Source organism: Mixophyes fleayi, chromosome 1 (genome assembly GCF_038048845.1).
Source record: "Mixophyes fleayi isolate aMixFle1 chromosome 1, aMixFle1.hap1, whole genome shotgun sequence".
Lineage (NCBI taxonomy): Eukaryota > Metazoa > Chordata > Amphibia > Anura > Limnodynastidae > Mixophyes > Mixophyes fleayi.
Genome location: NC_134402.1, coordinates 233549484 through 233621572, shown reverse-complemented (window position 1 = coordinate 233621572; position 72089 = coordinate 233549484). Strand labels below are relative to the sequence as shown.

The window sequence follows — 72089 nt, the reverse complement described above, 5'->3', positions numbered from 1 at the left end:
ATTCAAATTTAAATTGGCCCATTTCTATATTGCAAGAATTTACTATAAAGGATTGGCTTTATATTTTTTTTTATTAAAATGAAATCGTAACATAAATAACTAAAACATGATATGGTTTATCCGTAGTGAATATTTCAACTGATTTATATTCGATAGGAAACTGTTGTAAGGGTTTCTGCTGTTGCACAAGGAAATAGTTAACGCTGCATGAAGTAGAACCAAAAACAACTCTTGCAGGCTACAGGCAAAAAAAAAAAAAAACATTGAAAGAAAAGATTTTATTGAATCAATGTACAATTTAAAAAACAAAAACTAATGTATTTAAAAATAAAAAGAGGAACAGCATATTGAAAACATTGACCTATTTATTAAGAAAATATAACATTTTATATACTGAATATATATTATGTAGGCCTCTCTGATTCAGATTATCATAACAGCGAATGAATTAAGGAAGTGATTTTTCAATTAACGCTATGTAGTGCAAGCAGATTATATTTATATGGCAAAGATTACAAAAGCATTTGTTTAACAATGTGATTGGTAATCTAATGTGTTAGAGTATATATTAGTTTTTAAGTGTGGATTAAACCACCTAACGTAAATGAAACCAGCAGTGAATTGCTGAAGGAGAAAACACAATATACTATATAAAGAGGCGCACATGATTGACATTCACTTTGAAAAGTCACGGAGGTTTACGAAACGCGTCACAGGGCTGATAATACACTACTCGCAGGCTGGATCTGTGTTCCTGTGTGATCTGAGTAACTTGATCACCACACAGATCATGAGGACTGAACAAAAAAACCCTTACTAGGTGGCCACCAAGGGATAATTATACTGCTTTATATATCCTGTTTATGGTTACTCATATTTGGATACTTCATTTAATATGGACTTCAGTGATATTTCAGTTTCAGTTTGAAAAAAGCTGTTAAAACGATAGAGACACCAATGTATTATTGTAAAGGTTACAGCAGGGTTTCCCAAACCCAGTCCTCAGGGCTCCCCAACAGTGCAGGTTTTCCATATCTGGGTTACAGTGTTACTTGGGATTTGGAACACTTGAGAATACAATTGAACGCCTATAATGTATACTGAGAATTCCTAAGGAGACTGAGTACACAGTTCCATTTTGAACATATATCAAAGGTGTGTACCTATTTGCATGCCTAAAGGGAGTGTGTAATATTGCCAATATTTATTTTAGAATGTTCATTACTACTATATTCATAAGGCGCCACAAAGGGTCTGCATCGCCATACATAGAGCATAGGTTTTGGTCCATGAATTTGGGTACCAGATGACCCTGCATAACAGCTTGATGCTTGCAGCACTTTCATAACAATAGTATTGTTTATCAAGGACCCAGTTATTTCTGTAGATTTATATCAATTACCGCCTCTTTTCATTTTACTCAGTTACTGGTACTGTAATTGTTTTAATTTTAAGTTCATTGGAACGGACTGTAGTACCACAAATGTGTCTGATGTACCACAATACCTGTAAACATTTGAACACTACAGAATTAATTATGAATTAACTGTAAAGAACAGTCTACTGTAAATTATAATCATTACTGTAGAATTAAAAAAAAAACTGCGTCAAGGTCAGCAAATATCACATGATGTATCATATGATGGGCTTCTAGCGTTCTACTGTCCACCTAGATCATATAGTGAGTAACAAGATTAGATGCAACAAAATGTCCCTGCAACTATTTTAAAATGTTGACAACTCTCCATTCACTCTAACATGTAGCCCAGTGTGAGGAGGGGGACGCAGTGTGATGATGAGACAGACATATCTGTTATTTGTTGCTCTTATTGCTGCGATTTTATAGCTATATGTTTTACATAAAATAAAGCAGAACAAACCTAACGGACTTGTATCCTAAAATACAATTAATTTGTGAGACAGATAGTGTTGTAGGGCACACGGCCAACAGAAGTCTAGACTGCAAAGGGGGAGGACACTGGAGAGGGGAAAGGGTCAAGATTAATTTATAACCCCCCAAAAGAAAAGTCTAGAACCACACCTAACAGTCCCCCACGTGGCAGTTGATTACTGCTGGGTTGCAAATCACCTTTGCAAGACAGTCTATGTTTTAATTTGGCCATTTGTTAACAAGGCCAATCTAGCATTCTATCATAAACAGCAAATGGTAATGAGCTGTAGTAAGCTCTTAAAATATGTGAGAAATAAAATAATCAAAGTTCTTAAATATTTCAGTACTAACATACTGTGCCATTGTACATAATACACAAAGGGATTGATTAAAGAGATAAAATATAAATGATATCTAATTTAACAAACAGTCCATAGTGAAAGCTCTTGTAGCAGATGATCCCAAAATAAAACTTTGGGGATTTATTAACAATAGTAAGGTCATTTTTTTAAAAAAAAAATTGAAATGGCTTTTTGCGAACATAAAAACATTTTTAATTTTTATTGGAACATGCTGCTGTTCTATAGCATATGAAAGCCCATAAAAAGAAGTTTCAACTGAGACCTCATCTAACTCTCAAATGCAATTTAAAAATAAATGCTAAAAGCTAATTTTTGCATTAAAAATAAAATAAAAAAATGCAGCTTTAAATAGGCATATAACTTCAAAACCAGTGTACACATCAACCTAAGAGTTTGTGGATTTCTTTACACCCATGGCAGCATTATACAAAGTTTCATTACAATCTGAAATGTTCAGTTTGAAACCCTGTGTCGAGTTGATGTGGAATGACCCAGCGTGCATTTCCTGCCCTCTGCCCACTGCCCTCAGGGAATACCGATGCCATAAAGGAGTGTACTTGGTCTGCAACAATGTTCAGATAGGTGGTACATGACAAAGTAGCATTCAAATAAATGCCAGGACCTAAGGTTTCTCAGCAGAAGATTGCCCAGAGCATTACATTTCAGCAGTCTTGCGCTCTTCTTGTATGTAGTGCATCCTAGGGCCATCTTTTCCCCAGGTAAACAACGCACACACATCCATCCGTCCACACGATGTAGAAGAAAACACAATCAGAACTGGCCACCTTCTTCTATTGCTCTATGGTCCAGTTCTGGTGCTTACGTGCCTGTTGTAGTCAATTTCAGTGGTGGACAGGGGGTCAGCATGGGCACGGGGACTGGTCTGCAGCACCCCGCGACCTCTCTTTCATAGCCAGTGTTAACTTTTTCAGCAATTTGTGGTTGTTCTTCTGTGGGATTGGATGCAACAGGCTAGCAGTCACTCCCCTCAATAAGTCTTGGCCGCCCATGATCCTGATCACCAGTTGTCCTTCCTTGGACCACTTTTGGTAGGTACTTACCACTGCCTATCAGGAACAACCCTCAAAACCTGCCATTTTGGCGATGCTCTCGTCAAAGCCCCTGCGATCCTTACGCTTGCCTATTCTTCCTGCTTCCAACACATCAACTTCAAGAATCGACTTTACTTGCTGCCTAATATATGCCACCCCTTTACAGGTGCCATTGTAACAAGATAATTAACGTTAATCACTTCACTTGTCGGTGGTTTTAAAGATGTGGCCGATCGATGTATACTTCCATATATAGATTCAGATATGTAAAATCACAGTATTATCTAATTTAAGCAGATTAATAGTTCTACATGGTAATGGAGGATTAGTCTTGTTATGGAGCGAAATAGCATCCACTGTGAGCTCTCTCTTTATAGCCATCTCTCTATATCTTTCCTCTATCTATTAAATCATTATTTAGGTGGAGATATGCGAATGGAAGAAAGTGTGATTTATTTATTTTTATTACTGCAAAGTATTTTAAATATTCCAACAATTGTTAAACATCAACTATCAAGTATTTTAAAATTAAAAAGGCTTTCTCCCTCCAGTTTTATGAACATAGAGTGTCAGTGTTTACAGGTGCACCATATCCCTACAGCGATAACCTGGTCACACAAGAATTTGCTCTGCTATCTCAATGAGTCTGCTCATGATCCTGAAATAATAAGCACTTTGAAACTTTGACCAAAACAAAAAAACAAAATTCTGATGTCCCTAAAATACACACTACCTTAGAGAGGCAAAGATAAGAATGTTCATGTATAATAAAAAGATTGTGCAGGTATTTTTTATTTTTTTATAAATGGTGGCTAACAAGGCAACACATTCTGCAATACTGGGCAATTAGCTCAACAAAGAAACATACAGTTACCAAACAAGCATTTGGTGAGATAGCAAAGTTATATACATAGTTCCACTGTGTACCGACCCGGCTTGTCGGTTGGCTCTTCTCCTGCTGAATCCCTGGCTTGTCTGCATCAGCTGATCTTCTGTGTACCGACCCGGCTTGTCAGTTAACCCTTCTCCTGCTGAATCCCTGGCTTATCTGCATCAACTGATCTACCGTGTACCAACCCGGCTTGTCAATTAACCCTTCTGCTGAATCCCTGGCTTATCTGCATCAACTGATCTACTGTGTACCAACCCGGCTTGTCAATTAACCCTTCTCCTGCTGAATCCCTGGCTTATCTGCATCAACTGATCTACTGTGTACCGACCCGGCTGTCAGTTGGCCCTTCTCCTGCTGAATCCCTGGCTTATCTGCATCAACTGATCTACTGTGTACCGACCCGGCTTGTCAATTAGCCCTTCTCCTGCTGAATCCCTGGCTTATCTGCATCAACTGATCTACTGTGTACCGACCCGGCTTGTCAATTAGCCCTTCTCCTGCTGAATCCCTGGCTTATCTTCATCAACTGATCTACTGTGTACCGAATCAGCTTGTCAATTAGCCCTTCTCCTGCTGAATCCCTGGCTTATCTGCATCAACTGATCTACTGTGTACCGACCCGGCTTGTCAATTAACCCTTCTCCTGCTGAATCCCTGGCTTATCTGCATCAACTGATCTACTGTGTACCGACCCGGCTTGTCAATTAACCCTTCTCCTGCTGAATCCCTGGTTTATCTGCATCAACTGATCTACTGTGTACCGACCCGGCTTGTCAATTAACCCTTCTCCTGCTGAATCCATGGCTTATCTGCATCAACTGATCTACTGTGTACCGACTCGGCTTGTCAGTTAACCCTTCTCCTGCTGAATCCATGGCTTATCTGCATCAACTGATCTACTGTGTACCGACCCGACTTGTCAGTAAACCCTTCTCCTGCTGAATCCCTGGCTTATCTGCATCAACTGCATATAAAACATTATTTTATATGCCATTATTTTGTTTTTCCTGATTGTACATTTACAAGTAACTACTTTTTACCTGTTATTATTCTACTATTTATATGCTTTTATCTTGTTTTTCCTGATTTTCTATTTACCGGCAACTACTTTTACCTGTTATTATTCTTGCCTATTTCCATTGTCCTTATTACCTCCTTCTATTATTCCTTGCCTTCCACGCCCTAATTGGTTATTGTCCTCCATCTTGCTATTGTCTCCCTGCTTATTCTTACCTGTTATCAGCTGTCCTTATTATCTTACTGTACTGTTGTTCCATGCCCTCCACGCCCTAATTCGTTATTATCTTCCACCTTTTCATTGTCTTCCCGCCATTGTTTTTACCTGTTTTTCACTGTCCCCACTATCTCACTGTTCTGTTACTCTCTCTCCCTACTATGCCTCCCCGCTCTCACTCCATACCCATAATCTCCCCCGGCCCTACCTCTCCCGTTCCTCCCCCGCGCGCTGCTCATCTTGCTAACCTCATCCCTATTTCCCCCCTCTCCTCTCCCCGTTTCTTCTGTGCCCTCTGGAATGCCAGATCCGTCCGCAACAAGCTGACTGCTATCCAGGACCTCTTTCTATCCAACTCCTTTAACCTTCTTGTCATTACTGAAACCTGGCTCTCCGATTCTGATACTACTTCCCTCGCTGCCCTCTCCTATGGTGGCCTCTCCTTCACCCACTCCGCCAGGCCTGGTGCCCACCCAGGCGGTGGAGTTGGCCTCCTCCTCTCCTCTTCGTGTCATTCCCCCTTAACCCTCCCTCTCCTTCTCCTCCTTGAAGCTTACTCCATCCGCCTCTTCTACCCCATCCACCTCCGCATCACTGTCATCTACCACCCCCCTGGCCCCACCTCCCTCTTCCTTGACAACTTTGCTAGCTGGCTTCCTCACCACCTCTCCTCCGATCTCCCCTCGATCATTCTCGGTGACTAACATCCCCATCGACAACCCCACCTACCCTGCTTCCAGCAAACTGCTCACCCGCTCTTCCTCCCTTGGTCTCACCCAATGGACCTCCTCCTCTACCCACTGCCTTGGTCACTCCCTTGATCTTGTCTTCTCCTATGTAGTCTCTCCGACTTCTCCATCTCTTCCTTTCCTCTATCCGACCACCATCTCCTCTCCTTCTCTCTCTCCTCTTCTCCTGCTCCCCTCCCCCTGCCCAAACCTACTCTGTCCATACGCAACCTCAACGCTCTTGACCCTGACTCTCTGTTGTCCTCTCTCGATACCCTCCTTTCTCCCCTTTCCTCCCAGGCCTGCCCCAACCAGGCGGTCTCCCTCTACAATCACACCCTCACCTCCGCTCTGGACGCTGTTGCCCCTGCCCACTCCATCCACCCCCGCTGCTCCAAACCCCAACTCTTGAAAAAGACTCTAACCTAGAGTCGAAACGCGTTGGAAGGATAAGTGTAAGCGGGATTTCGTTACATTGGTGAACTGACATCATGGAGGAGATTTTCTTGTGAATATCCTGAATTCATCTGGTATGAGTTTACACATTACCATTTTTGGATAACCTTGATGTCATGTTTTATATGTATAGATCTCTATATGTTTTTTGGAGATAATGTATTTTTATTAAATGGTGTTTTATGATATTGCACCAGATGGTTCTTATTTTTTCTTTCTGACATATCATGTTCATACTCTGTGGAGGAATTTGTAAGCGATATACAGGAAGGATTACCAGAGATGCCCTATTAAAGCTAACATCTTGTAAGCATACATCTTTGGGGGAAATGGTGTAAAAAGTCACATGAATTGCGGTGGTATTTCTTCGTTTTCACCACGAGGTTGAAGAACACATTTACTGACCGGGAACTTTGTGGACTTTTATATATTTATTTTAGATAATCTGCACTATTATTTCTCCATTTGTTTTATATTCCCATAAGTCTGATTTTCAGACTATAGGAACTCCATTTGAGGAGAGAAATAAGGGTCATCTATCCAGTGAAGGGAATACAGAAATCCCCCCTTTTTCCTGGGGTATGTGAGAAGGTGCGCACTTAGTGTATGTTAATTTTATTTTATGTTCCAAACCCCAACCCTGGCACTCCAAATTTACCCGCTTCCTCCAAAAATGCTCCCGTACCGCCGAACGTCACTGGAGAAAACCCCGTTCCTGGCTGACTTCCTCCACTTTAAATTCATCCTTTCATCCTACAGCTCTGCTCTCTCAGTCGCTAAACAATCTTTCTTTAAATCCCTCATCTCTTCCCAGTCCTCTAACCCCCGCCGCCTCTTCGCCACCTTCAGCACTCTCCTGGCCCCCTCCCCTCCCTCCTCCCTGACTGACTCCGATTTCGCCTCCTCCTCTAAAATAGAGGCCATCCGACTTGAAATCTCCTCCTCCACCCCCCCCAACCACCTTCCCCTCCACTCCTTCCGTCCCACCACCAGCGAGGAAGTTCACTCTCTCATTTCATCCTCCCCCCCACTACCTGTCCCCTGGATCCCATCCCACCTTCTTTGCTCCCTTTCGCCCACCACCTGCTCCCAACTTGCTCACCTCTTTAATCTCTCCCTCTCCACTGGCATCTTCCCCTCCTCCTTCAAACATGCTCTCGTTTCCCCCATTCTTAAGAAACCTAATCTCGACCCCACTTCTCTCTCGAACCATCGCCCCATATCTCTTCTCCCTTTTGCCTCCAAAATTCTCGAGAGGCGCGTCTGCAGCCGTCTCACTTCCTTCCTTTCTGAATACTCCCTCCTTGATCCTCTCCAGTCTGGTTTCCACCCCCTCCACTCCACTGAGGGGCCTCTTCTCCTTCTTATCCTCCTTGACCTCTCTGCAGCCTTTGACACCGTTGACCACCCCCTCCTCCTTCACACCCTCCAGTCTTTCGGCCTGTCTTGGTTCACCTCTTACCTTACTCACCGATACTTCTCTGTCACCACCTCTGGGTCTCTCTCCCCCCCATCCACCCTTCCAGTCGGGGTCCCTCAGGGCTCTGTTCTGGGACCCTTACTCTTCTCTCTATACACCTCCTCCCTGGGTGAACTCATCAGCTCCTTCGGCTTCAGCTACCACCTTTACGCTGACGACACTCAACTATACCTCTCCTCTCCTGCTCTCCCTCCCTCCTCTCTAGGGTGTCCGCCTGCCTCTCTGCCATCTCCTCCTGGATGTCCTCTTGATTCCTCAAACTTAACCTTGCCAAAAATGAGCTCATAGTTTTTCCTCCCTCTCATACCTTATCCCCTTCTGATCTCTCCATCAATGTCGAGAACACCTCTATCTCCCCTGTCCCCCAACTTCGCTGCCTTGGTGTCATCCTCGACTCCTCTCTCCCCTTTGGCCCCCACATCCTCTCTCTTGCTAAATCCTGCCGCTTCCTGCTGCGTAACATCGCTCGCATCCGGCCCTTCCTCTCCCAAGATGCCGCCAAATGCCTTATCCACTCTCTGATCATCTCCCGCCTTGACTACTGCAACCTCCTTCTCACTGGCCTCCCCCACCCATCTCGATATCCTTCGATCTGTCCTTAACGCTGCCACTAGGCTTATTTTCCTTTCTCGTCGCTCCTCTTCTGTCTCCCCCCTCTACCTAGCCCTTCACTGGCTCCCATTCCCCTTCAGAATCCTCTTTAAGCTCCTCACACTCACCTACAAGTCCCTCGCCAACTCCACTGCGCCCTACATCTCCACACTCCTCTCTATTCATGCTCCATCCCGCCCTCTCCATTCTGCCTCTGACCGTCGCCTTTCTCCCCCCCCTTATAACCTCCTCCCACGCGCGTATCCAAGACTTCGCCCGCGCTGCCCCCCCTCCACTGGAACAAGCGCTCTCCGTCCATCAGAACTTCCCCTAATCTGTCCAGTTTCAAACGGGCCCTAAAAACCCACCTTTTTCTTAAAGCCTTTCTGTCTCCCACTTAACTTCCTACCTTATCTTCTGGCTCCATCCCCCTACTCTCCCTCTCTCCCCTGCGTCTGTCTGTCCACCCCTCCCCTTAGATTGTACGCTCCTCTGAGCAGGGCCATCTCTCCTCCTGTTTCCACCACTTCTAACTCTGCTCTCCAGCTACTTAGCCCTCCTCCTCTAGGATCCTCCACCCCACGTCCAATCTCGCTCCCTCCTCCCCCTGGGGGTCTTCCTGTCTTCCGCGCCCTCCGTCTTGGGCCCCGTAGTTTGCGGATTGAACTTACCGAGTTGCTGTGCTTACTGTTCACATTACTGTGCTGTCTCCCATTGTATTGTAATTTGTCTCTACGACGCTGCGGACGCCTTATGGCGCCTTATAAATAAAAAATAATAATAATAGCACAGGCCAATCGTGGTTCTCATTCTTAGACTTGCCTGCTAAGCACCGATTGGACATTGATCCAGTAATACCGCTTTCATACTGCCGCCCCGGCAATATCCTGGGTATATGAGCCCGAGATATTGCAGGCGGAGAGAGGCTCCCATGGAGATAAATTCCCAGGTAGACCCCTTCATACTGAACACTGGTCTGTTCGGGGCTCCATAGAAACATTACAGGAAGAGCTCCGATTGGCTCCTCTTGAAGGGTTTTTATTTCCCCCCAATTTTATAATTGTGTTTGGCGGTTAAAAAAACCGAGTCTCGCCATTCATAGTGCAGGCAACCCGGGTCGGACCCGGGAATTACCCCACCAAAAGTCCACAAAAACTCTTATTGGAATCTGTTGTTGAGGTTGTAACAGACAAGCCAAGGACTGGACCTTGAGACAACTTTCTCTTGGTACAGACACTGTGTTCCTCACAATATCTATCTGGACTCTCATGAATTTTATTTATTGTGCTGGCAGGAGCAGACTAGTCTTATTTATGATTGTGACAGGATGGACCTTCAATGCCACCCTGTCCAATGTGTTGTTTGGGACCGGCTGGGCTTGCCTCAACACAATCCCTTTTCTTTTTCCCAAAATGCGCCCTCTAACCACAGTAGGAGGAGCGTCTGCTCCTGCCACCACCACCATGCTCCTTAGTGGCACCAAGAACCTCATCCTTCAGGGTAAATCTCACTGCTAGGGTACCCCATTGCAGGTAGACCTGACTTCTTGCCTTCAGATCAGGGTTGCTGTGGATGGTTTCCCCTGGCCTATTGAACTGGCCAGAGCTGCAGGAAGCAGACAGAGCGTTGATTAACAGATTGGATTTGGTCTAATCTGCAGGTTACAGGAATTACAGGAGGTAAGTAGGCGTCAAAGCAGGCTCTTGAAGCAGTAATGTTTATTAGCTCAAGTGTCCTAACAAGGACAATTACATACACTGGTTTAAGGTACTAGTAATCCCCAGAAGTACAGATTGAATAATGACACATGATCAAACAGAGCTCCTTTTTATACAGAACGTCACTGGCGTAAATCTTGCACCTCTAATGATTTCATCACATATATTGGTATCTACCACTGCTATAGAAATGCCCTGGACACTGCAAAACAAACATACTTCCAATCTCTCATCTATGGTCAGACTTCTAACCCCAAATGCCTTTTTAACACATTTAAATCTCTTCTGAATCCTGCCCCAAATCCTCAAACTACCATCAGTGCCCAGGCTCTTGCTTCCTATTTCAAGGACAAAAAAGATAAGATCAGACTTGAAATGGTATCATCTCCCTCGTCAAGCAATCCGCTCAATTCCTTTGTAGTACCCTCTAACACCAGGGCCATCTTAACAACATTATGGGCCCCGGGCAAATCAGTGCACCGGGGCCCCTAGATATAGATATATAGATGTATACAGATACAGATATAGATACATATAGAAATAGATAGATGTACTTGCTCAGTGACCCTTGTAGTTTGTTTTTTTCAGGTATTTTTCTTTTGCAGGATTATTTATTCTCATTAAGAGCCGTGCCTATGGGGCCCCCTTGCCCGTGGGGCCCCCAGGCAGCTGCCCATCGTGCCCAATGGAAAAGATGGCCCTGTCTAACACTCTTCATTTGATCCCACAAATGAAGAGGAAGTTTCTACTCTGTTCTCATCTTCCTACTCTAGCTCCTGTCCTCTTATTCCCATTCCCTCATAAATTAGTAGGTCCCTGTCTCCTGTGCTCATTCCCCCCCTAACTAAAATCTGTAATCTATCTCTTTTTACTAGTATTTTTCCATCACTATTCAAGCATGCAGTGATAACTCCCATTTTAAAAAACAAAAACAAAATTCTGACCCAAACTGTCTCGCAAATTACCCCCCCCCCCCCCCCGCCCCCATGTCTCAGCTCCCATGCCCCTCCAAGCTTCTTGGGAGAATTGCCTACACTCGTCTCACACACTTTCTTACAGCAAACAACCTATTGGATACTCTTCAGTCATGCTTTCACTCTCAATACTCCACATTGACTGCGCTGACCAAGGTTGTCAATGATTTGATCACAGCAAAAAGTAAAAAACCATTACTCCCTTCTAAATTCTCCTGGATCTCTCTATCTCTGCTGCATTTGACACTGTTGACCACACTCATCATACAAACTTTACAATCCCTAGGTCTTGAAGCTACTGTCCTATCCTGGTTCTCATCCTATCTAATCACTCATTCAGTGTCAATTTCTCTGGATCCACCTCTGCTCCGCTTCCTTTACTAATTGGAGTACCACAAGACTCAGTCCTAGGTCCTCTGCTATTCTCTATCTACACCACTTCTCTTGGAAAACTAATAAGCTCTTTTGGATTTCAGTATCATCTCTATGCGGATGATACACAAATCTATCCTCTCCTGATCTTTCACCCTCTGTGTTGTCTCGCATTACTGACTGTTTTTCTGCCATTTCATCTTGGGTGTCTTCTCGCCAACTCAAACTCAATCTTTCAAAAACTGAATTAATATTCCCACCCAAAAACAGAAGCTTCCTGTCGGACATTTCTATTTCTGTTGATAACCTGACCATAGATTCCACCCCGCAAGCTCGCTGCCTAGGTGTAATCCTTGACTCAACTCTCATTTATTCCTCACATCAACTCCATTAAAGTCATTTCAATTAATATCAAGCAAACTTGGTTGTCTTTGTCTGAAAATATGCGTAGAGCACGCTACGGCGTGGAAGGGCGTATCCAGCCGCAAAACTTGGCAATAACAGTTTTTACACTTATGTTCATTCATACAAATACACATTTGTAAATAGTACACATTAATTGTAGTTGCAACAGTTATTTATGTCGAAATATAGTAGCATTTATGTGTAATATTATAAGTTATATGCATATTAGTAAAACCTATGGTTCAGGTTAAAGGAAATGTGTCATGTCTGATATCATACTAATCCCCTTTACATCAGCAGCTGTCCGGTGCATTCGGCAAAGAGATTGTACATTGCATACTCTAGTTATTGATGTTAGGGAATAAACCTTTAATATGATGCTGACTATAAAATGCTAATGGACTAGTTGTAACTGGAGTCTTGGCGGGAAGAAAGGAGCACATCCCCTGGAGAGATGACCCCCACCTGAATGACTGTTCACTGGATCCAGAGCGCCTGCGATAAGTAATGGCTGTACTTATTATTTCGCTTGAATTATTCTGCTACTTTTTGAGAATATTTGTGCGTTGGAAACACAAATCGAGATTCGACAATCGTTATTGGATAGCGACAAAACGTGCATAACAGTCTACATTGGTTGCCTGTATTTCAACGAATCCAATATAAAAATTCTTCTACTAACATACAAGTCCGTCAACAAAATTGCACCGACATACATTTCCTCACTTGTCTCAAAATATCTCTCTCCTTGACCCCTCCGTTCTGCACAAGATCTGCATTTTTTTTCCACTCTCATCACATCCTCCCATTCTCGGTTATAGGAATTTTTTCGTGCTGCACCCACTTTGTGGAATTCCCTCCCTCGCACAGTAAGACTTTCCTCTAGTCTCCAAACCTTCAAGCATTCTCTGAAAACCCATCTCTTCAGACAAGCTTATGATATTCCTCAACAACCATCTTAATCTCCAATATTACCACCCTCTACCCAGCTAACACAAGACAACAACTCTCTGACCACCATTGGTACACACACACACACACACACACCCCACTCAGTACTTTTACCTTTGCATTCTAGCTGGTCCAGTGTGCAATATGATGTAGCACATGTCCTTGTGTTTCAAACTCCCATTGTCCCATAGATTGTAAGCTTGCGAGCACGGTTCTCTTACCTCTCTGTATGTATTACCCAGTATTGTTTTATTAATGTTTGTTCCCAATTGTAAAATGCTACGGAATTTGCTGGCGCTATATAAATAAATGATGATGAAATGATGATGATTTTGACAACTCGTAGCAGGGAGGTAAACCAGACCCCTGATCCGACCAGGCACCGAAGCATCTGATATCACATCAGATGATTTAACATCAGGCTGTGATTTCTTTAGACAGGGTGTAAAATTGCGTTAACTAAAGATTCACAGCAATCTGTGATATCCTACATTACTTGTATCCAGAGTCTACATTGTTCAGACAGGTTTCTGTCTCTCTAACAAGATATGCTAACCTCCTACTGGGCCTTAAGGCTAAAGCAAGTTTGTGTCACTTCTGCGATGAAAAGACAGGCTTAGCATTTCTTGCCATCATCAAAACAGACTTCATCTGATCTGGCATATTATATTAGAAATCAATATAATTCCTATACCAAAATATAAACATTTAAAAATAAACAAAAAACAGCACATTTGTAATACACAGTAACACAAAATCGGTACATTTCAAATGATATAAATTGGCACACTGCGTTAATTTAAATATATTTATACGATAAATGTGTGATTCAGCCACAATGATGTGGGGGTGTGTGGGGGTGTGTGTGTGTGTGTGTGTGTGTCTGCAGAAAGATGTTACTTAAGTTGTCCTTACTCTGATAAAGGACTTTTACTACACCGACACTAGGATTAGTCCAGAGAAGGCTGAAGAGCACTTTTCTGCTTTCTCAGTTCTTTTACAAGCATAATTAATATCTTGGCGATAGTCCTTCAAGGATGTTGCCAGACCAAAGAGAACATGCTAGAAGTGAAAGTTGACGCATAACAAAGAACCTGAGAAAATACTAGTGATAAACTGCAAAAGGGATGTGAAAGTAAGCATCCTATACATCTATGGATGTCAGAAAGTCCCCTTTGCACATGGCAGCAAGAATAGAATTTATGGATTGCATACAGAATCGCTTTGCATGAACAAAGTGATTGTGTCATTAGATCTATTACAGTTCAGAAACGCAGATTGCACCAGAAAAAGTTTGAAATAAAAACCGCCACCCTTCTGGAGTGCTCTGCCTTCCTGCAATGTTTGTAGGATGATGTACGCAATGCTTCCAATTGCACTGGAGCCGATAGCGTTCAGGATTTGACAAAAAAGTTCTTCCTGGGAAATTGAAATTCTAATTTGTATACTATCTTGACGGTGTCCAGAACCCACTGATCCTGAATGCTAGCAGGTTTCTTAATCTATGACCCTGCCGCCCACCAGAATGAGTGCTGAGCCAGGCAAGTGTCAATGTGAGGGCTTTAGAGGTGATCTCTTCATTAAAATTAAAAGGACTCTTTAGGTGTACTAGGAGCACTTCGCGTAGTGTACAGTCTCATGTTTGTAGCTCCTTAAATCCCTAAAATGTTGACTGGATGAAGAGGAAGGGAAATACTCATCCCTTCAATCATGCAGTTGGATTTACCTGCATATATTTTCTGAATCATGGCATCTAACAGGTCACTAAAGAGTAAAGATTCTTCAAAGACAAGAGTAGCTAGACTATCCTTAAGAGTTAGCATCTACTGTCCATGGACCCACACCAGAGCTTTTCTGGCAAAGGTCACTGAAGCAATAGTTTTGGCTGAAGAGGCATTGATATCTTGTGATACATCTCAAACTATATTCCTTTCTGTATAACCTTAATACTTTTAAGCAAATATTGTCTACAGATTTTTCCCTTAATGCCTGAAAATTTTCCCTATAGTCTGAGTAACTGGGACAGTGAAGCCATGGCCACACCTGCCTTTCAGACAAACTAAGTTTCTTAAAACTTTCCAGCTTTCTATACTATCCATAGGATTCCCCAAATTACCAGTCAGGGAGAGTGGACCCTAGCCGACTGATTGCTGCATCCATTTTACTGCTTTTTTCCTACTTTAATATGTGGTGTACAGGGAAAGCCATATTCTTCTTACGATGATGCTGAAAGAGGGAATTATGGACTGCAGCAGAAGTCGATTCATCCGCATAGATTTACACAGATTCTTAAGAAGAATCTCTGCATTATCCACATTAAATAATCTAGGATACTCTAAATTTTCCATAGTCACTATTAGAAGACCAATTCAGGTCCTCCAAATACTAATTCTGTATAGCAGGGTCTATCATTTTGCCTTGGACTTCGCTCTCTTTATCCCTTGTATAACAACTTCAGTCAAAAATTACATCATGCAAGATATTGGTTCTTTGAATTGTTCAGGGGGTTCCTACAGACTATGCACAAAAGACCCCTTCATAATCCACAGATAATGGTTTGTCAAAGGTCACACAGAACAGATGCTGAACCTGATTATCGGTCTTCCCCGCCACAGGCTCTGAAACAGTACAGAGTAGCAAGATTACAAAATAGATAATGAACAAAAAACAGAGCACCTCTAATTTAAAGGCTTATCTAGGATGGCTGCCTTTTGGCTGTTTGGGGCATAGACGAACACATATCCAGAATGTTTCGTATCTTACAGAATTCCAAGGTGGTCAACAGCACTTTCCAGAGATATAGGGTACAGCAGAACATGGGTGGCCCGCCACATTGTCTGGTCTGTTCTCCATGGTGGTGGAGTTCCCAATTACTTTACTCCACTCAACCCGTCTCTTGAACTGTTCAAACTACGTGGTTGCTTCCCTCAATTAGATACTTATTGATCAGTTGTGCTCAATCTTATCTGGGACTTTGAAAAGCATGTTACTGATGAAGGACCCCAAAAGATGCTATTCATGGTCAAGTTTTTTTGCATATCTGACAGATAGGGGATCACAAAAACAGATTCTGTGCTGTAAACCGATGCTACAGATTAATGCCAACTTCTTAAATGGAGGTTAAATAGAACTGCACAGTTGAAGGCATATCCTTCTTGGTGGATTTTGGTTCAAAGTCTGACGCAATATTTGATACAAATATGAATCTTTTCTACAGTTTCAAGGAGGAGCCCACAAACCACATTTTACACTTAATAAAAATCATATATCCTAGCAGTTTCTCCATAGACTTGAGAAAAATGCAATCTCACTGTTCATTTCTTTTCCTAAAAGTAGTCCAATGGCAGCCTTTACTATGGGTTTGCTTCAGTTTTGTTTAGCTAGGGCAGGCCTGGCCAATCTGTGGCTCTCCAGGTGATCCTGGCATCACAGCACACCTTGTCAGCTATCAGCTGGCAAAGTATGGTGGGACCTGTAGTTTCACAACACCTGGAGAGCCACAGGTTGGCCATGCCTGAGCTAGAGAAAGGCCAAAACTATAGGACATCCTTTACTCGGGTGATCACTGAAAAAGGAATGAAAGGAAATCCATCCTGCTACTTTGCACACCTCAAGCAAAGGCGGCTCAGGCTTCTTTGTCACAGATGTAGCTACCACTCATTGAATTCACTTCAGGTACTGGCTGCTAACTCCTCTTGTATGCATTATATGACTACCTCTGATACATCTGGACATGGCGCCTTTAGAAGGAGCATATCCTTTCCGATTGTCTTCAGGTATCAAACAGTTGTTGTGGTGTTCTGAACTCCTCTGGCCTAAACCGCAATATAGAGGGCTTAAACCAGATCTAGAGAAGGCAGTTTATTTTCTCTCATATCCTTAGGTTGTATAAAGAAAGGTGGCAGCACTACTTAATAGATGTAGAATGTATTGGCTCTCAACACCACTATCTGAATACATGTTAAAGAAAGTTTCTTTGGACCATAGTGCTTAAACTTCTACAACCCTCCTGGCAGAAGTTACTGCCGCTAAGAATAGCACTTTTAATGTCATCCATTAGTTCATGTAATGGTTGAAAGCGGTCAATATATTCGCATATTGAGGAATAAATTGAGGTTCCATGGAGCCACAAAGTGTCTGACTGAAGGACGGATCCGTTTTAACTGCTTGGACGTAAAAAAAGAAGAATGTTATTTCAAAGCTAATTTGATATCCAGCTGGACACTTTGTGCTAACACTTGTACTTTTAGTATGGCTACGGCAAGAACTTTAGCAAAACCATCGTCTTAGTCCAAGATGCATGGAACAGTCACTGAGGTTGCATTAACTTAGACTCATATCAAGATAAAAAAATAAATCCATATTCTATACTGGATAACTCCCATCTTGCAGAAGTGTACTGATCACTGATTATGAGACTCCTTAATCTTTAAGCGACCACAGCTCAATCTCCAGACCATAACATTTAGACACCATACATTTTAATGTTAAACTGGACCTTGGTTTAGTAAATCCACTCGAAGAAGTAGAGGTCATGGCCTTTCACAATGCAAGTCTCAGGCTATTAGAAACCAAGGACATCTTGGCCAGATTGGGAGAATAGCTATTTCTGCTTTCTGAACTTCCTGAAGCACAAGGAATGAGATGAAACAAAGTGAAGATGTACCACAGCTGGAAAATCCATAAAAGTGATTAGCATCTATCCCTTCTATTACTGGAACATTGCGTTGATGAAAAAAAATCTGGGTACTTTGCTATTGTGGTTTGTCACAATTATGTCCACTTGAGAAAGCCCAAACTTGTTTATTAGTAGTTTAACACTGATTTAGACTCCATTCCACTTAATGGATTTACTAGTATGTTCTGCTTGCCTGCTACATACAGTGCCGACAATACCTTAACATTTTTTCCTGCCCGAACAATAATTCCATTCATTTCCGCCTTCATTGGTCTGCTTCCGGTTCCTCCCTGGCAATTTACAAAGACCAGAGTCTTGTCTTGAGTATATTTTTAGATGTTCTACTTGCATACTGGAACTGTTGAAGAGCTTGGTTCAAAGATATTTGTTTAATTTTTCTTCTTTCTGTGGCCACACACTTTGTGATATTTTCTCCTGAAGATGTGCTTCCCCATTCTATTGCACTGGAGTCCGTTGTATCATCCACTCTGGCTCTGAAACAATATTCATCACTAATTTTGGGCTTCTCCACCAGTTGTGAAATCTTTGTGGCCTTAAAGTTTTATGGTATGATTCAAGGAAAGAACCTTGTAATTCCATTTCTTTAAGAGTTCTAGTTGGTACATGCACGTTCTCCAACCCATGGAATAATTCCTATTACTGAGAAAAACATTCCCAACAGTCACTGCTCCTTATTGGTGTATTGACGATGAACCTTCAACTGCCTTGACATAGCGCTAATCTTTACACATCTATTTTGACAGATATCCGCTTTCTCTTGGTGTCCAACTAGACTCCCAAAAACGTCATATGCTGTGTTGGAACAAGATGGCTCTTTCATGTTTCTAACCCATCCATGCTGATTCAGTAAGTTTATCACCTGGGCTGTTTTGTGACTCTTGACTCATCTACTATTGGAATATCATCCAGATATAGCTATATCTGACTGCTTCCTTAACTCTGCCACCACTGTTACAAAACACCTTGGTAAAAGTTCTCAGGAACATTGCCTTCCCAAAAGACAGGCCAGCAAACTGAAATGGTATCACATTATGCGGATTATGAGAAATTCTGTTATGCACTGCTACAGGAACATGAAATTAGGCATCGCAAAACATCTATGGATGTCCGTCTCTTTTTCGTATGGCCCTTACAAGGGAAATCACAGATTCCATTTAAAAATGCTTTACATTGTTGTTGTACAAATTTGTTGAGTCTAACATCCAAAACCATGGAAAAAGGCATCCTAAAATTTCCTGACAATAAATAGTCTGGAATAAAAGCAACAGCTTTCCTGATTTGTGGAAACCTGAGTGATTGCCTTGATTCCCATCAGATCTTGCAGTGAAATTAGTGCAACTCTTACCTCTATCTTGATGGGAGTTTTAAATCAGACAAAATTTCTTCTGAGATTATGACTATTTCAGGCTAGTTGGTGCTTAACATTATATAGAGTGGGTCTACACTTCAAAATGTGAAATACAGCCCCCTATATAAGTCATTGGATACTGCTCCCTACAATCGTTGTAGTGAACTTAGACTTGCTTTGCTATCCTTAGATCTGAATGGCTGAAAGGACTGCCTAGGTGCAGTATGCAAATATTATCTGGTGCATTGTCTTCCTAGCCTAGAATTCCTTACCTCCCTAAACAGTTAAGACGATAAAGGTGGAAAATTTCTAGTTGTACGATCTTGTGACAATCTGTGTGATTTTCAGCCAGAACTGGTGTATTGTGGTATCTAATTTCTTTCTTAAAAGAACACATTCAAATGGAACATTAGCCAGATCATTTCTTGACTGGGCAGCTGCTGTCCAAGGGCATAACCATATTGCTTTCCTTGCTACTGCTGCAGATGCCATGGCTCTTGTAGAGAGAAGAAAAACACGCACACATGGTGTATAGACATTACTCAGGTGGCTAAATATTCCATTTGCTTTGAGAAGTGCATATAGTATAAAACACTTTCAGAGTCTGTCATAACACCTTTATCACAAGCTGCACAAGGGCTTACCAGAAGCAAGTGATCCTCAACATCTTGGGATTGGACTCTGGCTCCATCTTACTGATCAACATGTGGCTGCAGTACTCACGATTTAGAGCTACTCACCTGAACAAGGCACACTTTTTGTACAAGTACAGAGTTCAAACTGCCACTTCCTGGTGCAACTTGACGATGCAGCAAGTGCAGAAGCAGCTTTCAGCCAACAGAGTTGTGCTATTCAAATTCTAGTATATAAAACCAAAGTTGTTCCAAGAGGTAATAGCGCAGCTATTCCAGAGATGTCAACCATACCCCAGCTTACACCTCAGTGGTGAGTCACACAGACAAAAGGCCATGTAAGTGCTGCACTACAAAATAACCAAAACAAAAACCAAACAAACTAGCTGACCTGTCTAGCTTGCAGAGACAGAAAAAAAAAAAAAAAAACATGGGCAAGGCGCTGGGCTTATATACTTACTAGGGAGACATTTTTGTTTGACCTGTCGCTAGTTTAAAAAACAGGCACAAACCTATGGTAATGGCTGTCATGGAGGAATGAAAAGAAAAGGGTCTTTGTTATCCACATCCCATCTCTGGTGAGTAGCACTTGTGTGTGAAATAAAAAAAAATGGAATCTAAAATCAGTGCTTATTTTCCTTTTGAGGGTTTTTTTTGTTTTTAAACAAAACTCCGTAAAACAGGTTCAAGTGTCTGATAAATAAATACCAGATCTCTCTATAAATTGTGCACGATAAAAGCAAAGTTGTTTTATGGAAATTTGCAAGATCTCCCAGAAAAACAAAAAAAACACAATAACATTCTAGGGAACACTTGGGTGTTGGCAGTGAATCGAGTACTATACTTATTAAGTGTGTGATAACGAAGACAAATTGCTGCAAACATTAAAACCAAATATCAAGTCACAAACATGCTTGATGCCCTCCTTTTCTCAAATCAAGTATGCATACAATAAAATTAAAGATCAGCTGGCTATATCATATGTACACAGAGCTGTTGTGAGTTTAGTTAAAACAAAATTGAGTCACTGAAAGGGAGCGTTTCCTGACAAAGAAAAAAAAAAAAAACACAAAGAAACTAGTTGGCTTAGTTATTTATTAATATTATTCAGAAATGCGGTTCTGGCCAGTGTGATTAAATAGAAACAGCTAGTTCTCTATCAGTGATGGGGCATCCCCGGTTTCCACGCATTCTGGCAGGCACGCACACACACACTATGCTTTTCCCACAGTCTCGAAATATTCGCACCCCTAAAAATAAAGATTACAGTGTTTTAAAAAAAATAAGAACGGAGAAAAAAACAAAACAAAAGAAAAACGAACAAAACGTTCTGGTAAGGTGTATTCTTGCAAAAGGAGATGGAAAATATGTTGGAGCATTTAGAACGAAAGTTCTACCCATTATCAAAAAGGAAGTGTTCCTATGGAAAACAGTAATGTATCCCAAAAGGACAATGGTACAGCAGAAGGCATAAATATGGTTATGATTACAGACAAGGAAAACAAAGGTTGGCTAGGTGCATTGTTTTTTTCAAATGTTATGGGATGATGCGAGTTGGGGAAAGTAATAAGGTACCCAGAAATTGTAGGTCATGTGAAATAGAGAATATTGCCTGAATAAACGTCAACACCTGAGTGCCTTATTGCTAAACAGGAAAAACCGTGGTTTATTTAAGAAATTTAAATGAAGACCATGCCTGCTTTTCAACCATAGACGAAAAAGGAAAATATAATTAAGCCTTCCCAAAACAGCCCTCCATTTTGGAATGAAAAAAAAATAAAATATATATATATAAAATATTCTCTCATCCGTCTAATCATACACACAAAGTCAAGTTTAAACTCTAGGGTTTTTCCTTTTATACAAAGAAATTCTCCCTGCCCACCCACAAAACAAAAGACGGGTTAAAAAAACAAAAACAAAAAGAAAAGAAAGAAAAAAAACAAAACAAAAACACACTAACCCCTAAGCAACTGCATATATGAAAAAAAGTAACTTAACATTTATATCCAACACAACAGGAAGTGGGTTAAAATTAACATTTTATATGGGACATAAGGATTTAATTTCTTAACTACCGTATGTACTTTTTTTCTGCCAACCCGGCACTTCCAATGGTCTTAAATAGGAGAAGCATGATTTACACTGAAATTAGGGGTCATCAGTATGTGGATACAGTGGATAGACGCAAAGTGTAAGACTGTCCCCCTACTTATCTATCCATTTTATTGTTGCAACAATTTTTATTTTAGAAAGTCAGTAGAGCGGGCTAAGAGAAGCCAATGAAAGCCTGGAAACCAAAATCTGGATTAATGCAGCATTTACCTAAACAGGAGGTATAAACCAACCTCACCATATCTTCCATGTCCTTTAACCTTTCAGAAGCTTGTGTCCAGTGAAAACAAAGCAAACTGGGTTAGAGAGGAATTGGCTGTATTGATATAGCCTTCTTCAGATAATAAAATCCACGTGAATGGACCACCCACAGCAGGGAACTCTGTGGGCATAAACTTTTTATTTTGTCATAGATCTATTTAAATATAACTATATTTGTTGCATTTAACAAATGATTTTGTTCTGACTGGATATGTTCTGCTCCATAATCAGAAGTGGACCTGAAAAATTCAACCATGCGAAAAAACAAATCCGCTTCCTCCTCAAACAAAAAAATATATATAATCCAGTTACACCTTCAAAAATCACACTGAAGAATTCTGTGATGTCTTTGTAGAACATGGAAAACTTTGTAGAAGATGGAACAGGGAAATTACTATTGTTTATTTAGAGAAATTACACCTGATGGCAGAAAAAAGTAGGCATTTGGAGCATGGAGAAGGGTAATATGAGAACTCATATCATTTGCCAGTCCAGCTCAAAATCTGAAGAGACCCCAAAAAAAATAAAATAGGAAGTTCCTCTTTCCTTAGCGCTCCTCTTACTGGAAGAAAAGCATACCCAACACCTCATCTGTAGGTTGCTACCAAGCTTTCCATGTGGAAACGTGTTGGGAAGAGGATCATCTTTCCACGCCTGATGGGAGGGAAAGGACAATGCGAAAAAAACAGTCCTTTCTTGCTTTTTCATGTTCTAAGTTTGTGTTCATTATTTGTCTTTATTTCTGTCACTGACGGAGGATGCATTCATTATTTCCACGTAGAGGATTGGGTGATTGAGCGGGAAGGAATCATATCTAGGAGGTATTCCCGTTGGCGGTCCACAGCTGCTGATTTATGCACAGTGAGGCCAGGGTTCACAAAGGTTAATGTCCCTCCTGGAAAAGAAACATAGGGCATAAGTTTAGAGATAAAATTCCAATACTTAAAATTAAGCCTACATTACAGGAAAATCTGTCAGTTGCCTGAAGGGCTGCTCCATGCAGCCATTTTTCTCCATGATTAGTATCAGAACTGGCTGGAAATCGGGGCTGTATGGCGTGGATGCGAATGAGAAAAGCCAATGAGAAGTTGGAGTCACGGACATTGCAGCTTCCCATCAGGTCTTCCATTCCCACCCTGTTCTTACAGTGTGAATAAAAACGTTCACCGCTGGTAGTGTAATGTTATGTCATATCTGATGAAATTGCTGCATGTAAAAGAATTTTTCTAGGAACTTTGTGTATTCTATATTATTGTTGAGGCATTCTTGCAACATAAAACCAGACTCGCTATCCTTTTCATACGATTGTGAGGCCTGTGGTGCCAACTTGGAGATCACTTTCTGGAAACTCCAATTTTATAGAATTTTCTACACCAAATTAAATCAGAATTTATGTAGATGCCATGTTTATACAGTTTAAAAAAATACAATATTGATTATTGTTGTTCTTGTTAATACTTTTTTCGCTTCGAGGAAGCACAATTTCTATTACTGTCCATGAAGAGGGTTAGTAGAAGACAGAAATTAACAGAAAGCAATATAATCATAATCTGAAGAATACAAGCAACTGCACACTCCAAACATATTGAAGCAATGGAAGTAACTTCAGTTTCAGAAAAACAGTATTTTTTTTCTTGACTTAAATGCTACTTCTCATTAGGCATATCAAAATATATCCAATACCTCCTCTAGGCTTGATTTCTTGACTTGCACAATCACTATTTTTTATGTTAGGTGGACATCATTTTAATATTTGTTAAATGGTGAACAAAATAAAAAAAAAAGTTTTATGTATTCTAGTACAAACATTTCAAGCAATTACTTCATGTTGGCGTGAATAGATGGACTGAATTTTAGCCAAGCCAACAAAATTGTTCCACTGCGTGTTCATAACGGGTCCTCAAATTGACTGCCTGGTTTTTATCCAGTTGTGAATTGATCATGTATCTTACAAGCTCAACAGTGCATATTCAGGATTCCCACTCCCCTAAAGGGAGCGCAGACTGCTTAGTAACAAATTGTTCACACAAAATTACACCTGTTTACAGCTATACAATTTGAAATCCACTCTTCTACAAGACACTTAAATGCTGCATGATATGTTCAGGCAACTTTGTTGCAGCAACAAAGTTGCCCATTTTGCTTACCCCTGTGCATCTCCACTGATTGTTTCTTTGATTGTTGTGTCGCTATGACTCTTTGACTAGTAGTTTGCCCTATAGAAAACAATTATACCCATTTGATGCAATGAAATATCGCAAATCCCCAGGAAAAAAACAAACAAAACACTTTATAATGCTTAAACATTAAAGAGGAAGCTCAACCTGGCTGTGATAACTGGTATGGCCCCCACTAAGTGGAAAGGTTCCCATCTATATCCATCTATTTTTATCAGGATTGGACAAATTAATGTAGAATACAGAGTCCAGGCAATCAAATGTAAGAGCTAGCAGGATCTTTAAGGAGCCCGAGAAGATGTGCATCCATTGCCCTCAACAGAAGACACTCCTAACCAGCAGTCTCTCTTTGGTAAGTATGCAATGACTTTTTCCCAGCCTGAGATATTTTTCTATATATATTACATGAGTGGTGACATGGAATTCACCATTTATGCCTATATTAACTTGTTGTGTAAATCTATTTGTAGTTCATAATACATTAAAAAAGACTCAAACACAATATATACATTCAGGGAGTGAACAATACAGTTAGGAATATTTAAATTTGAATTACATCATTACAGAATTCTCAGAAGACTTCTTAATTTGTGTTGCATTTTGATAGGACAACAGATATAGTCCCACTACAGATATTTTTTCATTCTATTTGTATTTTACCTAAAGTAAAAGTAAGGGATTGAAGTATAGACATTATCTACTTCCTGGCATAGCGATAGTAAATTGAACTTTCCATTTAGCAGAATGCCATTATCTCCTATTAATCTTACTGAAGGTTGGCAATCTTCTCAGGGGATGACGCTATTGGTTACAAGACCCAATATATGAAGGAGCAGGCAAAGAGGTAGCAGACAACCTTTGAGTTTGTTTTTGTCATCTATCTGGCAGTCTATGAGCAATGATGCCTAGAATTTTCATTTCCCTGTACTAGTCACATTTTAGATATATAATTTCAGATACAGTCCTTTTAAATATTATGTAATGTAGAGTGTAATGTCCACATTGATTCCTAGCCTTGCAGGATAGCTACATTAAAGCGTGAAGCTGAGTCACCATCTAGACTGAAAAAATGTTCTCTCTCTGCTATATTACTCATGCTTCTCCCATGCCCTGGGCACTAGTGGGGGACACCTCATTTTACTTACCTGCATTAATTGGGCTTTTTTTCCAGTTTCCAGGTGTCAGATTAATTTTGTTCAAGGGACGCTCTCCGGGTTTTACCGGTCTATTGGCAAGGGTGGCCGCACTGGGCAGCTTGGTCGAAGGTGGGAACGTATGCAGGACGCCTCGTGTGGTCCCTGACAATCCGCGGGATATTGGTGTGGGGCTCTACTCATGGGAAACAGTATGAAAAATTGTTACACTTCTCTTCATCATTTTCTAATGTACATAAGAATGCACAATACTCCCACTGGGCCAACATTTATATTTAGGTTAATAAGACCATACAAAATGATTCTATTATGTTAAAAATTTTACAAATACTTAACACTGCAGGTAGATAAATCTAGGTGTCAATATTATGTATATTTTACAATGCCATCTTACTTTCCATATCCTATCCATATCACACTTATAGCTTACCTGTTTCAGAGAGTGGTGTTGCACAGTATGTTCTGCTTTAATCTGTGCAGGGGAAGAGCTTTGCTGCAGTATCCTCTGCTCAATCTCCTGCTCCTGCTGCAGAGCTTTGACAAAGGCAGCTTTCAGTCTGTTAGTGTGCTCAGCTTTCAGAGACTTCTTTTGGTTAGAGGTCATGCATACATCACACATGATGGTCCCATTCTTCTCCTGCCTCCAGCGGCTGGTGAAGTCGGTCTTGCATTGGGCACAACTATAAGGCTCATGAGAAGAGGCTGGCGGCGCGGATTTACCTGTAGGGTGAATGTGACATAAGACAATACTCACACTTACAAAGCATTTCTTTGGTATTCAGTAATGGTACATTTGTGATGCAGACATTCTGCTTGGGCTCGTACAGGTATGCCACTATGTGCTTTGGGAAATGCTAAATGAGCATTCCCATAGAAATTCACTGTATGTTTACTGCTACTAAATGCAAAAAAAAGCAAATTCTTGTGAGAACGCTTGTGTGTGTATTTTCCATACAATCATCTCGGCACATTTAATAGGCTGAGAAAGAGCTTTAATATAAAGACATGTCCAAAGACAACTTGATTAAGCCAGATTTTGCTTCATAAATTAACTTCAAATTTTTATAAACATAATTCACCAATATGATTAATGTATGGTTTGTGCCTACATCAGGTATTCACAAACTATTGTGCCTACCCAACACCTCTAACTTAGGCTCACCTTGTGTCTCCAACAAGTTCTGAACCACCTCCTCCAGTCCCACCAGATAGATAAACTCATTATTGGCTGCACTTGGAAGAAAGTTGAGCTCTGGGGCAGGTGGTTTGGGGGGAGGAATCTCCAGCAAGGTTTTTTCCAACTGCTTGCGTAGGGCAAGTTTTGCAGCAGCTTGTCTGCTAGCAGGGGAGTCATTAGCATTATTGCTCGATGAGATGCTGGTGACACTGCCTGTTCCAGCTGATCCCTTCAAAGATGTTGGGGATGCCTAAAACAGTTGAAAGGTTAACCAGTATTAGACAGTGTTAGTAATAGTAATATTATAAAACCAAAACACTTCTACTTAGGAAAAGTTGTTGCGAATTCTATATCCTCTACATCTATTCACTGAAACATTGCATTCATGCACAAAACAATGAGCAGTATTTCACATAAGTGAACCTGTCAACTACAAAACAGAAGAAGCATCCAATTGTGAGCTAAACTTCAAAGCAGTCAATCAATTTGCTAGGAACCAACATCCCAGACACGCTACCTGAATATTTTCAGGAGATCCAAGTCATGAAGCACTGGTTCCTAATCAATCTAGTTATGGTTATTCGCACATATTGCAATATGTTTTACTGTTCACAATATTTTAAAAAACAAGGTCCAAACTTGCACAGCTGCCAGTTATCATTTGGCTATATTCCTTGCTCCATTCTAAGGCTCATTTTGATTTTTAATGTAAAAATAAATAAATATCTAATTAGCCATTTGCAGTACAGTATAAGAGAAAAGTAAATAAAAAGGACAAGCTACTGAGACCAAGTCATGAAAGCCACATAGTAACTGATCGAACTTAATCTGTAATTTTCACTCCATGGATGCAATAAATGTGGACCTGCACTTTTTCTAATAACTAAAGCATATAAAAGAATTGTTGAACATAACAACCCTGAAGGTAGAGCTATCTAAATCGGAGCACAATTAACATGCTTTTGCACCATGTATTGAATTAATCTTTGCAGTTCAGTGAAATAAATCATTTATGCCCCAACCTGTGGTATGTTGACCAGCAAACTTGTGTTCGCCACATTGGCCACACGTATCAGTCCCTGCTGGATGATCCTCTGACCTTGCATCTGCACACTGGGCACCGACGCACGAGGAGCTAGAAGTAAAGGAGGCGGACCTGTGCTTGGATGCTGCCTGATGCTGTGCATCTGCTGAGGAGAGACAGAAATGGGCTGATGGTGGGAGGGAGGGACAGGGAAGAGGCAGTGGGAGAGAAATGCGAGAATGAAAGAAACTGTGAAAAGGAGCAGCAGCAAAGTGGAAAAACAGATTTCTATAACCTCACAGTTTAACCATAGCTTTTGTGACATGCTTACAAAGATAAATTAGCTATAACTAAACATAACATAACATTTATCTGCTGACATATTTGCAAACTTTATCAAAAATTTAATTTTATTTAGTCAGTGTGTGATGTGCAATTAAAGTTAGAAAATAAAGTGGATTATTTTGTCAGTTACAACATTACCCACCTAGTGAATATTTATCCCTGTGTAAGTGTAGTTACACTACTACCTAGCAGAGACAAGTAATTTGATCAAAGCTGATAAAGCAACACCACTAAAGTATGGCTAAAGAAATGGATTGTGAATAATACAATAAATGCTTACCTGTGCTCCTCTCACAAGAGGTGGCATAACTATTTGTGTTGATTGCTTGGCTGGTGCCTGTTGCCCACCTCGTACCAAAGGAGGAGGAATAACCGTGCCAGAGATACGGGACGTTACCTGTGAGCCGGCGAGAGAACAATTATAAAACCAAAACACTTCTACTTAGGGAAATCGTCTTTTGTATTTTAAGTCAAGCTTGTTGTGCTATATTAAAACTCTGGAAAGGCCTACTTCTAGGTCTACTTCCAGATGATCACTTACCTTCTGTGGGGCAGTTTCCTTCTGGATCTGACTCTGGCGGAGCTTTTTAAGTAGCACCAGTTTAGCTTCTTCTAACCGTAACTCTTCTTTCAGCTGCTTGATCATTCGCTCTCTTTCTTCAGGGCTGCTTTTCTGCATTAGCTGTAGAAGAATAAGCAACAGTATAGATGAACACAAAGCCAATGAGCCAGAATGGTTTGCTGGTACAAGACTGACACTTTGGAGAGTTACCCAATGCAAATACAGAATAGTGGAGACAAAAATAATATCCAAACATTTAAAATTTATTTACACTAAGGGGAGGGGGTAATTCAATTGCCAGTGATGGGGCAGGCACATCGCAGGCCATTAGGGTAAGAATCTCCTTTAATTGTTCTGTGCAACTCTATGGGGTGAGAAAAAAAATGAGTGGAGATTCCAACCACATCATCGACACATGGTGTCTCAGCAGACATTCCTTAGACACTTCGCGCCAAACGGAACCTCTCCCTAAAAGCATACTTTATAGCATCCAAATGTGTGTGAAAAATGCCTCAAGACAAGAGAATCAAAACAGGGGAGAGAAATAAAGGAAAAGCGAAAGATGTACAACTGGTGTTTGTGTGGTAAGAAATGTTAACTAAGCTCCAATGGGGCAGGGACTGATATGAATGATTATATATACTCTGTACCACGTTGCGCAATAGGATTGGTGCTATCCAACTAATTAACTGGTGTCCCTCCAATGTACTACTTTGGCTTTTGTCATAAAAAGTATTGAAACATGATCCAACTCATGAGCATATATTTTCAACACATGGGCAGCCCACCAATCAAAACAAAAATATCACTTTAATAGAGGAATCTTAAAAACAAACATGAACACATAGTAAAAATACAAGTGAATAGGTAACACTGAAGAAAGATAGTGTACGCACCAAAAAAGTTTCAGAATTCGGCTCCTTTATCTGCCTGGTTAAACCATTCATCCGTGGACTGGAAGGCTCGTTATCAGATAAAACAATGACATCTGGGGAGGGAACCCTCTTCTCTCTCTTAATTTCACTGAGACAAAAGAGAAACATAGGAGGGGAAAAAGGGTAAATATTGTATTTATGTTGTTTTCAACAATTAGATCAGTTTTTATCAATCCAATGTAGCACATCCACCCTTTATTATCCCCAACTACATTTATTCAGAAAACTGCAGATTTATATTTAGTGTAAGTTAGACACTGAACAGACAGTTCAGAGAGTTCTCAAAACTGCCAGCTGATTAAGATCACTGGGTAATTTACCGTGATCTTGGGTGTAACTGGGAAAGTCAGTGCTACCAATTTAGATTTAAACCACAACCACCTTTGCAGCATACATTAACCTTCTGAACATGCCCCTCAATTTCCCTTTCAGTCCAGCACTATGGGACAGTCTTAAGTTGCTCCCTAAGACAGCCATTAAGATGGAAAAAGTCCAGAAAGTGAATGCAATTAAAATTGTAACTGTACTGCACAATCACAGGGATATCTCATCCTGATGAACAGCACCTGTCTGATTTACTATAACTGTGTGTTGTAAAATTAGATTTACCATGATAAAACCAGTATGCACATGTTAAAGGTTTGCACCTCCCCTACTGCCTATGTTTAGGTTTACCAGTAATAAAAATGTTAGGAAATCAAGATTGTATTGTAGTTTGCTGTATTTACCTTTTTTTTGTATATTGGAATCCCCCGCACTCTGAAAATCCCCCATAGACCTTCCACCTCCTGTTTCCTCTCTTCTCTGTATGCTAAACAGATAAGCCTGTCAATCATCTGGTGGGAGTATCTGCAACCTTCAGAGCAGCTAACTAGAGCCATTCTGAGAATTTGAAACAGAGGGGTGGTCTCAGCACCTGCGTGCCTGCGCAGAGCTGGTCACATAGTTGGAACGTGTAACTGGCACATCAATGTTTGAGCCAAAGTTGTGTTTTAGTACAGGCAGCAGCTATTGCAGTATTTTCAGAGATGAGCAGTGAAACACATGTATGAGCAGTGAAACACATGTATGAGCTGTGTGGGACAGACATTCAGTGTCTCCTAGTGATTGTATTGATACAGTATCCTTTTTGGCACTCAAAGTTCAGAATGACATAAGTCACAGTCAAAGGAAAAATAAGTGAAATGAAAGACGACTATTTTATAGACTGCATGCTGCATTTTCAGTCCAAAATTAAAACCAGTTGCATGCAAGGCACAAATACCTTGATTTTTAGTAAAAGCATATATTGTGCTTAATTGCAATTCTAAAATGAAATGTGGAGTGAGTGCTGAAGTTGTGTGGCATTTAGCCTCATCTTCACATCACTAGCTATCGGATTCCAATACAAGCACTTCTACTTGCTTTTAAGCATTAGCAATCTGACCTTTTGTAGTGACCAAAATATGAAATGCTCATTTTTGCTATACCCTATTAAGACCTATATCTAATCTTAAATGAAAGTCACTGCAGTAACTAAAATGCAAAGTCCTCCGTGTGAGCATAGCCAAACATGTTTGCCCTTCTACAACCCCTCCAGCAATGTGATGGGAATTCTACACTTTTCAAAGTGGAAGTCACGTTTAAAACCAATAATATATTGTGCAATATTAAAATAAAAATCCACGATTATGCTATGTACAAAATAAGCACCAGCTAGTGGATTTAAATATATTTAGCTATTGCTATTTTCACTAACTGTTCGCATATTTTGGAATTCCTGCTTAGTCAGAACAGGAGTCTACTTTGTTTCTGAAAATGATGCATTTCACCTTTCAGTCTGACCCACTTGTGTTTCTACATTAGCACAACATGTATGTATATTACAAACACCACAATAAGCAGTCTTTTGTTAAGGGAGGAACATCATACTTTGTAAAATGTGAGAGCAGAAACATGAGTGATATTTCTTAGAATTCCCACTAGATGGCAGACAAGCCCCAGAAAGGTGTTCATTTCCAAATGATAAAATAAGTTAAAAAAACGAAACAAAAAAAACCTAAAATGAACAAAAATATAAAAGTCTTGCAAGAACTAAGGAAACATGACATTTGTACCAAAAAGAAGATTATGTAAACAAAAAAACTAACAGATTGGAAGAAATAAAACCATAAAACCACACTAAGCCAGAACACACACACTGGGGATAGACTATAAAGAAAACAAAACAAAGAATAAAATACTTCACTGCTGGATTATATGGATTCTCTAGTAGATAGGAGACAATTTAATAAAACTAAAAACCTCCTTGCCCAGTGGCCATAGTAACCAGCATCGCTTCAGTCTGACATGAGAAATTAAACAACCTTTTGATTTCTCAGGTAACATACATAAGCTTAAATCCTGCTGCCAAGAAAAAATTAAGGGGGGGTGCTGACAGTTTCTACCAATCAAGTGTTCCCATGACAAAGCCAGAAATTCTAAACAACGTGGCACACTATTCACCCAGCACACAAATTGTCCTTACAGTTTAAATCACAGTAAAATGCTCACAACAATATATAAAGTGCCTAAGCCTCTAGGCTACATACCGTCATCTGGACCTTCAATATAATTTATGTCTGCCGATTAAAACAGAGTCATTCTAGTGGCATAAGAGTCCTGAGAAAATGGTATTTTCTTGGCAATTTATAGAAGATTGGAAAACTATCTGCTGTGACACCTATACAATTACTTCCTAAAAAGTTTCTTCCTTCCTATAGAAAAGATCCATCCATCCATAACAAGATTATTAACAACATTTACAATAAGGACTTTGTCTACATTTAAAATGTCAATTTCATGAAACAATACATTGATAAAGGATGCAGCTGAAAGATATCGATAACACATTGGAGCTGATTGACAGTCGATGGAAAAATGGGTGCAAAAGACTCAAAAAACAAATAAAACCTAACAGATGTGTCTTAGTAGCATAGAGTTTATATCATGTCACAGCGTGTATTTGTACCTGCCCAGGAGCACGTATAAAAGACACGCTTCCTAACATGCGTGTTTCTGTAGGTCTGCATAAGCGGCATTTGGCTAAACCTGCATTTACTGTACTCTGACAATGTTAGAATACCCCTTCCCTCAAATGCCCCCTAGTGCAAGTGTCAGAACCATGCAAGCCTGCATAGGCTCCTATGTGTGCGTCCACGTTCTGGGTATGTGCAGAGCAATTTCACACAAGAGCTGCTACGCAGACTGGCCACATGTTGAATTGCTGCTCTGGTGTTACACAACCCATTGCACAAAAAGATGATTTATGAAATTATGCAAGTATAAAATTGGGAAATATAAGCATGTTGGAGGCAGGAATTCCTCTAAGACAAAATGTATTAGGCTCACAGCTACCTAGTTAGAACATCACTCCATGAAAAAGCACCACAGATGTAAATGGAAGCTACACGATAGCTATTCCACCCTCCCACACACACACCACCTTTGTCCACACCCAATTTGAAACAAGAATTCCACTCCTTTTGTTTGTTAGTATGATACTTTGCAACATATATGGATATACACAATGATCTCCACACCTTCTCCATTACTCACCTTTTTGAGGTGCTCATGTCCATTGGTTCATCTCCAGTCGGTACCTCCACTTTAATGGTGGCTTTCACCTCGCCGCCTTTCAGCATTCCAGGCACTTTTCCTGTCCCAGGTTCTGCCTTCATAATGAGATCTCCATCTAAAAGCCCTTTCTCCAGTTTTAACTTTTTATTGTCTACATCATTCTGCGTCCCCTCCAGCGCCCTCTTTTGGCTACGTGTCCGGCATGCTTCATCCGTCATATTGCTGATCTAGTACACAGAAGAGACAAATCATTACAGGGATGGACACAACTTCAAACTTAAAGACACAATGAAAAGCAATGAAAATGGCATGGATTAACAATTTAGTATAAGAAAAGGAATATTTGCACATATAGTATATTTAACTAGGGAAACCCGGCAGTAACCGCCCTTAACTGAAATTTAATGAATTAATCTCCTCTACTAAAAAGTGTAGAGCAACACAGTTCACACATTGCCCGTCCATAGAACCCAAAGGGGGGTATTCAATTGTTCGGCTTGACGGCCGAAAAACTCGCGCTCTAAATCTATTACGGTAAAATTGCGCTTAAAAACCGTTCATACGGTAATTTACTCGCTGAATTTCAGCTTGCAGCTCAGGGAGTAATTACCGTATTAACGGTAATAGTTTTAGAGCGCGAGTTTTTCGGCCGTCAAGCCGAACAATTGAATACCACCCCCCCCCCCCAAAGAGTAATATTGTGGCGAATACATCATGTCCAATGCAAGCGGCGTATCAGTTTTTGTTATACGCTGATTGTGACGATAATATTCTTGACTGTAAGATCTTTGGACGTCGACGTCCTCAAGAGCGACATTTTGGCATATTTGTTGTAAACAAAGAGAGGATAAGTGAATAATGATATAACAGCAGTCTGATTGAGGTCCCCGCAAAATGCGCTGATATATATGTCTGCAAATAACAGTCACCAGACCAACCAGCAGGTCACATGCTCCAGGTCACCCAGCAGGTGCACAGGGAGAGTTCACGGTCACAGTTTCTACAGCAACCAGCAGGTGTACAGGTGTATTGCCAACTGTCTCATTTTCCAGAGGCCAATGGTAATGCATTGTTGCAAATGGCGGGCGGACGTAACACCGAAACGATGCAACCGATGACAACGGCAATATTTATCTGCAAATCTACAGCCCAAGACCTTTAATTTGGTATATGATATGCTCAGACAATGGCATCATAGAAATAAGTCACTCATAAGTTATACTTATGCTATTAATATATAGAAGAAAGAGAAAGCACAACTCTGCACAGACATTCACACAAAGCACATGTTTGGGGATTACACAAAAAGAATTGTGTATATTTATATTGCTCCCCATATGTGTATTTACAAATAAACATCCTCTGTTGGAGCAACCACTATGTAGAGAAACACTTAAATTGGGATCATTAGGGGAATATTGGGTACTTCATGCTAACATTTTACTCCAGTTTTACCAACATGCTGTGGGGCAACAACTAAAACGGATTTTTAAAAGAGCAAACTCAGCTCAAACAAACCCGCAGACCACTACATTTGTATTTTTTTTTAGCTGAAAAGCACATGTCCCTAAATTTCTATTTGACGTGTGCGCTTTATTTAATACTGTGGCAGATAAATACCTTATAGCAGCTAGATCCTATCATTTAGATTTCAACTTGAATATACGTTTTCTGAGCACCTCACTGGAAGCAGGACATAGGAGACAGTTCAATGGCAGACAACTTCAACTTTTTGCTTTTTTGGGGGGTGGGAAGTGTAGGGTGGATACCCCTCTACTGAGGTGACAGATATATGTATACATATTAATTAGAAGGTCAATACACAGATATAGCTAATGAAACTTTCCATACAGCAGATAAGGGGTCATCAATTGTGAATTTCAGCATTGGTAGGTGTCCTTTACAGAAAGCTGTAACGCTCCTTACCACATGAAGTGGTGATGGAAACTTACTAAATTTTAAAAAGATCTCGATATCTGGATGCCTCTACACCAAAGTATATCTGTAGCTATAATTAGAGAATTCTAGTAGTGATTAACTTACAATTTAATGTTTGCCATTTTTGGGGTAAGGAAGGAATTTTTCTCCTTTTCCCTGTGAGTGTAAATTGGCAATCGTCATTAAGGCTTTTATTTGCTTTCCTTAACACAATACAAATTAATGAAAAGGATGAACCAGTGTGTTTTTTCAACCTTCCTATATACCCAAGTTCTTCCTGTATGCCACCAACATTCTATAAACACATCTAGGCTACAAATCTACCTTTGTCTTCAACACTAACTGGGTTTTATATCCCTCATTCCAGAACAGACTTTGAGTTAATCCAGTTCTTAAAGAGGGGACGGCAGGCAGACCCCAGGTGGTATTCCGTTGTGACATCAAGTCCCCACGTGACCTCTTTATTTTCCCAGGATGCTGCTGGAGACACAAAAGCACTTTCTGGAAAACCAGCCTGAACTGGTTCCAGACAACAAGAGCTGCGAGTGGCGTTAACCCCTTACAGTGACACAGACAACAGCCTTTTCTCTTAACCCCCCCCCCCCCCCCCAGGCTGGCCTGCTGTTTCTGGCATTCCTGTACAGAGTCCAAGAGAGCATCACTCTTAAAGGGACAGAATACCTTTTTGATGCCAGTCTCCTCTAAATATAGCCTAAAGCAATTAAAACTAGTGGTGATGTTACTGTTCACTTCTCTTATTGTATGTAATGTGAGGATTAAGCATTTGCCAAGCAAAGGAAGAACAAATGATAGAGGTATATGGGGGGCGGTTGTGTGTATTCCCATCTATACCTTTTTGTAAACCTCCTGTAGGTTTTCTAGCTAAGCACTGTGAAGTGCCAGTAGCAAACTATATGCAGAATCAAGAATGTTAGCTTGTATATTTATATTAAAAATAAACCTTGGCAGACAACAGACAGGCCAGTGTTCTCCCCAGCACTTATTTCCAGGGTATTTTTACTTGCCATCCGGCTCCGAGCATAGTAGAGTCCCATTATAATAGAATAAACCATTGTTTCTCCCATTAGAACAGGCACTATGTGAGCACTACAACCAGCAGTGCATGTTAGTCCACTGACCACCAGTCCTAGTAGGTATGGGCAATAACTTTCAACATATTTCAATATAATTACAAAGTATTACAACTGCCCCTACACGGTTAATTCTTAATGCCATCCTGCTGGCTATTTTCTGGGGAGAACACTGCAGGTGAATATGAAAGAATGGACAATATCACTGTAGACTTGAGCACCTTCCACAGTAGAGGGGCAAATTTCCTTTTATTGTAGTTTAAAACAGGTGTGAAAACGCCTCACCGAAATTACAATTCAATTTACAATTAAAAGCATTCTCCTCTACCAGGCAACACTGTGGTCCTTTGACCTAACACACAACACATGCAGTAGGCCAAGTTGCTAGATAAAATGGTTACAAAATCAGATTATCCATTAAAGATCCAAGCCCTCATTCATATTTTTAGCCTTTTAGCAATGAATAGGTTAACAACCATGCATCATGCAACTGTTAGGAGAATTGTATTAGTGATCACTACCACACCCCTCCTTAGAGGCAGAGATGCATCTTGGTTAAGGCTGCCTCAATATTTCTGCTTATAAATTAACAATGTATCAAAGAAAAGCAGTTTACAACAGGCACATGAAGAGCATTTGGAGTATGGAAAGTTATTACATTTAGAGACCTACTATAAAAGAAAAAGAAAAAATAATCAGTACTCTATTGATAATCCTAGTATGATTGAGTTATTACACCCATCTTAGATTGATAACTGTAAAACTAAAAATAGAATGCCACGTCTCAATTTCCAAACTCTGTAGTTCTCTACTCATTTAACATTGACCAGTATAGTTCTCATACAAGTCAATGGCAATCAATGGGTTACCACTGGGTCAGTGACCTGAACAGCTTGCCCTTAATTCCCTGTAATACAGCACACTTCCCAACATGTCTTCAACTCTTCTACTCAGCCTTATAATCTCTTACATATATAATCAGTGTTATAATTTTGAGGAATATGAAATTATATATTACATCTGTTAAGTCTAATGCGAAGAACACAACAAAAAAGCCTATACATAGATATAAGATAAAACAAACTATGAGAAAAAAAAAACAAAGAAAAAAAAACCTGAACACACCATAACTTCTAAGCCAGGAGTTGCACAGGAGGAAGAAAATAAAATGTGCTGTAACCCATAGCACCCAGGCACTTTCTAGACTAGTAGGAAAATGACAGTAGTGGCTTACCATGTATAATTCAGGACCACACTGTCACAAATAGAAAAGACAGATCAGGTGCAAAAATGAATTAATGTGGAGAATATATATATATATATATATATATATATATATATATATATATATATATATATATATATATATATATATATATACACACACACATACACACACACATACATACACACACACATACATACACGATGTTGTGGCTGTTCTCCACCACATCCAGATAATAGAACCAGGTATGGAGTACCACCATTTATATATGTGTTTTGAGGGAATAAGTTAATCCACTTCTTTTGCAGACAATGTTCCAGAAAGGTAAAGACAGAAGTACTTCTATGCACTACATAAAAGTCATCTAAATATGAACAACATTTTACATATTCAACAGTTTTACACTTAATCTATGAAAACCTGTATATGCTGTGACAGTGCACTCATAAAAGATATCCACTGATAGGTATACTCCTCCTGCATGGCAGAGCAGGTTGCAGATACTCATCAAAAAGGTGCTACAGCATCCACAGAACCATTTCATATAGTGAACATCTTAATTGTGACTTTAATACTGGGAATAGTGCTGGTTAGTGCAATTGCTTATAGCATATTTTTCTTTTGAACCAGTTTTCATAAATTTCGCCAAAATGTTAAGTGAAATTATTTACTCTTTTGCATCAAATCACCACAGACTGAAAAGTAAGAGGTTTATAAGTGTTTCATTACCAAAACCAGATAAAGAGTGTGTGTGTGTGTGTAGGTTATTTAAAGTTGTAATCAAATACATTCAGTGTCTGAGTATTTACTCCATGACAGATGATCGCTTGCTGTTTCCTGCAATATGAATTGTTTTCATACCATCTACTGGTTATTACACACACTTGTTTATGCAGGAGAATGATCATACTGAGCCATGCAGCAGGTGGCAGGTGTGTAAAATAAATAAAATGTATAAATGTGCATATATATATATATATATATATATATATATATATATATATATATATATATATATACACACACACACAAACACACACATAACGCATACTTTGTTACAAAGGTGTGCACTAATTTAACAAGTGTCAAAGATGCTATTCTCTATATAACACATTGGTAGTTGTATGTTAGTTGCATGCACTAGAGTTAAAGAGCCCCCCTCCCCGATCCAAATAAAAAACCCTATAACCACAAGTGCATATAACTTTACATATAATATCTATGTATAATGTACATTTTATATTACATGTAAACATAGACACCTTGGAACTCACAAACATACATATTTACTTAAACTCACTGAATATGTATTATCAAAAGATTTAAAAAAAAAAAATTGTATTAGAGAAAAAAAAAAATTTTCCTTGATTAATTCACCAGATAAAAACTTTTTAAAAAAAATAGAAATGCAACAAAGAAATAACAATGAAAATACAGACAGCAGCAGCAAAAGCAAAAAACCCCAGACACCACATTGGAAGTACAGAAGAATTTGCAGTGTGAAGCCAGCAGCGGGAGCAGTGAGACGCAGCAATACACCAGCTCCTGAGGATCGGACAGCTTACAGCTGTCTGACAGTACAATGGGTTAAGCTCTGCCATTTTGGTGTCATTCACTGATATGTCCATTAAGGGTGTTACGAGTAAAATGGAAGTCGTTAACCCTTCCCCTGCAGCAATCAGTGGGAGAAGGAAGTGAACTGCTCTATTTCAAAAGTTCCTGCATTTTTCACACCTAGAAGGAAAAGCTCGCATTTGAAAAAAAAAAAAATGTGTCACTAAAAAGAAGCTGGACTGAGACAGCAAGTTCATATTACACCAGAGAAACCAATGGGATGCAGATTCTGCCTTAAAACAATAAACACTAGGCATACTTTTAGGTTTTGCTCTTCAGCCACTGCAGTTAAGGCACAAAGTGTTTAAACATGAAATATAAATGCTTTTTGCTCTAGTTTTTTCAAAGAGATATTGGTAACAGAAGTAAACCTATAACAAAAACAAACATCCCTTTATGTTTTTCCTCGTCTACAACAATTTTTTTTTTTAACTGTGATGGCATGCAGTAGTTTTAAACCCTTTTTAAGCTACCCCAAGTGGCAGTGTAGTGTTGGTCAAAAGAGGCAATTTCAACAAACTATTGCAAAACAAATCAGGTTTCTCATTTTCCAGGACGTGGTATATAGGAATAGGTTAATGAAACCTACTTTAACTCCCCATTCTGTCCTATTCCCTCACAAATCAGATGTTTGCCATCTTATGTGTTGATTCCAGTCTTAACACCTTTAATATCTCACTCACCACTGGTATTTTTCCCATTATTAAACCGTGCTGTAAATATTCCTAGAAAAACTCAATAATTTAAAATATAACCAAAATTCTCTATAAAATTACCATCCCATCTAAATTAAAAAAGCTACTTGACGCTTGTGTGCACACAACCAAATGGATGGCTTTAAAATCGGGCTTTTAACACCATCACTGGTAAATCTAAAGGCTACAACTTACTCATTATCCTCCTCTGCTGCAATTGACAGTCACTACGCAAACTTTTACACATACACTGCACTCCCTAGGTCTTCACAGTACTGTTGTATCCTAGTTTTCATCCTATCAAGCCAGTCCTTCAGTGTGTTTCATAGAAACAAGCAGAAGGTGCTTGATCTAGAGAAAACAGCTGAAGTACCATGATGCTCGGTCCTGGGCCTTATGCCCTTCTCTATATACACCGACCAGCCACAACATTATGCCCAACTCTGTAGGTCTCCCGAATGCCACCAAAACAGCTCTGATCTGTCAAGGCATGGACTCCACAAGACCTCTGGAGTTGTCCTGTGGTATCTGACACCGAGACATTAGCAACAGATCCTTCAAGTCCTGTAAGTTGCAAGGTGGGGTGCCTCCATGGCTCAGACTTGTTATTCCAGCACATCCCATAGATGCTCAGACAGACAGATCCGAGGAATTTGGCAGCAAAGTCAACACCTTGAACTCTTTGCCATGACTTCAAAACATTCATTACTAAGTTTTGCAGTGTGGCATGGCACTTTAGCCTGCTGAAAGAGGCCACTGCCATCAGGGAATACCACTGCCACAAAGGGCTGTACTTTGACATGTAACACCTATCTAAACATTGTTGCAGTCTAAATCATCCACATGAATATCAGGATCTAAGGTTTCCCAGCAGAACATTGCCCAGAGCATCACACTGCCTCCTGCTGGCTTGCTTTCTTCTAATAGTGCATCCTGGTGCCATCACTTCACAAGGTAAACGACGCACACGCACCCAGCTGTCCACATGATGTAATGAAAACCTGATTCATCAGACCAGACCACGTTCTTCCACGGCTCCATGATCCAGTACACAATGCATATACCACCCCAATTTATCCATCCTCCTCAGATACTTCACCATCTGTGTTGGCCCATGTTACTGAATGTCTTTCTGCCATTTTATCTTGGCTGTCCTATAGTAACCGCAACCAATATTATAAAAAAGGAGCCAATAATCTTCCCAACAATCAACAGAAGCTACTTACCTAGCATTCCTAATTCTGTTGACAATAATAAAACTTACCACTGCAGCTTGCTGCTCAGATGTCAGCCTTGTCTCATAACTATCATTTGCTCCCCACATCCAATCTGTATTCTAAACCTGTTAAATGCATCTAAGTATCTTCAGATTATGCATATATCTCACAGCAGACATTGCAAAATCTTTAATTCACACTATTACAATTTCCTGCATTGAGTATTGCAATTCCCTTCTTAATAGCCTTATAGCAAGATATTCACCCCTACAATCCATTTTAAACATCCTACTGCTGCACTCTACCAGTCCCTGCACTATTTTAAATATACTTTACAGAAATCAATAAAATCAAATGCAAAGATACATGATCAATAAACTGAACCAACCTCTCTGCCCTTGCCACAAAATATGCTCCAATTTCATCCCTTGGCTAAAATCAGGTGTTCATGCCCATAGTCAGTGGGGCTTAAAATCTCCCCCTGTAGGCGATGGACCATCACCTGGTCCTCTGGCCAAGAGATCGGCTTCTTGAAGCTCAAGGTGCTATGTGCCCCTGGTGCCACCCTAGCCAGGGGTACCCGAAAATGCACATGGTGACGGTAAGCGCCTGTGCACAGAGTAACACACTTAGCACTGATTTTTAAGCAGCACTACTTTCCTTTGCATTAGCCTTTTGCCCGGGAGCAAGCATCATTTTTATGGCACTTTATCAACACCAGCACTTTTTTCCCATTTTGCCCTGCACATTTTTTGAGTGGTTTGGTTGTAGACCCTCATGTGTGACCCTCTCACCAAGTCATCCAGGGGATCTATCTGCACCTCACTACTTGCTCCTTTTACAAATTACAAGATATTTTCAGGCTGCACCAGACCCACAAACATACTTATACCCCCATTGCAATCTGACTGGACCAATATTCGTATCAGTATTATTTAGCCTCGTGTACAAAACTGTTAATTTCCTAAAGACTTTGATAATACCCAGAGTGTAGTTTCATTATATATTCCTAATTGTAAGGTACTCTGGGATGTTAGGTTCTGTGATATCTAATAACATTGCCACTGAAACAAAAGCGGTCAGTGAGTTCTATGTACAGAAAGTGTACAAAAGTTCACCTTTAGTCTATGCATGAAAAATAAGGTTTGCTTGTACATGTTTATAGCCATCATTATCTACAATATATATTTATAGCCAAAAATGACCCCTCCACCTTCCAACTACAGACCTATATAAAGATGCATTATGTCGCATTTCTCACATTTAGAAACCTGGAATAACCATTTAAATGTGAAAACTGGAGTGCAGATGTGTCGGTGGGTCCTTCATTCCTGGTGACCCAGTAGAGGTAGTAGGACATGTGCAGAGCCACAGCAGTTAACCACTCCACATTAACCCCAGAGCAGGGATTCTAAAGGTACAGCTTGTATTAAAATGAATCTAGGATGCACCACTTCCTAGGAATCACAGGAGGCAAATCACAATACTAAAGCCCTAACAGAGTCAGAAATAAGAGTAGCGAGACTGCTGCCCCAGTGTCTACCACCCACTGGAGCAGATTTTGGCTTGGATGAGGTGCTAGACCCCAGGGATACTGGAAGTGTAAGTGGGAGATTTAACGATAAATCTCCCACAGCCCAGACTTCGTTCTGCACATGATAAAAGTGCATGCATGGTCCTGGCCAATTCTTGCAAAGATAACCAATCTGGACTAGTTAAAAGGGACTGGATTAACCCCTGCTAGATTGTATGTGCAAAACTATATGGGAGGTTTAAATGCTCCCGTTCAGTGTGTAGCATCAATTACTTTTGAGTGGCTGAAGTGTGGCTCTTAAGAACAATCTTTAGCAATAGTAAGGTTTGCTGCTCAAAGACCCTCCTCTGTCCCTGTAAGACACAATCCTGCTGTAATCCTGTGACCTACAAGCTCCAAAGTGTGTTGAACCCAGCATTCTGAGCCACTGCTCTACCCACTATCCAGCAATTGTGATCTAAAGTGAGTGGGCAGTAGGACCCAGCAAAAAGGTGCTGCAGTAGATGCCACATCACCCAGAAGCAAAAGCTCCCAGGTGCCAGGGAAGAAGCAAATATTTTCCTACAACTGGGGGCATAACATTAGTGCAAAGTTGACACTTAGTCGTAATTTACTAAACTGCGGGTTTGAAAAAGTGGAGATGTTGCCAATAGCAACCAAATTCTAGCTTTCATTTATTTAGTGCATTCTACAACATAAGAGCTAGAATCTGATTGGTTGCTATAAGCAACATCTCCACTTTTTCAAACCCGCAGTTTAGCAAAAATACCCAAGTATCTGATGGCCGATTCAGCAGGACTGGTCACTAACTGTGGGTAACAGATTGTAAAAAAAAAAAAATCTCAAGACAGTCAGCAAACCCTCCTTCAACAGGAAAGAAAAGTAAGCATCTCTCAACTATATAGGTACACTCCTAATACTGATACTATGAAAACAGCATTAGTTGAAATCTCACTTTGACTCGATTTGCTGGTAACCAGAAAAATCGAAAAAAAAAAAAAAATCCTTTGAATCATAACTATACAAAAAAGGTCACTTCCATGTCAGGGGGATCTGTATTCATTGGGGTTTGTATTACATAGAATTGCCCTCTGTGGTAAAGTTAAACGTTTTGCTACCTGTTGATAGGCATCATACACTATCAAAAGAAAATAGTCGCAAGCTATTCTCACACATGATCATGTAGTCTATGGGTTTCTGTTTATCTTGGCAACACAAGCAATGAGGCAAATCACAGCTCCACAGTAAATGCAAATAGGGAATGCATACAGTTTGTTGTACAGAAAAAGTTGTAACCATGTTTTAACAATTTACCACTCATCGAAAAAGATGTCAGCCACAACGCCATAAAATGCAGAAATATGCCACTGTACAGAATGTGAATATATACTAAACAAAATGTTAATGTCCCTTTTTAAGTAGAGTGAGCATGTATAGTCCAACAAAACCAGATTGCCTCTAGTGACCAAGCCATGCATATCAAGATTTCACACAAGTACCAATACTTGATGATGGATCATTTATGTGCATGTGACTACTTCTATAAACAATACTGCAAGTAAACACTTCCCACTTTTTTTCCCCCCTTAAACGAAGGACAATACAGAAGATTTGCCAAATTGTTGGCTCTGTAAAGCGTCACAGAAACTGCATCAGTATATTTAAACCATACAGACAAGGACACAAAAAATGCTACACGAAGATAAAGACACACAGGAACAAGGAAAACTTGTGTGCACAAATGCAGTTTTTTTCCGTAATCCAGGAACCCCTTTTGCAAAATCTATGTGTTTAACAACTGTTTAAATCTATACAACTGTGCACATGGATGTCAAAGTCCGTACTTCACCCCACAGCCTCATTTTGGGTGTCTACTCCATGTCAAAGAAAAAAAAATGGTATATTTATGGTATAAAAAAAGGGGGGGGGGGATATTCGTTTCATAGCACATTCGCACTAAATTAATGAAGCACATGTTAGCATTAATTTACAAGATTTTGAACATGTGGCATTTCACATTTAAGAGAAATGCAATAATGCACTAATATTAAATATGGATATTGCCTAAAGTTTACTCCCCATTCTGTATGTGTGGTTCCTCTACTTTGATTACACATGAGATGCCCACATGTACATACTGTAGCATAATTGAAATTAAGTATGGCCACAGGCACATATAGGATTTTGAGGACACAGCAAAAGCTTTGTAGTCACACTTGAAACAAGTGCTTCAGGGGCTGGCACAGGAAATGCTTAGAGCCATTATTGGTAACAATGCTGCTTCTTCTCTAATGAAGGTTGACAGCCAATGTGAGCTCAGAGTAATAAGTTCACTGAGCTCTATTTGCCAATCAGAGAGGCAGAAACACAAGTTTTTTGAAAAAAGTGTGTGAGCAGTACATGGTGAAGGAGTATTCAGAAGATCCCATGCAATGCAGCACTGGTAACTACAGAAAAGATGTCACTGAGACCCATGGATGGAAGAGTAGCTGTATAGTACATGTTGAATGTTCTCAAAGAATCAGATCAATTGTCAAAATTTACATATCTATCTACATCCAACACATTTGTATGATTAGAAATACAGCATAGGACTGGCTCCATCTCCACACAATGAAAAGGTCAAATTCAAATAAGATTTTTCATCTTTTTAAAAACAGTAGTCACGGTTTATTTACTGCACGGGATGTTCAGCCATGTTTCTCTATTTGGAAGCATTTTTCAGCCAACTCACTAGAGTGCATCTAGAGATTACAAATACATATCATACATATTTTATATTAAATTGCCTTGATGGTGCATCTCATGTCATTAGACATAGATGCACTTTGTCATGTGCAACACATACTTCAGTTAATAGATGCTGGTTATAAAGTTTATATGTGGAGTAGGCAAAGTGTGTAGTGTGCAGCAGCGTTCACAAGGACAGGGGAGATGTATATTACTAACTGGGCAGGTTGTGGAGGGGGAAGGGCAAAGGAGATTAAGTGCATCATTAAGATGCTGCCTCTTACACTATTCTAGGGAGACAGATGGACCAACACACCACTTCCAAAAAAAACTAGTTCAGGTTACAGGTCTGGTTGAATGGATAACGAGAAAAAAAAAAGTGGGTTGGGGGAAGCAGATGTCCCAGGGTCTATCACAACCAGGAGGAATAACAGTGGGGAAAGTAAACTGAGAAGTCTAATTATTAAGTTTAGTGCAAACCAATGGGAAAGCTATCATATTGCTTTTGTTATGGAGCAAATTATCCACTACTTGAAAGAAACAGATTTTACCACAAAAATGTACAGTGTTATAGGAATTTGATAAAAAGCTAAAAACATAAGAGCGCTGAACTGGGTGGAGATAAACAACATAATGACAGATACATGCAATGCTACTCAGAGAGTCCATATTAAGCAGCATAATATGTTGACATTCTACAAAATAAGCAAAGGTCATGTTGGATCACATAAACACAACATGTCTATTAAATAGCATTTAATTTCCAGGAATGTACATGTGTGTATTTTTACAATGCAAATAGTATAAACGTATGGGTGCTACTTGGTCATCTACTTTAAAATATGAACTTGCATCAAGAACGTTTCTTCTAAACACAATCAATCAGATTCAGATTCAATACTCCCATGCCTATGCCCCACAGCACATAAGGGCAGCCAAATTATAGTTTGATCACCGAGCGTGGTCACAGTATACCTCACCAGCATGGCATGTCCACAGGAGGTAAAAGGTCACACTGTACTGCCTATGCTCTTGCATAGTAGCTTTGGCAGTCTGCCACATTTGTGCTAGAGCAGAAAGCCTGAGATGTGTGAAGATCCTCAATAAAACAAGGCAATTGCATGCTCCCAAGTCATGTTCTAGTACAGATAAAAAAAAAATTGATTATTTAGTGTCCAAATGGAAGTCACCTAGTCCACCTCCCATGGCATGTGACCTGAAATACAGTGCTATCCATATTCCTATCATGAAGCTGAAGTGGTCACAGGAAATAGCAGTTGTTGCTGCAAATAAAACTGTTTCAACAGACCCATGAGGCTTCCCTACATCAGTGGTTTTACTGGCTGTGTGAGCACAGGGCTATAATGGCAGGTAAAGGGCAGTATCAAGCTTGGGGCTGCTGATCAGAGCACGGGATGTTATGTGGTGGGCATGACACTTAATCTGGGAACAATCATAATGGCTTGTATGAGGCTGTAAGCCTAGGCATAGGACTGTGCTGGGTGTAAGATTGTTAACCTGGGCACAGGCCTGTATGTGGCTGACCTTTGACTGCAGTAGAGATAAGACTGGCACATCACGAATATGACGAGTATTGCGCCGTATGAGATTGTATCTGCTGTGCAGGGTGGTTAATTTTACACTTTACTGCAGATACAATTTACTTCTAGGCCATGCGATACATTACGCAGTTTTTAGTCCCCAAAGGCCTTAGTGTCATAATTTACTCCAACCTCTTATTCCTTAAAGTCAGTCTCTCGGTAATTTTGCCTCCACATTAAAAATTAAGCTAGAATAAGCCCTTTCTTACTCAAGATACAACCAAAACTCCTATCCATTCTCTCATCTCTCACATAGATTACTGCAACCTCCTCCTGACTTTTCCTACACCCCATCTATGCCAACTTCAAATCATCTTTAAACCACAGCAAGTCTAATATATTTTTCACAGTTCCACACCCGCTACTCTGCAAATCCCTACATTGGCTTCCCATGTCTTCCAGAATTCAACTCTTACTCACCCTCAAGCACATATTCCTCAACACTAACAACCCCATTCAAACATCTCAAAACTCTTCAAAATACTCCCTCAAACCCTTAGATCTACATCTGACCTGAGCTTAGCCTGATGGCCTCTCTCACTTCCGTCTACAACCCTCTTCCAGACACTACCCACTTTGAGAATTCCTTACTATACCCAATCACACTGTTCAAATCTCTAAAGGCTCTGAAAATCCATCTCTATTAGAACTTACTATACTTCCTTCCACCTATGCTACTCACACTAAAGCACCCTCAACAACTTTATCTGCATGCTGTTTTCATGTTTGCATTTATTTTGTCCATTTTTCAGATCCCTATACATTTTATGATAATCACATTGCCCCGCCATGGTCCAGTTACAGTGCTGGACAGTGGAGAAAACAAGTAGATAAACGCAAACACTGTGGCAACTTACAAATTAACAATAACGTATTCCGACATTGACAAAATGGAAAAGTGTACCACTATATAACACTTAAAATAAATCAAAACTAGCTTATAACTGTAGAAGACATGCAGTAGGGGTTTACATAGTGGAGGAGAAAAGAAAGTAGTAGCTTAACAGTAAACACACCATAGTAAACCGTTGACAAAAGCGTGGCATAAGATTCTGTACATATTTTTATACCGTTTTCATACAGTTGAAAAAGCGGACATCAGTACACACAAGCATTTGAAATATTTTAGACTCAAATCAAAAGTAATAAGAGACTTAGAAAGTTGTAGCAGTGACCGTAGACGACTGAAAAATACATCATAATTATGATTTCTAATACAGAGGTATGTGCAAAAGAACAGCTCCACAAGATTACTGCCACCATGAAAAGATGCATTATAACAATTACCACGTCATCTCACAATAGTCTTCACTAGGACTTCTGTGAATTATTACTTTTTGGGGGAAATAATGTGGCTAGGGGGTTTGTTATATCATGAACAAACAGCTACGTGTGTCAGAACATCTGCTTGCATGAAAACACTGTTAGATTGTGCCTGACATCACTTGCTTCAAAATGTATTCATCTCCCCCATTCCCCCCACAACATGGTAGCTTATGGTTTGAGTAAGCCAACTAGAAGGCACCAATATAAACATGCAATTAAAGATTCATGGAACCATTTTTTTACGAATTAACTGGTATGAAGAGTAAATACAAAGCTCAATTATAACTAATCCTAGAAACACAGGAAAATATACTGTATTGGTAGAGTCTGTGCTTAGTAGCATTGTATTTATCCATGCATCAACAGGGTCATCACACACACAACCTTTCTTCCTGCATCTACAAGACACTGTATAAAGCATCAGAGGAGAATGGATCCTGTGAAAGAACAACAAACCTGGATCACGCATTATATTTCAATCACATATACACTTCCAATTGGCTTCAAAAATGCAAAATTACCAAATAAAAACAGCAATGCCCTTGATGTTACTGCCCCAGCCACTCCAAACCCCAACCATAGTACTCCCCACATATTAGTTACATCCAAAAAGTGCTCACACTGAGTTCCAACGGAGAAAATGCTGCAGAAACAAGGTTTGTAAAACTACATCCACTTTAAATTTATCATTTCTTTCTACTACACTGTCATCTCACCTGTCAAACAAATATACTTCAAATCCCTCATCTCCAATCATGTCAAACACTCGGCGCCTGTTAGTCATTATGAATTTGCTTCTCTGTCCTCTCACCCCTCCTCAATTACCACTCAAGACTTTGACACTTACTTTACAGATAAAACGGACACTATCCACCACGAAATCTCCTCTTGCATGATCCACCTCCCACCCTCCAACTCTCTCTCACCATGCCTACCTCCGGTCCTTTCATCAGAGTGAAAGATCCTCACTCTCCTTGCTTCTCCCTCAACTTAGGTCACTCCAAGTATCTCTACTCCCTCTTTAACCTTACCCTCTCCATCCATGTCATCCTCAACTCCACCCTCAGCTTCAGTCCTCGCATCATATCAGTCAGTTCCTCCTCCATCTTCCTCACTCAAAGTAAACTGGTCCACTCACTATTTCCCACCTTCACTACTGTAAACTCCATCATCCAATCCATCCCAAATGCTACAGCTAGAATAAACTTCCACTGTAGGACTCTGTAAATCCCTTCACTAGCTCCCCATTCCGTCCAGAATTAATTTCAAGCTGCTCACCCTCACCTTCAAAGCCTTCACTATAACAATTACCCTCATTACATCCCTGACATAATCACAAGTTACACCCCAATACAACTGCTCCGCCGTTGAGCCCATAATGCTACTATGCACGCATGTATACAAAATCATACAATACCACTGGTGATAGGAACCATAGGATAACCTCCTACACAAAACTGTTTGCCATCACCATGGGCAGAATTGTACTCAGCAAACTCTCTCACTTTGGCTTGCCATTAACTAGTTATCACTTGATATCCTGTAACAAACTACATCACCGAAAAAAATAGAAAGTTTTAAATTGCTACTGCGATCCCCACAACAATAGTCATTGCTTAAAATCAGAACTACAAATTCCACATTCTGTTGCTGTAAAAAACAAAGGTCATGTAATCTTTATTAGCCTGGTAACTAATGTGGCATGCACCTTCAACGGTCTTTGAAAAGATAAAGATGGTAGTTTACATTAGGAGCTTCGTTATTTACACTCAAGCAGGTAAGACTATTATATCCCTAAATGATTTTACATCTTATTAAGATCATGGCTAAGTCTTACATTTGAAAATAAACCATTGCCTACTGTATGCCATATTTCAAGAAACTCCCACCTATAACAAACGGTATAGCACACTAAATAAAGGGGGCAAAGGCTACATACAGTTATCCATCATCATCAATTTATATAGCGCCACTAATTCCGCAGCGCTGTACAGAGAACTCATTCACATCAGTCCCTGCCCCATTGGAGCTTACAGTCTTAATTCCCTAATATAGACACACACACAGACAGAGAGGGGGGACAGACAATATATTTTTTTACATTTTTTCAAATGAAGTCCTGGATGATTCCCAAACTACATGCACACTTTGCATCTAAAGATGGGAGAATTGAACGCATCCACAACATACAATGCCAGACATGCTTTTGCAAAATGTCTAGTATTTTCAGGGTGCTTTCAATGCACTGCAAAAGCTTAGATATTTAGGGCTCTAGAAATCTTTTAGCAAATGCTCACTCTGCACATATAGGCACACACTGAATGTTGGGAGGCGATTCAGTGGAAAGCACCACTACTGAATGTCATGCCGCTGCAATGGTAACGGCTAAGACCCAGAAAAACAGAAAGCAGTGATGGTGTTTCAGATGTCTAAAGTGAAGAGTTTAGAGCGCTACTAGTAGCGTTGCCAGGCATCCAAAAGGCATTCCCGTGTGCACAGCAATTGCATTTGTATATAGAGTAAGCATTCCTCATAGGATTTAATGAACCCCACATTTCTCAGCATCCACGTGGTGTTGAATGCACCATCAGCAAAGCGCACCTCTGTCTTATTAGCACCCATGTGTTCAAAACCTTGAAGATCCACACAGGAATTTTGCTAGGGCTTCAGTGTGATTAAAAGATTACAGATTCAGTGCACAGACCCTTATAGCTGAAGGAAGAGAAAAATACATATTTAAGTTTTAAGCAACTAAAGACAAGTTTTGTAACATTCAGGATGATTGCCAAGCAACAAGAGCATGATAAGTAGTGCTGTATTAAAATGAGAGAAAGTATATTAACGGAAAAAAAAGAATTTTTTTTTTGGGCTTTAAAGGCGAAAATACAGTAAAGGATTATATTTATATGTGAGGTCACATGTAAGCAGCGAAGGGTGTGTGTAACAAAGCTGTAGTGAGGCTGACTGGCATTGTTGCTCCTAAAAAAATACAGAATTAAAACATACATATATACAAACAAAATTACCAGAGGTAAAGTCACATTAGAAACAAAAGCCTAAAGCAAGAATGTACTGTTGAAGACCTGGGATTTACAAATATCTTTTCATAACAGCGTGTGCTATTTAGTGAACCAATTGCCCTGAAATATGACCTATTTCCAGTCTGAAGAGTGGTGCAGTGCCTCATTGGAATAGAGCATGCCATATCTTCGAATATATAGCATTTCACAGTCAACAGTGTGGACAAAATTATTTGTCTACAAATGGAAAGGTATTTAACCTGTTCCATATTGAAGTGATAAAGGAAATGCAGAGTGAATAGCTCATGTGATCTCCAGTTTTCAAGCATCCCATCCCAGCATCCTTTGCCTTCACACAGGCCTGGCCCAGCGTGTCCAGGAAGTGACAGTGCAGACAGACGGGCCAGGGTGGGTGTGGGGGATGGGCAGGAGAAGGGGGTGGGGTACAAAATGCACCCAGTAGCAGCTGGATTGGGGGGGGGTGGGGGGAGGAAGTTCGTGGAAGGTTGACAAGCAGCATAAGGGACTGCACAGCTACGCAGTAAAAAGTAGAATGAACATAGACCTGGAAGCAAAAGGGTTAAACGCCCACATCCTCCCCTTGACCTGCCTTAATCATATCTTCATAGTAAAATATACTGATACAGTGCTAGAGACAAACTCTCTGATGTAAAAAGGGTTAACTTAACTGAACCCAAAAGTCTGCCAGAAGAAGTCTACAAAATAGGTGACATGGGATAATGCATACTGCACATCAACATAATACCTTGTTTAAGCAAGAAGAGACATTTTAAATCAGCATTACATTGTTACGTCATGTCGAGCAGGACAAGGCAACTTCTTGTTCACTTCAATATAAAATGCCATATACTGATAATAAAGCAACATACAATAGCCAAGTATTATATGACTGTCCCGTTTTCTATGCGAAAGCTAAGTAAACTGCAAGACATGATGCAGCATTCACTTAGGAAAAGATGCCTTTAAAAAAAGAGGCACCAACATATGTTTTGTGTTGCATTTGGGAACACCATTCTTATGCATTCAAGCAATTATTTTGTAAACATTCTTCAAGGATAGACAATAAAAACAGCCATTTTGTGCTTTGTAAATGAGAAACACTGAGTGCATCTCAGTGCTTCTCATTTACAAAGCACAAAATGCACAGTGATTTTTAGGAGTCTGTAGTTTTGCACAAGTACTCCTAGATAATCCCATTCATATAAACTAAAGTTTGCTCATGTCAATAAGATGTTGGGTGAAGAGAGTGGTGCCTGCAAAGCAAGAAGTAGACAACATTCATTGTGTGCTTAGATTTACAGTATAAAAATCAAGAGTTCTATATGCACTGAAATTAAATACTGGTGGGTGAAGAGGGTGCATTACTTGCCATTTCAGCTCTGCAAAGGACATGGAGACTTCTAAAAATACCTTTAACGGGATGCATTTTGCAACTTCCAGTTGCACTTGAGCACGAAGAACATTTATAAGGGCATTTCCCCACTTTAAAACAAGTTTACAACACACAAAAGTAACATGTAATTAAGACCGTACCAATATCCCATCACTCATCATTAAAGGCAAATTCAGAAAAAGCTGAGAATTTAGAAGTTTTATTTCATAAAAGCGGTGACTTCTACTTTTGAAAAATACGTCTAGATATTGCTGCCTTTCCGCACTCCTAGGTGCACTTCCAGAGGAGTCTTTCGAGAGAAAAGGGTAGGCAATGCACAAAAAGAAAATTGCCCTATGCTTTAAGTGTGATTTGTAAATTACTTTCAGTATATGCCAGAAAACATAGCCAGCTCTACTATTTACTATAAAGTTTGGCGCTTCAATAAGGGTTAGAATCCTGGTAGTCAGATTGCACATCTTCCCTAGCTCCTGTAATCTACAATGCATGTGTGAATGACCCACTACTACTTTTCAGTTCTAAGTATGACCTTCATTTCAAGGTGAGAAAGTAGAGGCACTAGTCATATTTAAATCAAAATGGCTGTAATAAACATGTCAGTTACAACAAGAGCAACACACAGGAAACAAACCACAGGAGAGCAATACAAATTAACCACTTCAGTGTGACCATAATGATGTGAGAAGACAGTAGTAATTCAGGTGGCGCACATCAGCACCTCAACTTATAGCATCACAGAACATAGCTAGTCTGTGTTCTCCCCAGTACCTATTTTCCAGGTACTCCACCCAGCTGTTTTTAGTTGCCATCCTGCTCTTAGAGCCCAACAGAGTTCTATTATAATAGAATAAACCATTGTTTCTCCTATTAGAACAGACACTATGTGAGCACAACAGCCAGCAGTGTATGTTAGACCACTGACCACCAGTCTGACCAGTCCTGGCAGGTGTGGGCAATAACCTCCAACATTTTTCATTATTGCAAAGTATTACACTGCCCCCACCTGGGCTACTTCTTAATGTCATATTGCTGGCATTTTCTGGGGAGAACGCAGCTAGTGTTGTATGTAATAACTAAAATATTGTCTAAACAGATTTCTGAAGTCAACATTTCATGTTTATTAGTAAAACTTGTATATTATAAGGAATAACGCATTCTCTAATGTAAATTACTAGATCTGTCATAGCTACCTCAACTTCATAAGCCCTAGATCCTGTGCTAGTCTATGGTCACAGAAATCCTCATTGTCTTCCACTATCCATATAATTTAGAGTAGGGGAGAGTATTATAAACACATTGTGGCAATCACATATTTGCATTGTATTAGAAATACACTAATGCCATTGCAAATACCAATACACTAGCAAAGTAATACATTAAACGAGTCTATCAGTGAACACTAAGCATCAAAGATTGCAGGTTCCTTACAAAGTGTGATTAGTACATCATGTTTTTAGAGGTTTCTAAAATGAAGATGAGCTCAGCTACCATGATATAAGATTTTAACAGAAAATAAATGCATAGTCTCTTCACCAATCCAATTTTAGTTTACATTCAAGTTAGGCTTTAGTAACATAAATTACTCCTTACAGTCATTTAAGCAACATCCACACGGACACATACACTTTCAGATAAAGAGGAACCCTTTACATCATGAAATCAGGATTAGGCCCAAAGCTCATATCAGTCAAATGTTCATTAAAAAAAAATAGTAGCCTATCAGACAAACATTAGCATATTACCGTATATACGAGTATAAGCTGAGTTTTGCAGCACATTTCGTGTGCTGGAAAAAGCCCCCCCCCCCCCCCCAGTAACGGTAATAGTGTGCGGGCTGCTTTGTTCTTCAGAACGCAGGGAATTAAATTTACCCCATAAAATTTTTGCAGACAAAATTAAAATCTCTTGTACAAATCAATTGTGCCTTTGCACTATAAATTACTATGGCGTGGCATTAATGAAAGTTCTGGGCACATTGAAGATACTCACTTTACTTCATCTCTGGACCAATGAAATACAGGGTGAAGCATACTAGATACATTACAGGTAATAGCATGTACTTCATGCAGCTACAGAATCCAATAAATCTGCAAAACAATCTCACAATAAGTAACCCAGCATTAAAAGACACTACAAAAGTATCTCATTTAAAATGTAGCATTTCTTTTTAAGTATTTTTGATTGCATGTGTGATTTAAGTACTATAGCTGCACACAGAACTGAGAAATAGGCATCAGTAAAATAGCAATTCGATGAGAAAAAGAAAGCACACAGTACCAGCTAAAGAGATTAGGCATATACTATGCCCACGCAGTAAATCAGTCCCAAACATACAAGTGTTCTTCCACATGTCAGTCTATGCCAAGTAAAGCCATTTGTGCCTTAACAGATCAATATATATATATATCTATCTATCTATCTATATATATATCTATCTATCTGGAAGAAAAGTCTCAAGCAGTCTTTTACATACAGCAAGACACACATCCTGTTCATGTGAATTTTTCTACATGGTTTGTGGCATGTGATGTGTGTGACACTACAAATGCAGCCTATGTAGGACTAGCCCAAGACATCAGAACAGTACTGTGAGGTTTTCAGACAACTAAAACCACAGGTTAAAACAGTATTTGGTGGACATGCTGGTCACTGGCGATTCATATCAGCATAAAGTCACACAATACATTGCTGCAAAAAGCCAAATAAAGTCTCTGTGCTGGCATTTTGACATTAGAACCACTAAAAAAACAAACAAAAAAAAAACCAAGAGATCACTTCTGGGCTGGAGGGCTACAGGTGAGCCTAGCGGAGTGTGGGATCTTAGAACTTCATTCAACTCGGTACTAATTATGCTGTTTCCCTTTTTAGAATTCCCCAAAGTTACAGTGGAGGGTATGGGGTTAAAGTATCCATAGAGATATTCAAGGACAATATATTTAGCCTCACAAGCTAGGAGTCCATTAAGAACTACAAAATCTGAGGACCTGTAATGTACCTTTATCTGCACAAGTGTTCCTAATTGCCTGCTAAGACAATTTCAAGGTGGACACCAACTAAAAATTATCCAACCAATCTCTGCAAAATTTTGCACCCCATTTTTCATTGTAATTTTTGTCCACAAATTGATGGACTCTAGCAAAACAAAGACTTGCAGAAAAATGTTGCACTATGTTAATGAGCTTTACTGTGCAATTTTGCAGCTATGAGGTATGAAAACCATAGGGTAAACCAACTCTCGCTTTCATTTTGGATTTTAAGGCATAAACTCACATAATCAAATGTGTCTATTCATATATACACAATATAGGTTTACTAACCCAACACTTCCTTTTAAAATGGAGGTTTTAGAAAGAAAATTAAAGTGAAGCAGGGGCAGGGAGAGCATTGTAGTTTTCTTGAATATAGAAACATTACTTTGTGCATATATAATGTAGCAAATACCACATACATCATCCCACCAGTGCTGGTACAGACTAGGATCAATGCCCAGATGGTGGCACAGCAGAGAAGTTAAACTTGCCCCAAGCACTATCATATTAGGATTACTACTGTTGGGAGATTTAATTTTAATTTTTTTGCACATTAAATAAGTCGCCCCTGCTGTTTTAACACTTTTATATTTTAAATGTTAAACACATGCCTATGAAAATTTTTTGGGTATAAGTCATCTTACATGGCTACATTCCCACCTGTGCATGTGAAAATCCATCAGAACATGCATTTGTTAAGTAGGACTCCTATTAAACTAATGCAAAAGAGTGGATCCCAAACTCTCAGTTCGAGGCACCCTTAGGATCTCCATAATTTTTTCAAGGCACCCCTAAGCCAAAATCGTTACCAAGTCGCCCCCCTGCCTTACTTACCACCGGCACCCCTGCGAGATCGCCACAGCACCCCAGGGAGCTGCGGCGCACAGTTTGGGAACCACTGTCCTAGGCAAAAACTACTAACCAAAATAATCTCAGAAAGATAAGTCACACAAGCATGCAGTTATCAGATGATCATTTTAATGGCTCAGCAACAAATACATTGAAAGAGTCCTATCCAGCTGTTTTTAACCTCCCTAGTTTGAATTCAGTCATTACTTTATATTCGTACTCGACTGTCCTAACCTACCTAGTATTTGTTACCAACACTCCAAATGATACACCTATTTCTTGAACTGGGAGAGCATCCCATGACTACATCACCTGTTCCATAAAGCATCATTTTCTCACATCTCCCACACTTCGTAACTGCAAAATGGCGATTACATTATATAACAGTTGCCACCTTCCATGTTGCTTTCTGCAGAACTAGATCTCTAAAAATCCTGGTTAGATTGTCATGGTGACCAAAGAAAAAAAAAAAAAAAAAGCACTCCAACACCTGGATTGTGTCACCTTTTTATCTGCAGCCTTCCATACAGTACATAGCTGCCTGCACCTAACTGCAATGGCCAGGAACCATTATAACCTGCTCTTGGCATGTAGAGTTCACACAAAACATTTCATAACACTATGCTAAAACAGCACCCACAACCTCAGTAATGCATTCAATGAAAAAACGGTGAACTCATCATGGTTTGTGCCGCATTACTTCTGAGAACAAAAGTGCTCTGGTATGGTCTCATTTGCTTCAGCTCTTTTCTCATTTCTTTAGCTCTTTCAAAATAATAAAAAAAAAAAATGAAAAGCATAAAGTAGAGTAGACAGAATTTTTTTTTTTTTTACCAACCGGCTCCTCAGTTTCATATTGTTATGTAAACAAAAGCAGCTTCAAATAAAAGTATTAGAAAGAAAAGAGCACTTTAAAAAAAAAAAAAAAAATCCCCCTGCCTCCCAAAAAAAAACAAAAAAAAAAAACATTACAAAGTGGTATAACTCAATTTAGGAAAAATAAAAAAATTAGCTAAACAAACAGCATACATTCAGACACACTACTGGCTGGAAAACAGAACAGATGAGAACCAAAATCTTATCACTTAGCGCAATTATGCCAAAATAGGTTATTTATTAAAGGCCATTGTATCTAAATTACTTAGTGTATAACATTTCCAAGTGATGCAGATAAAACACTCAACTCCAAGTTAAATCTCTGTACCAGGATTGATATTGTACTGTAACTGTGCAAAGGTATAAAAACAAATATAAAGTTTAAGATTACTATCCAAAAGTATATCTTTTGAAAATTCAAAATGTAATGAGGCATTAAGTGCCACGGTTGTTAAAGCACTAGAATTATGCGTAAAATGTAGAAACAAATTGTAAAGATATCTTACTTTAGTGCCAAATAAAGCTGTGCGAAAAAGGATGGGATAAAAAGCTGAAACAAAAAAATTAGTGTTTCTAAAAGTTCGGTGCAACAGACAGTCCATGGAGCTGTGCTCACCTTTGTCCAATAATGCCATAACTTCAAAAATATTGAAATAACTAATTTTTCTATATAGTGTGAAAGTCACAGTGAACATCTCTAGAAGGCAAAAGAAGGTGCAGGCTGCAGCAACCCTTGGGCCTGATGCACCTTTTACAGCAGGAAGGACAGAAAGGAAAAAAAAAAAAAAAAAGGAGAGAGGAGGGACTCCTATTATGACAGTGAACCCAGTCTGCAATCAGGGTTAACAGAGGGGGGGGGGGGGGGAGAGATGGAGATAATAATCCCCCTTCTTGCATGGAACTCCACCTATAACAGCAATATACCTTAAATACTCACTACATATTTTCACCTTTACAACAGTGTAAAAGCAACAATTTATAGACTTAAAAGATGACCCATCCCATTACCACCAAACCCAGGCAGCCAATACCTTAGTGGAAATGTCTACACCAGAGCCTATTTCTACGGGTTGGTAGGGGGTTCAGACCCCAAATAACCTTTACCACCTTTGTCCCCATCAGTAGACCGCGCCTACCGATCCACCCTTACAGTGCCGGGTGATGCAATTAACCCTCACCAAGTACAAGGGTGGCCTCTGCTTATTAGAGAAAATAAAAAGACGTCTGGGATGAAGCCATATTATCCCCATGTTCTGACATAAAAACAAAACTTCTCCACACTGAGGCAGTGGCAGGATATTAAGCGTGTAACTCCCGGGATACTTCCCACCTCCCCAGGGACATCTGCGCCCTCCAGCACCACCCACCCTCTTTAACCCTTTCAATGCGGTGGAATTCGCAAAAGCAACGTGGATCCCCTCTTCCATTAAGGGGAGTGAAAACTATATTAAAAGGGGGAGACAGCTGACCAACCCCTCCCCCCACCTAGAGACACTAATAGGATAACCGGAAGAGAACAAACAATTGCAAGTAAATAACCACGTAATCAGTAACAACTTAAATATTTCTGCCAGAGATTCCATACCGGGGGAGTACGATACCCCAAATACGAGGAAGCAGGAGAACAAGGAGATGAACATTGAATGGAAAAGGGGCTTAATAAATAATTAGGGGCTAATGAATCATCGCCACCCCCTCCCCCACCTACAAGGAGGAGCATCTGACTCATTAAATAAAATAATAATACAACTTTTTGATCGAATCCTAAAGAGCAGCCCGCAGAATAAAGTTTCATCACCCTTCCTGTGTGCCCCACTTACAGAATAACCAGGACGGCAGGCTGGGCCAGGCCGGGATGAGGCCTCTCTCGCCGGGTCCCCGAACACACGGATCCCCGGTAGTCCTGGCCTCTGCTCACGTTGCCAAATAATGCGCCTCTTACACATGGAGGCTCCAGCCGCGCATGCGCAGCCGGCCCTTTAATCCCAATACCCGAAACTGGGCGAAGACAAGCGGGGTCTTAAAGGAAACAGTGTGTGTGTAAAGTTGAGTGTGAGTAAGTGCCCGGGAAAACATGTGGGCAAAGCACAGATTGCAGGAACAGGCTCACTCCACCCACCGGAACAAGACTATACAGGACACGGGAGAGTGGCCGTGAGATATGCACTACATAAAATACATAACAGTTCAATGGTTAAATATTTTTACCACTCCTTACAAGAGTAACATTTGACGAGAGGGTACTGCCGAATGTGTAAACTATTATACACATAGTGGATAGTTCAATTATATGATAAACTGATGGGAACTCATTGTAATATAGAATTGATGTAAGAAACAAGTGGTATAATTTCTACTGACAAATTTGAGAAAAATACTTAACCTGATTGTGATCAAAGAGTGCAAAATATTTGTACCTCATGTGACCCAGTCATTTTAAACATTTAAAGATTCACAAGTTTTGGACTCATTTGTCTAAAGAAATTTTCTTTTTACAAACGAAAAGTATAGTATTTTATCCTCTCAGGAAAAGTTACTTTCTACCATTATCTCATCGCTTGAACTGAATGGTCAGTAATAAAGGGTAAAAGAAAAAGTTTTAAAAACGTACCCAACTGCTTAGTTTGATTTTATTTTATTTATATTCACCCACAACGTATTAAAAGACTTGGGGGCCTATTTATTAAGCCTTAAACTGTTTAGGCATAATTTAGTATCCTAGCTATTTAATAAAAGCCAAAACGCAGGATATTTCCTATCCTAGCTTTTTGGAGCTTGACCCTAATGGCGTTAGCCGCTCTGCCATATGGGGGAGAGCATTGTTTGAAGGAGGGGGATCTTCAGATCCCTGTTCGACAGGCTTCATGCTCTCCCCTCCTTTAAATAATGAAAATGACTGTGACCTAAGGTCACGCATGTGCATTAGACTCTTGTTCAGATCCTGAAGTTTTTGCTAAAGTAAAGTCATCGTCAGGACAGCCACTTATGAGAAGTGCTGTCCCAGCATGTTTTTTTAATAAATGACTGCCTTGTATTAACACCTCATTGTTGACCTAATGGAAGATAGTTAATAATGGGGGCGGGGGGAATGAAGTCACCATTACTAAATAGGTCCCTTGTTAAAAGTCTACCTTAAATAGTACCTCACTCCACATATGGTCCATCATATATACATCATCATCACCATTTATTTATATAGCGCCACTGATTCCGCAGCGCTGTACAGAGAGCTCATTCACATCAGTCCCTGCCCCATTGGAGCTTACAGTCTAAATTCCCTAACACACACAGACAGAGAGAGAGACTAGGGTCAATTTTGATAGCAGCCGGTTTCCTCCCACACTCCAAAAACCATACTGGTTTGAGTGTGGGAGGACCCGGAAGAAACCCACGCAAACACGTGGAGAACATACAAACTACACACATATAAGGCCATGGTCGGGAATCAAACTCATGACCCCAGTGCTGTGAGGCAGAAGTGCTAACCACTATGCCACCGTGCAAGATATATACAAGATATCACCATAATATTCTAGTTGATTGGTTCTAGCCAGAAGTGCTGGAAATGTACACACAGTTACAGTCTGCAAATTCACATCTTATACAGTACACATTACTACTCTATCTGAGCTATGGATAGCATTACTACACAGAAACTCTAAAGATCCCCCAAAACCAGCTTTCTGATTTTCAGCATATCTGACTGACCACTCAATGTTGTGTGGGTAGGGAAATGTAAAAATCTATCATTCCCACTCTAACCAAGGAGCAAATAAAAATTTGGCTAATACCTGCTATAGAAGACATAAGAGCCTCCACCTCTCTCCCTCTTCATTTGGAATCACTATCTGTTCCTGAGGGACTTGTTAGAGACTACATCATATCTGAACAGAAATCTGCTCTAGGGACACTTCCTTTGTCACTGTAATGCATGCCATCCTTTTTTTTGAGTTCACTCCACCCTATAGATCAGTGCTTCACACTCAAAATTACCTACTTCCCTTTTTAGCATCCTGGATTTGAAGCTGCCCTACCACCTAGGTAAAATATATACAAGTGTCTAAGCCCTTTTCACCTCCAGGCAGCCATTTTCCTTTCAAATAGCTATGGTAATGATTGTGAGCGGGAGAACCAATTACAAGCCACAACCACTTGTTTGCGGATTGTAATTGGTCCTCCTGCTCATCCCTCACCTGGGTGGTTCAACTTGGGCCGTAAAAGGAACAACTGAAGGCCTTGGGGCTGCTCTGTGCAGCCATTTTCCTCCAAGACTCCAGCTAGGAAGTGGGCATACCTTAGTCCTATGATGCAATAATCAGTGCTTTGTGCAAGTGCCAGTATTGCAAATGGAAGAATAGTAACGGTCAATTAGGTGGTGTCACAAGTGGGAAGGAAGTGCTAGCGAGCTAAGGTGGTGTAGATCCTTTTTCGTGTAAACGGCGATTGGGGGGAGTAAAAGTAACAATTACTAGGTAGATAAAAACATATTTAGTCTGATCTTGTATTGGAGGAGTGGATGGACAAATAATCTGGTCACTGTGCAGTGTATAATCTTTTCTTTTTTTTATTACCCATTTGTTATTCCTTGTGTAAGGGAACCCCCAAGCCAGCAATTGCTGCTAAGTAGGGATTTAAAAATAATGGAAACTGCTTGGGTATGCAGCCATTTCCAGTTCTGGGTGACAGACAGGAAGACCCTGAGTGGCCACTGTATATTGTTGGAATTCAGAAGCCTGAAGGTATTCCCCCAAAGCAGAGGAGAAATCTTTAAAACTACACTTTAGCTGCTGATTAAGTAAAAAAAAAAAAATGCACCTTCTCCCACACCATTTCAAAAGGAGTCATCCATTATAAATAAGTACTAAAGTGGCATGGTTGTTGGGGGGAAAAAACAAAACTGTTAAACGGTCATCATTAAGCTACACAAACATTTAGGGGCAGATTCAATTAGCTGCCGGACATCGCCTCGATGTCCAGTTGCTCACCTTGCCAGCTTATGGTACAGAAATCTCTTCTCATTTCCCCCTCGCACTTCTATGGGATGCGAGGGAAAATGAGCTGAGATTTTGCTAAGAACTCAGATGCAGTCTCCATGGACTGTACCCGAGATAGATCACGTCACCTCATCTACCCCACAATGTCAGTAACATTTGCTACTGATCTGGTCTCCTAGAGATATGACAGGCAGGTAGATTACATTGTTCTTTATAGAGCGTCACGATATTACACAGAGTATAGTCAGAGAAAATATTCACAACTGTCCCTGCCCACTGGAGCTTACAGCCTAAATTCCTTACCACACAAACTAGGATAAACTTTGTCAGCAGCCAATAAACCTACCAGTATGCTTTTGGACTGCTGGAGGAAACTGGAGCACACATGCACAAATACTGGGAGAACATACATTATGATAATGGATTGTCATTCCCTATTCCCACCAGGATCAAGCATACTTAGCAAGGGGAGACAAGGTACTGGGGTACAAAGAGAGTCAGTTATACTCAGCAAGGAAAGATTTGTCCCAGCCCTGCTGTCAGGACCCTTCCTTTCAGTTACCTGTAGTCACATGACCCTTACACCACTGTTCTGCAAGGGCTTCCAGATTTCATTATTTGACTTGCATATTCACTATTTGTGATATTTATCTCACTGTTATCCAAAATAAGGTACTGCATGCAAAGCTCTAGGCAACATAAGGGAGGGTCTTTGTCTATATGCCTGGCAAACTTAATAATAATATTTAATAATAATAATAAAAACTGCTTAAGACGATCCAATTAAAGTAAGCCTACAAAATGTCCTGGTATATGCTGGGCAATGACGGCTATAATGTGCTGGTCATTCAGCTGTAAAATGTACAATACTCTGGTCATTTTAGACAATGTACTATGTAACATACAGCGCAATGCATGCATAGATATTGAAGTATATGCATGCATCCACCCCATATTTTTTAAACCATGCCCCAAGATTTTTTGCTTAAAAAATTAGTTGCTATTCTTTTTTAGTGAAATGTTTCCAGCTTCCAGTTTCATACAAAAAAACTGTACCATCTCTTTATATGTGGAAGCCTTTTTAGTATGATTGTCTCATTCTCACCGCTCCCTTCCTTTCCCAGTTTGGTGTTGCTTATCCCCTTTGTTCTCTTTTCTTCCTTTAACACACCCTAACAAAGTTGATATATATGATTTGTATTTCAAGCGTAAATTTCTTAATCAAAATTTATTGCGTTTAAAAAAAACACACACATAATGAACAGTACCACTTAGCGAGGTCATGGAACTCCCTGGGCAAAGGCCTTATATATTTTAAAGTGGATCTACATTGAAAGCATTTAGTAACTGCAAGCAAGAGGTAATTTAGTTTTCATGCACATATGTGTGAAAGCTAAATATATAAAGGATATGGAATACTTACAGGTAAGAGGTATTGACACCTACTGGCTGTGTGAATGCCCCTTACCTGTGTCCTGTTCAGAAGACAATGCGTCTCCGAAACAGTACACGGAGACCTATCGCCTTGTCCTAACTGAAATTTCTGCTCATTTCCCTTAGGTCCCATAGAACAATGAGCAGAGTCTCCTTCCCGTAATAGGCAGAAATAAGCGCAGTCAGTTCGGTGGCACCTTGTGGTGAATAAAATCAGCCCTAAAATGTGCTACAATTCACTGTACATACAAATAGCAATTGGCAGACTTGTGCTCTTCTGAAAATAGACATTATAGAGAATGTGCCATCATCATCTAGTAACAACTCGAGAGGTAGAAAATGTAACTATCAAAACCAGACAAGTTGTCGGATTGGCAGAAATGAAGTGTCAAGCGAGTGATACTAAAGTAGCGACTCTTGTACAAACTTTCATCCGCACACATTTCATAGAATCTGTGCTGCCCTCAGTAAAGCCATGTTTTTTATTCATACATTATTCGCTACTGTTGGAATAGTGCCCCTTTCAGGAAACCTGTCTTATCATCCAATTAGTAGAGTGATGCGAGTGAATATACACATTTTAGAAATAAACACAGATTTAGACACTAAGGGCAGTTTACTGATGGCATACATTTTACTCCACCTTGGGGATTGCTATTCCTTTCCAAAGCTCAAAATCAGGTCAAATCAAAATCCATTCTAAAGTTTTGAAATAAAAAAAAAAGTATGAAACACAAAATAGACTGGAGAATAGAATGTGGCTTTTCAAACAAAAACCTGATGTGTGAACAATTTAGTTGCAATGTTTGTACTTTTACCACAAGACATTTACAAAAAAAATAAAACGCAAACCAAAAATTTTTCCTTAAATGTTCCCTGGGTTACTTTGAGGCCTCCTACACACAGATGTCCATAAAATTAAAGTCAACTGACCCCTTTGGTAAAAACATGTTTAGGCAACAGGGTGAACCTACAGGCAACGTTTACAGCGAGTGCCCCAAGGACAAAGAGTTGACTCATGGCCAAAGACCTACCTGTTCTCAGCAAGTGCATGTGCATTCACCAAAGGTTTCAATGAACCCCAATTTTCTGAACTTACACAGCACAGGGAAAGCACCCACAATGCAACAGACCATGATGCCTTATTCACATCCATGTGTATGATGCATTGCATACTTGGAGTTATCCCACAAAAGTGTGAAATTTTACTGGATCTAGGAGATAATTATGGGGATACAAATGCAGGTATTTTTATCCAAACCAGAGGAGAGACTGACCGTGCGAGCATGGAAATGGATACAATGACTCCACAAGGATTTTTACAGCGGATCTTTTTTTTGGGGGGGGCGGGGGGGTGCTGCATGTTCTATATAATTTCATTCACTGCAGGCCGGGAAATAGTGATCCGCTGATCTCTGTTACGTTACTTATGCTGCCCAAAATAGAAATAAAATAGGCATCTCGAAGTTTACCAAGTCAAAATAACAACTAATTATCAACATCATTCACACCCAATCACCTCCAAGCTGCCTATATCAGTGCTATCCATGATGAATGAATCTTTGTACCCCACAAATTGTTTTTTTGTGCGCTGAATCACAACTGAAGAAAGTTTGTTTAGGCATGTCCTTACAGAGCCAAAACACACACACCGTCAGTATGGATATATAAGTAATGGCTTGCACATAAAAACTGATTCAGCTATCCAATCCCTAATAAGAGGAAGTACTAGGTGATGTCATAAGAAATTCCCTTCATCATGTACAAGCACTCTAGTAGTTGAAATAGGCAAACACTCTTTATACTAATCAGGGACCTTGAACATAATAAAACTACTCCTAATCCCTTTATCAGATAACAGACTATTAATGATAGTGTGGGTCCTGAAAAAGATGTAGCCAGGTCCCTCCTCGATCCCCTTACCTCACACGTGTTTAAAGATGGCCACCACAGCATCAGAAGGTTTAATATCCAATACTGCAGTGCTGAATGACTAAATCACCTATATACTGGGGGTACATAAATACAGGGTTTTTGTTTTATTTACTAAATGTAAATATATACTCAATGTGAACACTGTGGCATCAGTTAAGTGTCCACCATGCACTGCTAAAAAGGTTAAAGCCGTAGTAGAAATTTGCCTGCACATGTATTATATATTAATGTATGAATTTAATAAATGTAAATACCTAATGTGTTGGTGCTACATAACCGGTTAAGTCCTGGCACTATCCTATAGTAACTATATACTAAATTATATAGAACAACAAATCAACCCTTATACCAGCGCTACAATAGATGCTGCCTTAATACACTTTGGATCCACTTCTCCCCAGAACAACTATAAAATACAATTGAGCCTGAAATATATACATTTGTACTTTATAGTTGATATAATAAATTGTGCCCATTTTAAAATGGTTGCATTTAAGATGTATATTTAAATAAACAAAATGCATGCTGTTACTATTCCCTGGTAGTCCAGTGGGGATCCATCAGACAAGTTGTTTGTGGAGACCAGTGCACTGGAGTGCAGATGGCGTTCCCCAACCCTGGTGGTCCAGCCTTGGAGTCACCCCCCAACAGCAGCCTCAGTGCAGTGGATTCCAGAGGTGCTTTCAATGGCCTCCTGAACACAAACAGGGAGTTAATTCAAATATGGACTGCTGCCCCTGGATCTGGCAGCCCACTCTTTGGAGCCAAATTCAGCTACAGGAGGGAGCCAGACAATAGGGCAAGGTCACTAGAAGTATTTTTAGGCAGGATATTTAATCTTTGATGGTACCAGGGGTTGAGAGACGACAGACTCCCTCTCCCTGGCAATTTGTGGAAATCGGGTCCTGCCAATAGCAACAATGTTACAGGTGTGAAATGCCTCCAGGCTGATTCTCATGCTAGCTGCATGAGTCAGCTCACAGCAAAAAGGCTCTGCAGCAATTATACCAGCTACCCTGAAGCAAGTGGTACCAAGTGTCAGTGAAGGAGTCGGGTGCTGGCAGCACTATCCTCCTCCAAATAGTGCGCAGTTGGCAATTGTGGCCGGCAAGTGTCTGTTGGTAGGTGACACTAGTAGGAGCGTTTAGTAAATGCAATACGAAAATCCAGCTAAACTGTGTATGATCCCTCTCCAGAGACCAATACCGGATGACAAGTTAAGCCCATCTGGTCACAAGTGGCACTTGCTGCAGCCACCATAGCGACTTGGTGATTATTAAGGTAAGTTTGTGGAGTGACACTGAAAATGATTAGATTTAACATTTCATTATAATGAGACTATTAAAACATGTAACCAACATAATCCATTATAAAAACTTGTTCACTATCATTTAATCTTCGTTACTTTTTTATACACTCCCAAAACATACTGGTAGGTTAATTGGCTGCTATCAAAAATTGACCCTAGTCTCTGTCTGCCTCCCTGTCTGTCTATCTCCCTCTTTGTCTGTCTGTGTATGTGTGTCTATATTAGGGAATTTAGACTGAGAGCCCCAATGGGGCAGTGACTGATGTGAATGAGTTCTCTGTACAGCGCTGCGGAATTAGTGGCACTATATAAATAAATAAATGATGATGATGATGATGATACAAGTGACCCAGATATATGCCATATTTTTCTTATAGGATATATTTAAAATAACAGTAACATTTTTGTTAAGGTCACATTTATACAGAAAAGTCTACTGTTCTTTCTAGCACAACTGTATACCATATTAAATTATAGTGTAGTGGCCAAACTAAGGAAAATCAGGTACAAGTCATGTGAGGACATCAATTTGCAGTAGTTTTCTTGTTTTGTTCTATTTTTGAGTTGCCACTCAAGTGTGAAAGGTGTGTACCCCAACTTTTACACATGTAAACCTTTGTGGACAAAATACAATATGTGGTACTTAACCCCATGTAAAGCCCTCATACCCATTTGTATTTGCTAATATCCAGTCTTGTTTTATTAATGTGTATGCCCCCAACTGTAAAGTGCTGTGGCGTATGTGGGCACTATATAAACGTTAATAAGGAAATAATGTAAAAAGTGTGTGATGCAGAGAGGGGGTTCGAGTATGAGGACCAGATACCCCAATATCCGAGACTGCAGCATTTATTAGTTCTCCTGATCACACTCCTACCCATTTTAAAGTGCCAAACTTCAAGTACTGCCGATCAGGTGCTTTCAGTGGGAATCTGTTGTAAAAATACAATTACCGGTAGATGCCGTTGCATGTGTATTTTCACATGCATTAAAACATGTGCTTTAAATTAGTTTTCCATGCACTTTCCATTCACTGCGCTTTTACCAATATACTCTATTGCACTGGTAGCACACTAACTTATTAAAAACAGGGCATGCATTCTAAAATCTTAACCATTTCTAGAATAGTGGGAATGACTTCTTAAGAAAACAAATCATCCTATTTAGAACGCGATTTTCAGGTGTTACTGGCATAAAAAAGCATTACCAGCAAATAGGAAGGACAACTTTAATTGCGGACACTTGGCAAGCACTGAACAGTCTTTAAAACACCAAAATGAACAAATTTAAGAGCAAATATATAGTGAACATTATAGTGACTTAAAACTGTAAGAAAGTGATTAAGGAGAATCCGGAATTAAAGGTTTTCTTTCTGCTTGGTTCCCCAAAAAAATTAAGACAAAGCTTCACAAGCTCAATTTAGAAACCAAGGGGTTATGGTGAGCTAGGTTTAACCGGAAGTAATGTATCGCTCTCCCACTCTCTGCCTTTCAGCTGGCAGGGAACATCCTCTGTGACTATTTGTGCAGAAGCCACCTAGCTGCTCAATAAGCACATTAACCCTTCTGACAGACGTCACTGACTGCAGCCATTTTGAGAGTATCCAGCAGTGCCAAACATCATTTAACATCTTCAGTGCCAGTTAGTGCTGTAACAGAATTCACCGTTCACAGTAAGATTGTAAAACATTCCTGACATACTGATATTATAGTAACTGCACCTTAAGCCAACATAACCTTGAATACTAAATGTATGTGTTTTTGAAGTAATACATAAACTGCTACTTCTGTTTACTTTCTTTATTCAATGTAATACTTTCCAAGGTCTGTGGATCAGACAAGTCTAAAAAAAAAACAAAAAAAAAAAACATGATCTTTATATTGTGAATTTGTAGTTATTTATCTGAATGTGTTTGTACAAATATTTGGAGAGTGGTATATTAAACTCTTCCAGGCATTTATACAGATCCCAGAGACATGGGAATGTTGAGAAAGTACTTTGATGCTGGTGGCAAACACACAAGTGGACACATTAAACAAAAAAAGTCTCCAAGAAATCTAAGCCCCACATGAAGAGATGTGAAAACGGAGACCAAAATACCTTCAATTACAATAAGTACCACACCCAGGATGGGCTGGTGAATGGAGGATGGGGTCAGTTCAGCCATAAAAAGCAGCAATTAAGCATGATTTAATACATGTTACAGGCCATAAGGGTCACTACTCACCAGGCCTGTTGCTACAGAGAGAGATATATGGGGGAAGGGTCAAGCTCCCCAAGGAAGGTCAGCTGCCTATCCCAGTATTAGAGTGCAAGCTCTGTAGGCATCAATTACAACACTGCTAAATTATAAGTGTGTTTTGCGAAGTAGTATGAAAATTGCATAGAAGATATGTCAATTAAATGAAAAGTGTTGAGTGACTAAGCACTGAACAGGCTGAAAGACGGGGAGAAGTACCGCCCGCATATATAGCCCCGGTGCCTGAACGGTTTAGCCATCGAGCTGATCACGGGTCAGGTATTACGTCTTCCCGTATTCTATTTACTGCAATACATAGAACTTAACTTTACAGAAGTTACGACGGAAAGTTTGCTTTTTATGTTTATCCAGAAACAGAAGCATGACTGCACGGGGGGATTCCCACTAGCATATCTGTAGACTAAGAAGCAGCAGATTTTATATATATATATATATATATATATATATATATATATATATATATATATATATATAAATATATATGTTAATATATACACACACACACTATATATATATATATATATATATATATATATATATATATATATATATATATATACACATACATACATACACAAACAATGCACAGACATACTCACCTCAGCGGGGGGGTCTGACCCCTCCCCCGAGTCCGGCCACAAGGAGGACTCCGTGGTGGGTCCGTGTAGTCAGCCGCCTGGGCCACACCAGCCCTGTCCTCCGATACCGCTTACGGAGCGGGACCTCCGGCCGTAACTTCACGAAGCGAACAGAAAGCAGGCTCCGAGCGGACCGAAATTACCGCTTTAAAGCCGGCTTCGCGGTTGCTAGGCAGATTACAGCACCGGCGCCACGCTTCCGTGTAGCTGCTCCGTGACAGACAGGCGAGTAAACCATCCAGAGTGAGTTGGGAGGACCCGAGGCGATGGAGCTAGGACAATAAAAGCTGGAGATCACGGGGGCGGAGCTATGAGGTCGGCATGGTGTCATGTGTGAGTGCATGAGAGAGACGTTAGAACGTTCATCACTCAAACGTTCCTCTGTGACAACAGCCGGACGTCAGAAGACCCGCCCTCTAAGTGGTAGTTCTCCAGACGTTCCCTTTTGCACCATGCAGGAGGCGGTATTTCAACGATACCCGTGTTTCCCAATGAGAAAAATTCCAGGCTCCAGCTCTAGACCAATCAAAAAGGAGAATGGGCGGTGATTTCGAGTTTTACTCTAACTAGTGGGCGGTGAAGAAGTTGGTGTCAATCATGAAATAACGACTGCTCCCTCCTTATTGTGACGTCAGGACGGAGTTGGCCATGATGTTAGAGGGTTTCTTAAAGTGGCAAACAAGGGTTGTCCCATAATGCACCCCGAGGGGCTATGACGTGAGGCCGGATTGGAGAGAGTCCAAAGCTCTTACGTTTTGATTGTGCAGACTTCATATTTATCCTCGACTGTGATAGTTTGGACAAGAGGGTTACTTACTAAGAACATCAAAAGGCTTCATGGCTTTATATAGAATATTACTTTTGCAGATATTATCCGTGTCATTATTTTAGCTATCTATGGAGGAATTTAATCCCCCGCCATGAGTCGCCGGATCTTACTGCAATGATTGATTGCTCTCATTTGTGACTATTACAGTACCCTTAACATCGCTCATTTTCCAGAGCCCCTCTTTGTGGTGCAAGGATAAACGTGAAGTTACATTGCAGTGGAGTGACTTCATGACCGTTCCGCTAGCACTCTGCAGCACATTGCTGTAAATTTAATTCTCCCCTAGGTCAGGCTTCTTATTGGGTGCAGGAACCTTTCAAATTGTCCATGTAAATCTGGATAAATATATGTGCTGCGTGGCTGTACAGCAGTTAGTTCACGTTCATGCTATATGCCTACACAGTAAAAACTGCAGGCATGAAGCATTTATAACATGTATGTGTTTGGATTTACATGGCTAATCCAAAAACCCTTAAGTACATAGGCATAGGGCACGCATTCGAAATTTGTCAAAAGCCACACATCGGTACTGACAAGCAGGGCCGTAACGAGGGTGGTGCGGGCGGTGCCGTCGCCCAGGGCGCAAGGCCAAGGGGACGCAGCAGCCGCTACCTGCCTCCATACCTTCAGCCCTTGAGTTCCGTTTAAGGGCTGAAGAGAGAGAGATATTAACTTACAAGAGCTTGATGCTTCAGCCCTTAACCAGCATTTGGAACTCAAGTACCGAACTTCCTGTCAGTGAAATGCACATGCGTTCCACTGCGGAACTTAAGGGCAGTAGCACCAAACTCTTGTAAGTTAAAATCTCTCTCTCTCTCGCTCGTTAGATTCCTGGTTTTTAAATCAAATTTGATTATATGAAGTAAATTCATAATATTAAAAGGATTTCAACTACATCTGCCGCAATGTTTGTTTGAGAGACAAGGATAAGACATGACAATTTTTGTTACAATATATTAAAGTAACTTAAACCTACACATACTGCAGTATTTGAGTTACATTGAGGCATTATACGAATAAGACAGACAATTTAGTATCACAATTCGAATTAAGTATATGTGAACCCCCCCTTAAATTCATGCCCAGTACAGTTTATGTAAAATAAATATATACTTTGTCCTCTACATAAAACAACTAAACTCCTGAATTTCTTCCGCACTGCTGTACAGAGAACTCATTTACATCACTCCCTGCCCCATTGGGGCTTACAGTCTAAATTCCTTAACACACAGACAGTTTTGCTGTTCTTATTTGAGTATTAAGTCCATAAAATATTAGAATACCTATCGCTATATATTTTTTGCATACTTTAAATGGCCATTAAGCCAGAGAGCCGGTTGTTAATTTATTGGAATCCCACCACTGTGTGTGTGTGTATATATATATATATATATATGTA

General features: G+C 40.0%; 1 protein-coding gene across 4 annotated transcripts; it reads right to left on the bottom strand.

Moving 5' to 3' along the window:
- Positions 1-20863: 20863 nt before the first annotated feature.
- On the bottom strand, positions 20864-70223 carry GATAD2A (GATA zinc finger domain containing 2A). 4 transcript variants are annotated; one of them, XM_075207757.1, is made up of 11 exons: positions 69823-70223; positions 33112-33359; positions 29497-29623; positions 28580-28720; positions 28319-28435; positions 27692-27880; positions 26655-26919; positions 25923-26212; positions 25484-25667; positions 24309-24377; positions 20864-23056 (listed from the first exon to the last, which is right to left on the bottom strand). In XM_075207757.1, the coding sequence occupies exons 2-11, from the start codon at positions 33348-33350 to the stop codon at positions 22929-22931; spliced, it is 1749 nt and encodes a 582-aa protein (XP_075063858.1). In that variant the 5' UTR covers positions 33351-33359; positions 69823-70223; the 3' UTR covers positions 20864-22928. The 4 variants fall into 4 exon arrangements, with proteins under 4 accessions (XP_075063858.1, XP_075063849.1, XP_075063828.1 ...); XM_075207748.1 differs by lacking the exon at positions 69823-70223 and adding an exon at positions 59112-59365; XM_075207727.1 differs by lacking the exon at positions 69823-70223 and having other exon boundaries at positions 27692-27859.
- Positions 70224-72089: the final 1866 nt, after the last annotated feature.

Coding starts and splice junctions, on each gene's coding strand:
- GATAD2A (XM_075207748.1), bottom strand. CDS start 59,237: ATGTGTAAGAGGCGCATTATTTGGCAACGTGAGCAGAGGCCAGGACTA. Junction 28,436..28,579: donor AGGAAACTGCCCCACAGAAG/GTAAGTGATCAT, acceptor GCCGGCTCACAG/GTAACGTCCCGTATCTCTGG. Junction 24,378..25,483: donor AAAAAGCCCAATTAATGCAG/GTAAGTAAAATG, acceptor TGTTTTCTATAG/GGCAAACTACTAGTCAAAGA.